We start from the raw sequence: 72,089 nt of genomic DNA on the forward strand, positions 1-72,089 counted from the left end.
ACCCAGCCATTTAATTGGCCAAAGTCGGGTAAAAAAAATCCCATAGAGTGAGTTTATCACAGGTAAACACTCTACTCAGTAGTTTTCGAGAGTGTTGCTCGCTTCTAGAAATCTTTGGCGGGCCAATAACGAGCATCTTTCCAATGAATATGTTGGCCAAGGACCTAAGATGTGCCTGAGGCTGAAAGGCCTGTGGTCTAACTCCCCTAAATCACGTGTTAAATGTTGTCTGTGTGTGTCGTGTCGCGGGCATTCTAAAAGAAGATGATGTACATCATCATCCGCGTGGCCACACGTGCATTCTGGACTGTCAGCTCTTGGAATTTACTGTAGAAAGTGTTTTGTGTACACGGTACCGAGCCGCAGACGGTGAATGAGCGTATGAAAGGCTCTGGTTGTATGCAATGCGGTCGGTATATCAAACTGAAGCGAAGGGTCCAATGTGAAATAAATCTGAAGATTTCCACTTCTGATCAAACCATGTCGCTTTGCAACCACAGGCTGAGAGCTGTCTTAGTGTGTGCCGCAATTCCCCTTGCGCTAGAGGGAGACCATATGCGGCGTTATTAACATGCGCTTGCCCAGTTGCCTAGTCTGCTGCAACATTCCCAGGGATATTGCAGTGGTTAGGTATCCACTGGAACATTATTGTGCGATTCTATTCACTTGCTTTTGTGAGCTCCTTTAGCGTCTCGTAAAAGAAAAAAAAAAGAGAGAGAGTCATTTCCGGGTGGAGCAGGGCGGTTATCGAAAAAAAAGTGACAGCGAAGCATGCCAAGAACAGACTTCACAAGAACCGAGTTTCAAGAAGCGTACGCCCGCTATTCAGATATATCGAAACCCTCCGCACAACCCGCAGCTGGGCAGGGAGCGGCCCGCCCAAGTGGAAATTGCATCAACGAATCTGAGAGGGACGTGCCCTTAATTAACCGCGCCAGATGTAATGGGCGAATTAGCGACGCGGCGGACCGCTGCATGGTATATATATATATATCGTGCAATTAGCCGCTTCATTTGAAGTTTCTGGGGCGCTCGGCGGACGCATGCTAGCGGGGCCCACTCTCATTGCTGGGCGCCGCTGCCTGAAAGGATTTAATTGGCTCCATCTGCTGATTGCGACCCTTCATTCGGGTCGGATTCTGAATCAATAAGATTTTTTAAAATATGTAACGCTCTGTGAAGACCTTTGGAGCGATTATAAAGCGTGCCCGATACTTTTAGCATTGCATTTTAATAGTTTACGAAGCACTGTGCATCACCCTAAACCAGCTTGAAGGGAAAACCTTTCTCGTTGACGAAGATCTTGGAACCGTGGTCTCGCACATTACAGCTGCAGAAGGCCGCAAAAGCGCTGCTGCGATTCCTGAAGCAAACCCCGCTGAGAAATCGCCGCGACACAGCGCTGAGAATTTCTACTATGTCGGTGACTACAGCGCACAACTATTGACTTTCGATCCTTCGGCTTGCCTTCCCTGTTTACTTCCCCCAGTGCAGGGTAACAAACCAGGCTCAGGGCTGCTTAACCTCCCTGCCTTTTCTTTATCCTTCTCTCTTTCTACGAAGCACTCTGCATTTCTCCTCCTTAGTTAATTGTTCGGCAAGAGTCCCTAGGAAAGAAATAAACTGAATGGGAAAATATCTTAACTATGTTTTCCCGCCCAAGTGAAATCACTCAGTGGTATGGGGCGTGCAGATGCTGTATGCAGCACTGCAACTCTGAAAAGCACCGCTTTCTACCGACAGCCTAAATTTGCTTATAGTACACAGTACGCAAATATCTTCAGTCTATATATATTTTTGCAGTTAAAAACACGTGGCTTTATGCTGCTGTAGAAACGTGAAGCAGGCGTGCGCGCTCCTCCAGATTCGCAGCCTTTTTTTCTTCTTTTTTTTTTCTTTTTTTAATGCGCACCATATCCCCGCGACAGTATACATCTTTAATTATGACGGCGGAGGGGGAGTGGGGTATTTCGTCGGTAAACTCTCTGTGAAGATTCCGTAAACTGTTACAGGCGGAACATTTCATTCCGACGTATTTAGTTCCAGACTGTTAGCGGTAAATTCTTCGCTGCGGCATGCAGTGGTGTCCATCTATTTCGACGGAATATAAACCGTGTCCTCAAAAAAGTCGCAGGGATAATCATGACACTAAGCTGCTCACTGCAAATGTGTTTCTACACCTCATTTGTACTTTTTTTCTTTCTTTCTTTCTTGCAGTCAACCGAAGTTTGCAGTTCAAGCTTTCTTGCCATTGAGATTTTCTGCGCTGAATATTTAACGACCTGTGTAGCCGGCAAGTTGAGGCAACTATAAAAGCGCGTTATATAAAAGAGTTACAACTAAACTTTCAACGGAATACAGACTGTATGGTCAATGAAAGCACTATTAGCAGGAAGCAAGCACTCAGCCATGCCTTCTCTCTAAAGAGACGTTAATGTTCTGGAACTCGTATGGATATCGAAACACACCATCGATTTTTTTTCTTTGATGGAATCTTTCAGTTACCTCCTTCCGCACATACATTCATGATAGCACCAGTTGCTGATGCATCGTCAAGCAGCAACATATAAGGTCGCTATCTCGCGAAAACACGACATGAAAAGCTTGGCGTAGATCTTCGACGTATTGCGGGTTGATATAGCGACAAATCGAACGAAATCAGATTATCAATAAAAATTAAGTGCGCCTTTCAAAATTTCAGATAGTGAACTGCCTGCAGCCGTCACCGATCCATTCGTCGTTCGGGACGTGGTCTTCCAGCCAGCATTCAACGAAGCGTCACTGTTTCGTTCCTAGCGCTGAACATGGTTGCTTGGTGCACAGGGTTTAACGTCCCAAAGCAACACTTGCGAACTATACGCTTTGCGGCAAAGACCACCAGGAGACGCAGAAAGCCTGCCTGCTCTAGAGAGAATCAGGCACACTCGTTAAAAAAATTGTGAGTGAATTATGCATGAGCGAATGAAACATATCTAAAAAATAATTGCTCATTGACCATATTATTCGATTTCATTCATGTTGTTTAATGGCCCAAACCAACATTTCAGCTATGAGAGGGGTCGTACAGTCGATGGCTCGGGATATAATAATTTGTGCACATTTGTAAGGTGCACTCAAAGTGGGTAATATGAGCATTGTTGCATTCTGCCACCGTTGGAATTCATTTCATGATCAATTGTAGGAAGACGTCGAAACAACAATGCGAGATGGTCGGAAGATTTGTGAAGCCATCGTCGCTACCTTTGCTTGTTGATTGAAATGCCCTTACTGAGCTACCACATATGTACTATAGCCGATAGCCTGCAACCAGCTCGTATTGCTGTTTGCACTATCATTGCTTTGATGACGCCACTAATCCTTTGATGACCAGTGCCGGTCAGGAGCAACAACACTGCAAAAAATAATAATAAACGAAAAAAAATTTTTCTGTATAGAAGTCTAGCGGAATACGGCGAAGTTTTTTGTGGCGAAGATGAAGAGCAATGGCTTCTAGAGGGGACAGAAAGATAGAGCAGTCCTGTGTTTCATGATAGGAACATCTTCATGCCGGAAGGTCGCTACTCGCGCTTATACACCTGCCTGCTTCGCAATCGTGGCATACGAAAAAAAAAATTCTGGCTATGAAACTGTGAAGGGCGTTTTATTGATGCGAAATAATCTAAACGATATATCTCGCCAAAGAGTTGTGGAACCTATAGCTATACCATACAGAACATTCTGTATATATCTCTTTCTATCCCTCTTGGCTTTACTTCTCTCTCCCTGTCGAACGAAATAACCTTGCAAATTACCGCCACCTCCTCATGCAAATTACTTCCGAACCAGCAACCTTTCACGTGTCGCAAGCAAAACACGAGCAAGGTTGTTTTCAAAGCCGAACTCTTTCGCCAGGGACGTCAGAACGCTTAGGCCAAGCTTTGCCGAAGGATGCGGCCGCCGCCTCTGTAAGACCGAACGCTGTGGCGGGCTCGTCGTGGGGATGATGGATGGTCCTTTTCTTGTTGCCGAAAGAGTCAAAAGACAGATGGGAGAGCCTCTATTTTCTTCTCGCTCATACAACCAAGACAGCGCCCCCCCCTCCCCCCCTCCTTAATGTCGCCTCCATTTTACTGAGCTCTGTAAGCACGCGAGCTCTTCGTCTTTTTGCGACCATGGTGCTAGGAAGCAAATTGTAATAGTCGCTTGAATAAGACTGTATATGAGTTCCATAGTTTCTTTGTTACTTTTTCGTCGGGCTAGCGTAAAACAAGGACAGTTAAGTATACGCTGGATGAAAGCGGGCGTGGGACGATGAGACCAAAAGGAAAGAGGAGGGGGGAGGGGGGAGATTAGGTAGTGTGCGTTGCTTAACTGAGATGGGTGTAGGGAGGCGTATATAGATACACGGCTACCAACTATCCCATATAGTCGCGTTCTCTATTTCGGTAAAGTAGGATTTCAGAGATTCGTCTCGATCAAGTGTAGTGGTATCAAATGACTTAACCTTCACCTCGGAAAGAAACGAGTTCGAGCTATTTGCTCTTATTGATCACTAACGCTTTTTACAGGTTTTCCCTCGAGCTCCGAAGATAACAATCTGGCCAGCTCAGTTTCATCTAAATGTCACCATAATGCCTCTCCGCTGCACAGAGAGGGCGAGATAGAAAATAGTCTTACAAACGGCTAGTGCACTAGGTTTGCATACTCTTAGCACTTACATGAACACGCTAGATTAGGAGCTGGATATGTTACCTGAGAGGGGGGCTGTATGGAAGTCCAAAAGGAAGCTAGGGAGACACAGAAACTAGTGAGAATTCTGATTTGCCCAGAGTGTTTCCACTAATTGACGGAACACTCTTCTGGGCAGCGAAATACAATTGTATATATAAACAACAGGTGGCGATGCTGCAGACGACTGGACCCGTATTTCTTGCGAGGGCAATGTACAGTTTACTAGCTGGAGAATAATTTTCTTTACGCGTAAAATTTCAAGAGTTTGCCACGTAACATTTGCTAGTTGTTTCTCTATACTGAATAAAAAAATAGAGTTGCACTAGAGAATGACCAACACATTACAGTTAAGTTTGTCCCACTAAACCGCGGCAGTAAGTTTTTATTATCTAGCTTATGCATTTTGTACTAGGGCGTAGTGCATGGTGGCCAGGGCCACGCTGAGCTTGTAGTAACAACAGGTCCATAGTATTTTGTCCGCTTTACGGCTGCATTGGGAGTAAATACATACGTGCTTATCCAACATAGCGACAAACCCATCGTTTATACGTGTGAGCAATGTGATGTTGCGGTAGGCTCCACATACGAGCGTCAGCTGTGAAAGGGAATGTGGCCAAAGTAACCGCCTTGTCCTTTTCTTGCATGCGCTATAATTCTTCCCGAACTTCCGTTCACATGCGCGAAGTTTAAGTTTTTACACTTTACGAGATGATGGTAATCGAGGGAATAATTGCTTAGGAGTTAAATAAAGTATTGCAATAACCATTGAACTATTTGCCGGCACCCTGGCCTGTATATGTACAGGAGGGACAAAAATTTGGCGGAATGTGCGAGTGCATGCCAAACTGAATGTTTGTGCTTGTTAACGAATTAGCAAGCAGCTGCTGTCGGGACCTGGCACCGTGCACTCGCGTTCTCTCGTGCACCTGGCAAGCGGTGTTACCAGACGCTTCCTCAGTAAGATGACGCGAGAATACACTTTGGATGGGCTTCAGTTTGGTACGCACTGGCCGATCCCGCAAAATTTTGTGTTCACCTGTGCATACGCCGCTCGCTATCTCCATTGTACCAACAACTATTGTGTGCGCAGGATCGGGTTGTAAAAACTAGACACGGCTATTAATATGATAGCGAACGAAGTTACAGCGATGACGTCGGCTGATAGAATCCAGCCCCTGATTCGTTTTCTAAAGAGATCTTCCTTAATCAACGTATCTTACACGCAAGTGCACGGACGATGCCTACAATTCTAATCACAGCCAATGGTGCATGCCTGCATCTACGCACTCCTCTCGGTGCTCGTCGCCGGCTTACGAGCGAACCAGCGCGTGATCGTTGCGAAATATTTCTAATCGATCACGCGCTACTCGACGCATGCCCTTAGCGACTCAGCGACGACAATCGAGGGAGACTCGGTGCCGGCGACACGCGCGATCCGTCACCGAAAGAAACGCGAGCGGAGCATGGGGGGCGAAACCGTTCGAACCCGCAGAAGAAGGACGGCCAAGTAGCTTTGAAACGACTAAACAGTGGCGGCGTGACAGCGATAACCACTGCGCCATGCCAAACCATTTGCATGCAAACGTGCCGCTCCATCAGACCCGAGCGCTTTGCGGGGGCTTAGCTTCTGCCGGGATTTAAAAAAAGAAAAAAAGTTAACAGACAAGAAGAAAAAAAAAAGGAAATCACGTATTGGAAACTGGGCCACGCATTATTGATCGCAGTCGCCGGGGAGTGACGAATCGAATGCGCAGATTACTCCGTGGCCGGTGACCTTCCGCGCGCTTTTGGCGCCAGGCGGAAATTATCAGCTATGGCACTATATCCAGTTGAACTCCAGTCTGAATTGATCGACGTCAAAATTAACAGATGGCGACTTCTGACTATACTTCGATCTCTATATCTTGCCCGTCGTATAGGTAGGCGCTCGAACGCGTCGTGAAGGCGCTTGCGTTTCTTCCGGGAAATCGAATTCGGCTAGCCTGCATGGGAAGAAAGTGCCTACTTTTGAACATGCACTGCTGGCTATGAGCAGTGCGTGTCGCGCAGCAACCTCCACCATCTGAAAGCACCCTGATGCGCATTGTGACGAGCCTGAATTCCGCTCCATCACGTTTTTTTTCGCGGGGAAGCGACGAGTATAAGTGGGTGCGATTGAGAAGTACGCTGCGTGTAAGATGGCTGCCAGACTTTACACCGTGATGTCCGGAGAAAGTTTCAATCAAGAGAGCTTACGCTAGCGCGTATTCTGATAAAATATTTTCCTGATAAGACTTGGATACAGTTGACACTCGCAAGTTGCAGCATCACAGATTTGCCAGGGGCCTGCTTCGGCGATTATTTCGTCTTTGTGGCATGCGACGTAGCAAACATGCTACAGATAGGTTCTTATTCGAGGACATTTTGCACTCCCCAACCATGATTGTACATTTTCTCTTTTTCTTATGTTGCTGCATAAATATATAGCCCCTCTACCCCCTAATGAAATGCGTCTTAACTGTGGTGAAGCATGGAAAAAAATATGAGGATTTTACTGCATCTTATCAGGAATACATGGCGGTAACCTTGGCTTAGAAAGTGCTTTAGCTATTTCTCAGTACACGCTCTTTTAGGTCGTATCATTAAACTATGTGTATTTATTTATTACACTTCTGTTGTGTTCTAGATATCACTCCTACCTTTCCCAACCTACTGTCTAGCGCTATTTGGAGGCATGAGGTGAGTCCGAGCGGAGACATGCCGTGCTTGAGAGCGGGATCAAGCGCAAACGGCTTATCTTTGAGTGATTCTGTGCTGTGATTGTGACCGGATGTGATCGTGCCATGTCTCTCTCTTTTCTTTTTATTAAAGCGAAGGTTTCTTTGCCCCTTCGACTTTCCCACTGCTGCTGCTGCTGCTGTCTGACACACCGCGTCGTGGGATGGTTCAGAGCGTGTATATATGTATATGTACGTACATGGAAGGAGCGTTCATGGAATCGTCGCGCTACTGGCCGCTCGAGGCACTTTGCGTGTATTCGTGGGCTTCTTTCACGCTCAGAAAAACTTTTATGTAGCACGTATTGAGTAACAGAAAGCTGTATCGCAAGTTTTTCATGTTGCTCTACAATTTTATCATTGACACTTTTCGTCTAACTATAATATTTGAGAAGCTGACTAATTCATTAAGATTAATTATGCAATTAGGCAGAATGAACAAAATAATCTGAGTATCTCTAAGCGACAGCAAACAACCTTGGAAGCCTTGGTTCTGCCCTCTATATGGCATTCGCATATTTTTAAAGTTTGGCTAATATTACGTCGGACACCCTATATATATATATATATATATATATATATATATATATATATATATATATATATCATAAGCATCCTTCAAACGTACAGTTTTTTTGGCTTCAATTATCTAGCTTGCGACACGACATGGGTGTATCGCAATGATGCTACACTGTGTAAACCTTTGGGTACTATCGCATTCAGTATGATCCTGACTCATATATTGCATTCTTGAAAAAGAGCGCCTGGGACCGGCCGGCGGAATTTTGGAAGTATATTTGCAAGCGCTCTAGCAAATATGGAGAGTGTTTTCGCCTGCTCTACTCTAGAGGAGTAGAAGCCCAATCAGTCGCGGATTGTTTTGTTGCCACTTTCACACCCTTATACGAAACTTCAGGTTTCAATGCTGGTGTCAGTCAGCAGCACACGACTGGTCCTACATCTAGTGCTTTGTTGTTTGATGAAAAGCTCGTCAGCGAATGCCTTCAGCGCTCGAAGCATGATCCCTCTTTCATTGAACAGATGGATCATGTTGTGCGGATTTACGCACACCGAGGATTCTGCCTGGTTACTTGCAAGCGAGTGAGACATATTTGCGTGGCTGTCTGCTCCACCCATCTGCGTTAGCCTTATGCGCATGTGAAAAACTGTTCGTGTTTCTCCTCTATGTAAGTCTGGCTGTAAAAGCGATGTATAGAATTGTCGCCAGATTTCTCTTTTCTGTGGCGCGTCTAAGGCTTTTGAGCTTGCTCATCACAACATATTGTCTTTTACTGGGAAGAACAGATTGATTCTGAATCAGCATGAATTTCTCACCTGCCACTCCAATGTCAAAAATCTCGCGAGTTTCATGACACAGATCTCTGCGCCAGTACTTCAAAGGGGGCAACATAACACCGTTTACTGTGACCTGAGCAAAGCCTTCGATGTTGTCTGCCACTCACTGCTTCTGATCAAGCTTACGCGCTATGATGTTGACCTGTAAGTTGTCAATCTCTTCCGCAATTATTTTCTTGATAGCTCATGTTATGTTAACGTGAATGGCCAAGCGTCTTCTTTTTACATGACAACTAGAGTGGTCCTTCAAAGACCAGTATTAGGACCACTCCTAATTAAAACTTTTATTAATCATGTTCGTTGCGCTATTCGGAATTCATCATTCCTTCTATATGCCGATGACATCAAGATTTTTAAGGAAATTCATATTGCTGATGACTGTCGCATCCTGCAGTCTGACCTGTTTTCTTTTTCTAAATGGTGCAAAGATAATAACCTCACCTCAAATACTGCTAAGACCAATGTCATGACTTTCCCACGCGAAACATCAAGCATTTCTTTTATATTCTGTTGATTCTGTTCCATTGTGTAAGACCTGACATCAATGATCTTTGTGTGCCTTTTGATACAACCTTACACTTTTCAGCTCACACTAAACGCGTTGCAATGCGGGGTATGTGCTCTCTTGGCTCTGTTTGCAGATTATCGAGGGAATTTAATTCTCTTACACCATTTCGCAAGTTGTACACAACAATATGCCTTTCTCAATTCGAATATGCGACGGTCATCTGGAATGGCCTTTCTAAATGCAACAGTGAGTGACGTGATAGATCGGGCCCAGAAAATGTTTCGAAACGTATATCATCACTACTTTGCTAACATGGATATGAACCTTCTTCTAGCACCATTGAATTATTGTAATTGCCCTTACTTCGCTGCCGACGTAATCGCGCTGACCTACCGTTTTTTTTTTTCGAACTCCTTCATGGTATCCTCACCTGCCCCGAACTCGTCAGTTGTATCATGTTTCGTATTCCGCGAAAGATCAGCGAAGAACATGAAAAATTCCATGTACCTGCCTGTAATCATGAACACTCAACCGTCCCCAGAATACAGGGTCTTCATAAAGGTTATCTTCAAGATCTTTATATTTTGCATAACTCATTATCATTGTTCTGTTCCGAGATTTGCATTGTTGTGTCATGTTTCACACATTGTCGAACTGCCTTTCTCCTCCTTGTTCTTCTGTATTTACTTTACGTTTTGTTGCATTTACGCTCTTCTGTTTTTCAAAAGTGTTCTTTTTATTCGTTGCTTTGGTTTTAACTTCCAATCCCCTACATTTTGCTTGTTTATTTATCCGTGTATGCGTCGCCAGCATTGAGACCTCATGGCTGTTCCTGGGCACGGTAAACAAATTATTATTATTATTATTATTATTATTATTATTATTATTATTATTATTATTATTATTATTATTATTATTATTATTATTATTATTATTATTATTATTATTATTATTATTATTATTATTATATTGTTGTGAGTCGGAGACAGGCACGAATTGGGACTAGCGGGTGCGCAACGAGTTCGCGTCCTCGCCGGACCTACAATAAAGTTTATTCACTCACTCACTCACTCACTCACTCACTCACAGGCACGAATGTTGTTTATGCAAGGCGGATGCTCAAGGCACCAGCTGACAATTGAACATGGCGGTCGAACTGCCCCAGCAACAACAACACTTCTTCGTCATCGTCTCTAGTCTGCACGTCCTGTTCTGCATCGTGACATTACGCCGCCGGGGTTGGAGGGCCGACCCAGCGCTAGCGATTATGGCGCCGCGAAGGCCCGCACGTAGAGCTTTAAACGGGAGACATGAACAATATCAGTACTTCGCTGTACAGAAGACAAGCCTGACTCTTCGGGAGCAATCTCGTACGTCACATACGAAAGCTGTCGCAGGATTCTTTAGGGACCTGAAATCGTGACCAGTTTTTCCGATAGGCCCACACGACGAGATGGTGACACAGGAGCACGAGGGAGCCAGCTAAATACTGCACGTCACTATGGTGCGTATCGTAACGGCGAAGCCTGAGAATCAGTGAGGTGAGCGCGGGCTATCTGACGGGCCTGTGCTGCCATAGAAATCGCCTCGCGGGCATAAGCGGTGTGCGACGGTGTAACTTGTGGAAGTATACAGTGTCCAGAGGCAAAACGGGATCACGGCCAAACAGTAGATAAAACGGTGAGTAACCTGCAATGTCATGGCGGGAGGAATTGTGCGCGAAGGTGACATATGGCAGAGCGACGTCCCAGTCCTGATGGTCTGGAGAAACGTACATCGCTAGCATGTCGGTAAGCGTTCTGTTCAGTCGCTCTGTGAGACCGTTAGTCTGTGGATGGTAAGCAGTGGCTATTTGATGCTCAGTAGAGCATAGGTGGAGGATATCATCAATGACCTTTCACAAGAAGTAACGTCCGCGATCCGTGATTAGCTGACGGGGAGCACAGTGGTGCAGGATGACGTTGTGTAGGAGGAAATCTGCGACATCAGTGGCATAACTTGTAGGCAGAGCTCCCGTAATAGCGAAGTGCGTGGCGTAATCGGTTGCAACCGCAACCTATTTGTTGCCCTTAGTTGAGAAAGGAAAGGGCCAAATAGGTCGAGTCCCGCGTGAAAGAAAGGCTGTGTGGAAATATCGATGGGTTGTAAAAGCCCAGCTGGAACCATGGAAGTGGACTTCCGGCGTTGGCATAGGTCGCAAGCAGTCACATACCGGTGCACAGAGTGGTAGAGTTCGGGCCTGAAGAAACGACGCCGGACTCGGTCAAATGTGCGAGTCGCACCGAGATACCATGCTGTAGGTGCCTAGTGGAGTTGAAGCACGGTGCGCGTTGAAGGTGCCCCGGTACAACCAGCAGTAGGCCAGCTCCATTAGGGCGCAAGCTGCATTTGTAGGTCCGTCGAAGAAGTTGCGTCTTCTGTACGTCCGACTCCGTTGGACCTACAGAAGAGGTGCAGGGAAGGATCAGGAGTTGGTGAGCTTAACTGATCTATGATGGTTCGCGGAAAGGGATCACTGTGCTATTCATCGCCAATGTTGAGGAAGCCTGCGATGGACATAACGCTAGTGTCGGATTCGAGGTCTGTGGCTCCCGGTGGGTCAACAGGGTGGCGGGACAAGCAGTCGGCTTTTCCATTCCATTCCATTCCTTTATTTGAGCATTCATCTTTAAATGTACAATGCTAGGACAGGAGCAAAAAGCCGCTATTTTAAGCTACTTGACAAAGGCCCCTGGCCTATACCGTATTTGGCAGCAGAACACTGTGAACACTTTTGTGAACACTTTTCACGCAACAATACACCGATACATAAAATATATTTTGAAAAACATTTCTAAGGGCATGATATGATGTACACGGCCGGATTTGTAAACTACAAGGAAAGTGTATTCTCGGAAGCACAATGTCCAACGCCCAAGACGTCCTGTAGGGTTCTTCAACGAGGAGAGCCAGCAGAGCGCGTCGTGGTCGGTAATGACGCGGAAATGGTGACCAAATAGGTATGGGCAAAACGTCGCTATCGCCGAAACCTGCGCTAGGCACTCTTGCTCCGTGATAGAATAGTTGCGCTCGGCCGGGAACATAAGAAGGCTTGCGTAAGCGATAACGCACTCTTGACCACGCTGAATCTGGGCAAGAACGGCGCTGGTGCTGGGACCACTAGCATCTGTACGGATTTAAGTGGGTGCTGAAGGGTCAAAATGGGCTAAAATGGGGAGCTCGTCAAGAGCCTGATGAGTGCTATGAAGGCTTCGGTCTGTCGCTGTCCCCACGCGAAAGCGACGTCGTTCTTTCTTGGTGAAAGGGCGCGCAATGTCAGCAAAATTTTGAACAAAGCGACGAAGTACGAGCATAAGCCTATGACGCTGCGGAGTCCTTAACTGAGCATAGCACAGGGAAGTCTTGTAAGGCTCGAACTTTGGCCAGGTCAGGTTGAATTTCATTGGCGTTTACAAGGTGCCCGAAAACGGTTTTTTCACGATGACCGAAGTGACACTTCGACGAGTTGAGCTGAAGTTTCGCCGTGCGGACACAGCAAGGACAGTCGCTTGACGCTCAATGTGGGTGTCAAAGGTCGAAGCAAAAACAATTACGTCGTCGAGATAACACTGACAGATGGTCCACTTCAAGCCTCGGAGAAGGTTGTTCATCATCCTCTTGAACGTCGCTGGGGCATTGCAAAGCCCGAAGGGCATGACTCAGAATTGAAAAAGTCCACCAGGCGTAATAAAGGCTCTCTTCTTGCGATCACTCTAATCAACAGCGATCTGCCAGTAGGCGAGCGGAGGTCATTCGATGAAAAATATTTCGCTCCATGTACACAGTCAAGTGAATCATCGATATGATGCAATGGATACACGTCCTTCTTGGTGATCTTGTTCAGATGGCGATAATCAACACAAAATCTCCAGGTGTTGTCTTTTTTCTTGACCAGGACTACTGGTGAGGCCCACGGGCTAGCGGAAGGCTCAATGATATTCTTCTTCAGCATCTTCCTGACTGCGCTTTGAATGATGCTGCGTTCTGCTGCAGACACGCGGTATACAAGGCGGCGATGGATGGGACTTGCGTCGTTGGTGTTGTTGTTTACACGTCTTTATTCGCATTTTTACCCTTAAAGAGCTGTGGTTAATTGGTTTGGGAAGTGGAGGGGATGAAAAGGTAAGGGAAACAGTGATAGGGGAGACTTAATTATCTACATCATGGAGTCTGATGCTTTGTGAATCCGATGAGTGACTACGGCTGTCTGGCCGAGCGGGCGGTCATCGAAATAAAGAAACATTGCGGTAACTAAACAGAATGCGGTTAAGGTCTTTGGCTTGAGCTAGAGAAAGGTCGGTAGCGATCTTTTTATCGAGGTCGTAGTCAGGTGACGAAGCCTAACGGGAACACGCGATGATAGGGCTGACAGAGGCAGACATATATAGTGGACGCGAGCGGAGATATCTGTACTCGTGCACAGGTGTCAGACGGGCCACTGTCATGTTACCGGGAAGAACACGTGCAACAGACCCAAAGTTGAGAACGAGAATCCAAGTAGAATTATAAAGACTGGTGATAACGGCACTTGGGAGCGTGACGCCATGCTGTAGAATAACGTCGAAAAGCGGAGAGACGACGTAGTCGCTATCAGGAACATGTAGTCGAGCGTTAAAAGGTACAGTAGTAGGGGCTTGAGGCGGAAACCGGGCGAATTCGGCAGAACACAGGGACGGATGATGGGCATAAGCAAAGTAGCTGTCAGAAGGAAGGTCCAGCTGCACGACACTTGTAGCGCAGTCTATTAGGGCAGAATGGGTCGAAAGAAAGTCCAGCCCTAAATTCAGGTCATGCGGACAGCGCTCTAACACAATAAATAAGGCGGTGGTTTGATGGCCGGCAATCGTTACTCGTGCTGTACACACGCTTACAACCGGTGTACACATGCTGCACACATGCCGTCGGCCACGCGTACTGTGCACGGTACATCAGGCGGGAGGACCTTTCTGAGACTTTTGCGAAGGGCGCACTTATTACAGACATCTGCGCACTGGTGTCGACGAGGGACTTCACTGGGACTACATCGACCTCAACGTCTAATATACTTCCAAGGGTAGGCAATGTGATCAGAGGATTTGCAGGCCGGGTAGTTGAGGCAGCGTTACCTCCGTGAGCTGCACCGACTAGTTTTCCTGTGGCACGAACGCGGGAGAATAAGAGCGGCGGGTCTGCGGCGTACGAGACGAACGACATAGGGGAGATGGTGACCTGCTGGTTCGGAAGGTCGTAGGTACGTTGCCGGTATTCGTAGTTGAAAGACGCACAAAGAAATGGGGAAGCAGTGGTTGGGCGGGGCCGGTCCTGACTCACAGCGGCATCAGGAATGGGGCAGAGAGACGGGAGGTCTAAAGTTCCTATCTCTTGTCTGACAATGGCCTGTTAAGCGATACAGAACATGCGTTGTATGGGCAATGCTGACGAGGACCGGCGGGAGACATGGCTTCGAGCTCGCGACTAATTAACTGCGTCAGATTTTCTTGTCCAGATAGAGGAGGTCCACATGACTGTTCTTCACACGAAGACGTCGAAGCTGTATTTGGTAGCCTGTTGAACTGCTGCGTAATGCGGCGACTCTTCATCAGTTTGAAATTGCGGCACTCTTTGATGATCCCGTCCACTGAGTCATAGTTATTGCAGATAAGCATGTTGAATGCGTCATCTGCTGTGCCCTTCAGGATGTGGCCAATCTTGTCGGTCTCGTTCATGTCTTTGTCAGCTTCACGACAGAGTGCGAGTACACCTTGAATATATACCACGTAACATTCTGTTGACGTTTGAGCACGGGTCGATAGCTTCTTCTTCCCTGCAAGGTGAGGCCAAAGGGCCTTCCAAAGAAGTCTAGAAGCTTCTGCCTGCAGACGTCGCAACTCGTTATTTCGTGTTCGTGTGTCTCGTACCATGCTAGTGTAGTGTCTCGGAGGTAGAATACCACATTCGCTAGCATTAGCGTTGGGTCCCACCGATTATTTTCGCTAACACACTCATACCAGGAAATCCAGTCTTCAACGTCCGTACCATCGATATCATTGAAGGTCCCTGGCTATCGTGGCTGGGACAACATGACTGAGGTCAGAGTCAGCGGCCCCGGAGGTGATCGGTCAGTCATTGTGGCACTTTGGCTGTCGATCATCGTGTCAAGGCTTATGCCACGACCACTGCGGAACTCCGTGTTGGTACTCCGCACCTCTTCCAAAATGTTGCTTATGCAAGGCGAATACTCAAGGCCCCAGCTGACACTAGAACATGGCGGCGAAGTGCCCCAGCAATAACAACACTTCTTCGTCATCTCTTGTCTGCACGTCCTGTTAAATTAAATTATGGGGAAATTATGGGGTTTTACGTGCCAAAGCCACTTTCTGATTGTGAGGCACGCCGTAGTGGAGGACTCGCGAAATTTCGACCACCTGGGGTTCCTTAACGTGCACCTAAATCTAAGTACACGGGTGTTTTCGCATTTCGCCCCCATCGAAATGCGGCCGCCTTGGCCGGGATTCGATCCCGCGACCTCCGTTCTCAGCAGCCCAACACCATAGCCACTGAGCAACCACAGCGGGTTGCACGTCCTGTTCTGAATGGCGACAATAGTATTCTTATTACACTACTATTCTACTGAAAGTTGGTAAAAAAATGTGTTATTATGCAAATATGTAACCACATCGCTGTACCGACTATGCCGGGCCTATAGTCGCACTAGTCCTCGTGGACTTAGACAGGCCCGTTTCCTTGTTTTGCTTTTGGATGTGTATAAATAAAGTATTATTATTATTATTATTATTATTATTATTATTATTATTATTATTATTATTATTATTATTATTATTATTATTATTATTATTATTATTATTATTATTATTATTATTATTATTATTATTATTTCCGCACATTTTCTCACATGAAGCGGGCGCCGTGGCGGAGGTATTGCTCTCTTCGTAAAGGACAACTATGAAGTTTCTTCTGTTGATACATCTTTTGTACATGCCGAATCTATGGTGGCCAAAGTTTGTAAGGGGTCATTTTGTGTCCATGTGTTATCGATTTATCGACCACCCTCATGCAGCCTTTCACGGTTTCTTACAGAGCTTGAGGAAGCTCTGCGGCAGTGGAGCTCAGTAGATCAATTGTGCTTGATCGGAGACTTGAATTTCAATATCTTATGCCCTGAAAAAGTGACTGTTTGTGATTATTTATCTAGGTTGACCGCTTATGGTCTGGAAGATACAATTGGAGCTCCTACTAGAGCGGAATTAGTTAATAATAGCCTAGTGAAATCTTGTTTAGATCACATAGCGGTCAGAGCTCCCAGCTGTTTATTAAGGTCATGTACTATTCTACAAAGGTTGGAGGAACACTATTTTGCAGCATGCCGTCTTGTATTACCGGATCCGTCTGGAACGCGGCCGGTCGAAACTTCATCTGGGGAGCGCAAAAGCCTTGTCCCTATCGTCAATCAATCCAAGTTTAATAAGCTTAACGGTTCGTTTGACTGGGCATCCTTAACCAAAGAAGATTCGTCGGGCAAAGTGCATGAAAGGTTCCGCCCGCAACTGAAAATTTTTGAATTACGTTGCGCACTGCTGATAGCTAGGCCGATACGAAAAAGTCACTACTGGATGAAAACGGAAATTCTTGCTTCCATCTCGCATCGAGACACTTTGTGGAAAAGCTGCAGAAGAAATCTCAGAAACCAAGCACTGCGCTTACAATACAAGTCTACAAGAAATAGAGTTGCTGCTCTTCTGCATGGCGCCAAACGCTGTTACTTCTTTTTAAAAATTCCAACAATCTTCAAATAATGTAAGCAAAACTTGGTCTTCCGTAAATCATGGGCGCTATAGCGTAAAGCTATGCCAAACTTTTCTATTCCAATTCTGCAATCATCCCTCCGCCATTGGTCAACAACTTCTTTTAACCACCCCCACTTCGCCTGTCTGTCATGTCTGTTTGTCACGTCACGAAAACCGCGGTAACTCCCCAACAGATATGGTGTGAACACACTAATTATGCGTGACTGCAACGAACAAAAGAAAAATAGTTATTTCTGATTCTACGCCTTTTCGCTTCGAGGCCTCGGCTATTGGTCAAAAGTTTTCGGGTTGCCTGTCACGCGACGTCCCAAAACCACGAAAACTCACCGCGTCAAAGAGATGTGTACGCGTTAAAGATGCATTAATATGCCGAACAAAACTGAATATTTATCTAAATAGCCGCAGGCTGTCCTGTTCCGAAAGGAATAAAAGATGGCTGCCGCCGATCACTCAGGCACCTACTAATCGCACCTGCCGGAGAGCGTGGACTTATTTGCATACAATAATAAATTTTGCGTGGCTGTGTAACGTTTTCGAGCACTCCGGCTCAGTCACCTCATTCAGTCAGCTCAGTCAACTTTTCTTTGCTGATGATCCTTTTTAGCGGCATTCTTAACCTTCCGTTGCATGCCGCCGCGATTTTCGACGAGCCACCCAAGCTAAGTAAGGGAAAGCGGACCAATCGCAGACCTCGCACTACCCTCTTCATCCGGTTATCGATTTTCAGTGCACTGGCTCGGCCCCATCGAATACCGCTCCACTTGAGCCATGCTCCTCGCCTCTTATCTGCCAATTAGATAAGACAAGCCGCTCAGTGTAGGCAATGTTATTCGTTTTTAAAGCAAACAAAAGTGACATCCTATAAACGAGGAAAGCATTTGATTGGTCTTTTTAAATAACCCTGCGTGTCACCGCTCGATGCTTGCGTCAGCGGTTACGCAAATTTGACGTCAGGGGATTTGAATAAAAACATATTGGAACAGGTTTACATTATAGGGCCCCATCTCAGAGGAGTAAGTTCCAGTAAACGGTCAGTTTTCGGTGCTTTTCAGCAACCTCCCACAGCAGTGGCTGATGTTTTCAACACGTACTTTGGAAAAGCGTCCCAAAGAGCTGTCTATCCATCCACAAACATTCGGTCGTTAGAACAATCCGTATCTACGTCAGCTTTTCTTCCGAGAATTTTGAAGGGGGATCTGGAAGAAATTATTTACAGTTTCCGTCCTAGCAAGCCCACTGGATATGATGAAACATCTTTGCACACCATCAGAAGGAATTTCAATGAGCTGTCAGGTATTATCTTGCATATACTGAATGGTTTTTTGGAAGGTGACGAAATTATTTTTCAGTAGCTGATTATGAGGCCGCCTCCGCCCCCGAGAGCGGGGCATCGGATCTGCCGGATCGGGACACTACAACAGAAACACAGCAACAAGAAACACACTGGGCGTGGGGCGATCGCCTAACCACGTTCAGAGACCTCACCCAACACTACAGACTCTAAAGACGCACATTCCCGCCACCGCATGATAAATTGAATAGGAACGAGGCCGTAACATTACGCTTGCTCCAGACACACACCTACCCTAGCCCCGCTATCTTACACCACTGCTATCCGAGTTTGTATCCAACAGACGCGTGTAAAACATGCGGACACAGAGCAACGCTGCGACACATGCTCTGGGAGTGTGCCGGCAAAAACGGTAATCAAAGCAGCTCCGTTGGCGACGCGTCCAGAATCGCGGCTGTTGCCAGAGTAGGCGAAGGCTCGAGCTCCGTTCTTCCCGACGCCGCCCCGGATGCGGGAGCCGCCGGGGACCTTCTCCGTAGGCGTCGCCGCCGCTGGGAGGCGGCTATCAGAAGTTCAGAGCTGGCAGACCAGCTCTGGGCCGTCCGGCAAGCCAAAGATGCCGCTCGAGTCCAAGAACTTCGAGCCGTCACCTGAGGCCACCACATCAAGAACTGCCGGACTATTCTTTACTAAAGTTTCTTCTTCTTCTAGAAGGGCAGCGGATTGGGCTAGTTGATGTTCCATGGTAACAATAAAATTCAAACAGCGCTAGACGACAGGACCAGAAAGAGGTCGTCTAGCGCTGTTTGAATTATATTGTTACTTTTCAGTCTCGAATTGAGGCGGGTTTATGTTGACCTGCAATTTCTTTGCAAGATTCTTCATGGAACCGTTCACTGCGCCAGCCTACTCTCGAGCACTCCCATCAAAGTCCTGCAAAAAGCTACGGGGAATCATGCTTCTTTTTACGCTCATAAATCATGCAATAGCAATTGCAATGTATTGCGACTTCAAATGGCATCTAATAACTACTGCAAATGTCAAAAGCTTTGAGAGACCGCTTCTTCTCGGTTGTCGAAGCTACTCAACCTTGGTTTTTTTATTGAACCTGCATCTATATGAAGGGATGAAAAGGAAATTCGAAGAGGTCTAGTGGTCATTTGGAGTTAATAGATGTGCGACATTAATTTCATGTTGTCTATATAGTGAGCATCATATCAGCGAAAGTTTTCTGCCTCTGGCCTGTAGGCTACTGATATATGGTTTGAAATACTGTATATATAGTACGTCTACATAAGGTTACGTGTCGCATATACGATATATGCGCATATATAACTAGTTGTCTATCATGCTTCGCACATTCAAGTCGAATGTGCTCACATACTGGTTTCATACACGTCATAAGCCGTCATTTTTTTATGCATTATACAATTTCACCGTAACAGTGCGCCAGTACGAAGGCGTCATGGCTGTTACAGGGCACTCATATAAGGATTGATGAATTGCCTATTTGTAGTACACCTTCGTGCCGATGGTTGCACCCGTTTTAACAGTATCAGTAGCAATGCTAGTAGTGGTAAATAACAATGACGACAGCGACAGCCACTTGCAGATGATACGCAACTTGCCCGTCTTTCTCATTCGCGTAAGGTTACTAAGTGCGTGCGTTTATATTGTTATCCTGCCTTCTGCGACCGCACGGTCGTGCGCGCGCGGAATAAGACGCTGGCCCCGTCTCACGCATGCGTACGGCCAAATGGTCTTTCCGACTTTTCCTGTTTTCTTAGCTGGTCAGAAAAGGGTTAGACCGCTGTAAGCTGTGCGAGCGTGGTCCTTCGTTTCACACACGCCGGCATTTTAATACTACTTTAACACTCAGGGGCTTTTGTCCCGCGGCCTTGATCGTTTCGGCCGCCGCTGCCGGTTTCTCTCTCCACCCATGAAAACGGCGCGCGTGGGACGGCGTGAACCGACGACCAGACCACCAAAGTAACGCGCGCGCACACACAGGCGCCGTGAACCGTCCGGTTTGCGTGAGCCGCTTTATGCGGATGGCGGTGCGACCAGTGGTCGCCGCTTTGGTTGCCGCTTCTGCTGCTGCTGCTTCCAGGGGCACCACCCTAGACGCATTCGCGCACGTCGACGCTGGGAAGTCACTCGTTATTATTGCTCGACTGAAAACTGCTCGCGCCCACGGGCGGTGCAAGGTCTTCCCAGCGCTGTAACCGCCGAGCCTTCTCCTTGCTCGCGCACCAATGCCGGCGAATGGCACGGCTGCACCTTTGGAGACTCGTGGGGCCAATGCTGTCTCACGTCCGATTGCATATCGGTGTCTATTAGACTTGATTGCCAGCCCGTGCGAATGTGGCGGGCCGGAAGCCGGAGACTGATGATTGCGGAAGCCCGAAACTCACCCGTACACTGTAAGCAAAAATTAGCCGAGATGGGAGTTTTATCGGCTTATCAGCCCCAATACCTCCCATGCCCCAAGCATTTACTCCGTCATAGCGGAGTGAAGACGGCACATGTCTTCATTATACTCCGATAGGTTAGGAACGGAGTATAAAAACGACATGACACGATTATACTCCGCACGGAGTTTCAGGTCACGTGGTTGGAAACTCCCCACGGAGTTAATAGCGACGTGCGTGCGTGTGTCAGCGCGCGTCCGTGTGAACCTTGTGAAGCTCCAGTGCCTTCGTTGGTTATTTCATGTGATCATTTGCCGAGAGAACGTATCATCAGTGCACCGACTAGCTGCAACGACCGTTTAGTGTTTTGTGTGAACGTGTCAAGGTTATTTGCACTCGCTGCTCAAACGCGCTGGTCGTCTTCCCTGGGTTGTACGCTTGAAAATCCGCGATAATATTTTCGTTGTCCGAGAAAACGCCAATGCGACAAGATGTCGTGCGCCTGTGCAAGGCATGTTTAGGCTGTGTACAGCCGCTCAGTCTACGAGATCGCGCTGTTTGTACATTGAACTCAAAACAAGTCGTGGTATACAACTGTCGGTAGCAGTTCACAAACTTGAGCAAATTGCAGCAGAAAGTGCGACTTCTTCGTCACAGCGACGTTTACTAATCGAAACAGACGACGAAATGTATCACGCTGCCTCCTCGTTGCGTCGTCTGCAGCTGTCGCTGCCGTTTCCCTGGCAATCCTATTGCAAAACCCCTTACCCAGTGTCCAATACAACGCCGGATTATGGGCCCGTGTCGCGCGGTGCATGCTGGGGCGCTAGTCAGGCACGGCGTACTGGTGCGAAAAAGAGCTCTAGCGCGTTAAATACGCGGTGCCCGGAAACGTATATATATTTTTATATTATAGAAAGCAATAAAGAACGTACTAGTGAAAAAAAAAAAAAAAAAGGGATCGGATTAGGAATCGATCGATCGACCTTCAGATCCCAAGCGCGGTGCTTTACCACTACGCCATGACAGCAGGTGGAACCCGATGGATAATTTACCGTATTTTAATTTGGCAGAGAACGGTCTCTTACAGATAGTAAATGTGTTTTTGCCCAGCAACTAAAACTCACGCCTGTACCAGAGAACTAAAGTTGCTGTTCTTATTTAGTAGTATGCTTGCAAGTATCACGACATCGATTTGCACTTGCGATAGGTACTTTAACTACGAAAAAAGTCCTAAATTAACCGCCGACCCGGGAAGCTGTATGGGCTGTTACTACTGATTTCGATAGCCGTTTCTTGTCCTTCAGGCATGGGATATGCAACGTTTTCTAAGTTCAGTGATGCGATTCAATTGACACGTCCGTTTAGTCATATATCTTCGTCAGAGAAGCGCAGGCTAGTGCTGGCAGCCTTCGGCGACAGCACGTATACTTAATTGTGTTTATGACGCGTCACATCGGCGCGCATCGCTTCTTGTACTGGCACCGTAGACATGAAAGAAAAAAAAAACAGTTTATTTAAGAACACCAATGCGAAAGTTGAAATATGGAGTGATTTATCCTTGTTTAGACTTGTTGATTCCTGAGCCCAAACGCGCCGATAGCGTGCAGACGGACTCGGCGGATACGCCTGAGCTTCCGTGGGGACCACTCCGTGGTGGGGAGCGATCTCGGCGCGGGTAGCTGGCGAAAGCTAAAATGTGTGTATTTGAGCCCCAGAACCTTCTTTTAGTACGATAGGGAAAGTGGAAGCGCGCGAATCGCCTCAACTTCGTTGTCGGTGCGATAATATGAATCAGCGGTAGGCTTCGAACTCGGGGTCCGTTCGAGTGCGTCTGAACAGCTGGATTTCATGTCCACTCCACAACACTGCTACAAATCCCAGTCATATGTTACGCGCAAACTACTAAAAAACGCGGCGTCCTCTGCGTCTGCGTGATTTCGTTCAAGAATTTAGCTATCCGCCCAGTCAAAAGGGAAAATGCAAGAAAAACGAGAGTGATCTTCAGTGTCAAATGTGCATGTATAAACAGGGCAACTTACGAACCTTTGCACCAAGCTGCGACACGAAATAGAGTGTTATGACCCCAAGATATAACGTTATTTAGGACAAGAGACTAGTATCAAGCGATGAAATTGTATAAAGCATTTAATATTCAGCAGCAATCGTCCTCGCGCACTGGAACCAGCGCGGCACAAACACACCCAGCGCAGTTTCCAGTGCGAACCAGCGAACTGCAGCGAGAACCAGCGCCTGTACAGCACAAACCAGTGCGCCCGAGAGTCATGGCAGTGGAACCAGCGTCTCGTCCAGTGGGACCCAGCGTTCTCACGTGTCCCAGTCAGTCCCAGCGAGCGCCAGCGTCCCCATGTGCGATCCAGTGTCAAAAAACGTGCTGGTTTCACACTGGAAGGCACTGGAAGCAACAGACTTGAGCGGCGGCGCTCTCCGTCGCGTTCGGGAAACACCTGCTCGGGAAACCACTCCACCGTGCAACGCGTCGGAGTGGTTTCCGCGGCGATTCGTGTGGTATACGAACAAGCCCCCGGCAAACACGACCAGAATACTTCGCAGCCAAGAAGCTGCAAACAAACGTCTATGCTCAGCACTCCTTCGTTTTACACAAAACGAGCTTACTAAACGCGAGTGTCGATGTTATGTCGACGCGATGTTATCAACGCGAGTGTCGCCGCAGCGGAGTGCCGTCTATTTAGGCTCCCCTTGCAGCCGCTGATATCGCTGGGAGCCACTAGGCTTAGAACCTATATTCGTCAGGACAATAAACGTCTCTACAATTTTGTCGTGTCTGATGAAAATGCCGCTGGCTGTCCTGACATGGTTGGCAGCGATGAGCAAACACATGCGCAAGCCACGCAAACCACCGCGACTCACGATCGCTGTGCTGCCCGCCTATATACGAGTCAACTTGTATCGCGGATCTCGAGTTGTGACTAAATTAATTAACGTCGTGCCTCAGGGACGGGAGGGCCACATTTAAAACGCCAGGCCCTTTGGAGCTGGCTACTTATATAGGTCGAGGTGGTCTTCAAGCACAGTTGCCAAACCAATGAACCAAGAAAAATTGCCGTCAGCCGACATTGTCTGGCCATGACATAAATAAACTGCCAACATATTTAAGCAGAACACGCATAATCACGTAACTGTAACCAGAGATGAGGAATAGTGTAACCTAGTGTCTCATGTTACCAAAGTTATATGTGCTATGCTGAATGAAATCTCTATAAGCTTATGCCAAGACAAACTGCCCTAATCTAACTAAACATAGAAAATTAAGGCTAAGCTTTAATAACATCAGCTTTACACGTGTGACAGGTGGGCCAGTACATATTGATTCACCCTAGCTTATGGAACATGCTAACCTACCGAAACTCCTTCAAAGTGTAAGCTGCTATACCATATCTAATACCTGTCACACTGGACATTTTCATGTCATTAGATGCAAATTACATTCAGTGCAATAAATGCCATTCGACCTGTGGTGGTGGTACACAACAAAAATTGATGTCATTCGGTCATGATATCAATGGCAATCATTGCAAAAAAAATTGGTGAGAGAACAAGAGCAAGGTATATGTAGAATGTTTATGTAGAAAGTCAACTTATTTTAACATAAATATGGCGTGTGACTTCACCAGAATAACACGCATATAAAACTTCCAATTCCAGAATTTCTAGCCACTACAAGCAAAAACAAGGCTTGACCAGCTTAGTAGCCATAGCCAATAAATTGAAGACAAACAATACAGCTGACATGGCAGTGCTGGACGACGCTCGGTTGCAGTAGCCGAAGCAGTTAGTTGTTGTGTGCTTTGCATTGTGAACAAAGCAATCGGAGGAAGAGGCGAGACTGTCAAATAGATGCATACAGGCGCTCGACTGCTTGCAGTATGACTGACCAGTAAAGGGACAGCCGCCAGACGCCACTGAGGTGGAGAGTAAAATACATTTTGTGAAAGCCTGTTGTACAGCTTTCCTCTAGTCAAAATAGCAGATGCCTTAAATAACACAAAATTAATTACCTCTTTACATCACTGCTTCTGAAATTATAAATGCTCAATGTCATTTTAGTCATTCGCCACGAGTGCAAAGCCGACTGATTTTTTTCAGATTCATTTGATTGCAGAAGTAATTCGATTCTAATGGCATTAAATATTGCTGCGTAACAACCGAATAATGTCATTCAATGCTAATGCCATTCGATTCGAATGACATTAAAATGTCAAGTGTGACAGGAGTATAACACAACCACTTGTGAGCCACTGGCGATGTTACCACTATCCATTCATCTTTAGAATGCTGATTAATTATGTTTCAGAATGATTGCATTAAATATGCTAGTGCTATTCCCAAGCCTGTGTGAATCAGTCACTTGTGAAGAAACTTTCCATTTTTATGTGAAGTATGGGTTAGGTTGCTGCATCAGCTCAGATAGGGTACCAGAAATTGTTTCTACCCGTCAAATGACGAAACACAAGTCTACAGTTACCTTCATTGCCTTTACATTGCACTTATTGCGCAAAGTATAAATGGTATTGCAGCTTTCGAAAAACTGATTCAAAATCAGCTATTTATTTTGCATCCGTATTTTGCTCATGGTGCACATCTTTCTACAGAAATTGCTATATCAATGTCAGCAGTACAAGCAAAACTAAGGTAGAGCATTCTTGTCGCAGATTTTTAGAAAACATTTGAATATGAAGTGTACTGCAAGCAATCAGTGCAGGCTGAAATTATTTATTTGCTTCATGACTTACAAACAACAGGCGGTGGAGGAATCAGATTTTGTGTATTCATATAAATACTTTGTACGTACAAAGTAACTATGCACGGCACAACATATAATACTCCTGAATTCATGTCGAAAGATTGTAACGCATACTGTTGAGTAATATCTCGTGTGTCTTTTTAACTCTAGAAGTCAACAATGCACCTATGAATTTTTTGTAGTTGGAACAAATGATATGAAGAAATCATATATACTAATTCAGATGAGTAGACAATTACATTTGCCTTTAACATAGTGCACAGCCCTCAGCACTGAGAACATGCTAGAGATATTGACACATCATAGCAAGATTCACATACTGTAACAAGTTTAGATATTGTGCTTTACAGCTCGATGTCCAGAGCTGGATTGCTATCATCTTGTAAAATTACCACTCACGCCAATTTTCAAGGAATAAAAAGCCGGGTTATTTCAGCCCCATTACAGATATTTATTTTTTTTATTATCAAGCAAGAACGTCTATAAAAGGCCACTCATTGAAGAAGGCAAACAAAACACAAAATTCCACAATCACAATGCAAGGTCATGCAAACGCCTCGTGGGTTCTATCGCAGATGCAGGTAAATCACAAAGATAACCAGGAAACACTACGTAATCGCGTTTATTCGCTGGAACGCACTGCAGCCACTTGGCTGCAAAAACATCGTACACCACCGCACATTTCTAGTACACACCACGGAGGACACATGTACGCTGCAGAGATATGTGTTTTTTTCTGAGGAATGTTCGTGAGTCGCACGATAAACACAGAAGGCACGAGCGACAAGCGCGCAACCCGCGCACATTGAACACACCGGCACGAAAGCAAATGCGGACGACACCGGTGTAACCTGCGCTGCACAAGTGATGAACCCTGGTAGATTTGATGCTTTCCGACTGAAACAGCTACAACACGCACGGAAACATCGCACGCTGCACAAGCGTACGCCTGATACCGTGTCAACAATTCCTGAGGCTACAGTTGATGTTGACGACAGCAGAAAGTTATTTAAAACGAAGTGACAACGCACGTAGCACGGGCAGGAGCTCATAACGTCATGAAAAAACTTCAATACAGCTGACTTGAAGTGCGGATCTCGGAGGCCATACTTTTGCTGGCTGCATACGGCAGATGTTGTTCAAAATCGAAAATACGCCCTAAAATTTTTTTCTACAGTAAAGTATAGCGTGCAATATAGACGCTTCAATGTTCGTTTTTTTTTGTCTCGCAACTATACGTAGTTGGGCGCAATACGGCACAAAATGAGTGGGTACTGGTTAATATTAAGGCATCACGGGGGCCACACAACCGCAAAGGTCTACAGATGACGCTCGCCCCATGCGATCGGTTGGTGGCGCAACCCACCACCCTGTTTCAAAGGAGACGCTCATAGCATTCATTCGTCTAGTCTGCTCTCTATTTTGCAACTGCCGGGCGGTTGCGCGAGCCGTTGTGGCGTGTTTGTCTAATCGTGTGGTTTTGTGTTTGGTGTAACGAAATGTGACTTTGTTCGCGAACACAGAAGTGCCAGAAGATAGCTTGTGTCTCTCTGAAACTCGCCATATGCGTGGCGTGCCAGGCAAATGGGGACCAACGATTTTCATGCCCTGGAGTGCGTTCTCTTTTGTGTCTGGTTGTGGGAAGTTCGCTGGACGTCGCAAAGAAATAATGTGTATTATTAGCGTGCCTCAGCTCGTCCACTACGTAACGGCGTGTAGGCTGGGAGTCGACGCAGCACCAGCAACTTGGAGAGCGCTTTTCGACCGCGTCGTACCATTCAAAAGGTAAGTAATCGTGCTTGCTAACTACACGTGTATTGTGCGTGCTTCTCGTGTGTGCACAGAGTGCACGAGCGTAGAATAGAACCAATAGAACTGCCACGGCAACAGTGGAACCCGTGCTGATGCTTGCTGAGCGCTGGTTGTCAGAATTTAGCTAGGCAAGTTTATTGTCTTAATGCGAAATTGAAAATCATAAGCGTTTTCTTCCGTTGAGGAATATTACCTTCCGAAATAATCGTGTTCATCATGTGCGCCTGTGCGTGAGCTCCCGCTTTTCTGCTTAAGTTGCATAACAACGCTCATCTGCATTTTAACAGATTCTTACTGCAATGACGTTTCCTCGCGTATAAATGCTTCTACGTTGTAAATAATCTGTGCTTACGCGGTTCTGAATTTACGAGCAGTTTTAGAAAAAAAAAAAAAAAACGTAAGCAGTCAAAGCTTGCAACAGGTACAGATTACTAAAAATTTTTAAGACAAGATGTGTTGACATAACTTATGCATAACTAAACATGACACGAGACAGTTACTTAAACTAAGTCATGAAAAAATTGAATTGGTATGTAAACAAAGATTCTTTGTAATGTGTTGCTGCTGTGTGTGTGTTAAAAATTTTACGGTGATGAAGGGGTCCCTCTGTGGCCACCCTTCATTAATGCAAACATTATTTTCGTGATTATTTTTAAATGCTCCTTGCATGTGTTCACACTGTGACACCGTTAATGTGCCACTGCTATAAATTAACTGCGAACTTTCCGAACTTATTTTGTAGTGGCGAGGCCGTAACCCACACCAGTGTCCACATAATGGAGGAGCCAGCAGAAATGCAGGGAAACCTTGAATGACTGCCATAGCGCAGTGTGTAATCTGATTGCTTGGTTCAGGTATGTATGATGTGTATGTGTTCCAAAGAGTAGGACCTCAGTATCATTCGTGAATAAGTTTATCAACATATTACTCAACACAGCTTACTAAGTAGGCTAAGTATTTTTGCAACTTGCTGCTTATTTGTGTTCATAGCTGTTATTGTTTTCTATATAAAACTAGATCTAACATGTCCTGATGTTAAGTCTTTTTTCTTGCATCAATTGCTTGGCTGCAATTTAAATTTCATTTTTGTTTGACAGAATAGTTCTTGCAGAAACCCGCAAGGTGGAGAGAAGTAATTAATAAAGGGAAAATCAGACATCCACCCATTCATTGCAATTGCTACAAAGGAAACCCGTACAGGTTCCTCGAAAGAAAAGCCTCGAAGTTCAAGAAAAATTCGTCATGGTCCGGGACTCGAACCCGGGACCACTGCCTTTCCAGGGCAGCCACTGAGCTAACCATCTGAGCCATCTGGTTAGCCATCTGAGCTAACCAGGCGGCTAGCAAATGGTAGGGTGAAGTCAAATTTGTCAACAGCTTACAAATTCTGTAAGATTTTCCCTTTATTATTTTTGAAAGAGCGTAGGTTTGGGCATGTTGGCATTCCATAACTTTTAGGTTTTTGGCGCACAGAAAGGGGTGAGAGACAAAGGTACGACGCGGACACAGCGCTAACTTCCAGCAATTGTTTTATTCTACGAAGCGGTACACATATATATAGGTAACAGACAACAGCGTACGCATGCGCATATGTACTGGTTTCTAATCAAATGAGACAGCAACGAGACATGTGTAATGGAAAGTTAAGATATCTAAGATGAAAAAGCGACCATGCATAGCCAAAAAATTTTGTGTAATTGCAAGGTTAAAATGTCATCTCTGTCAAGCCACCCTCTGTGACGTTTAAAAAATCGAATTCTTTTTTTGAAAGATCGATTGAAGGCATGTTAACACAGATTATTGAAGCGGCGAAGATCGCTAGTTTGGGGAACGCTCGTGTTAGCGCACCTTCAATCGATCTTTCAAAAAAATAATTTGATTTTTTGAACGTGTCACAGAGGGTGGCTTGATGGAGATGGCATTTTAATCTTGCAATTACAAAAATTTTTTGGCTATGCATGGTCGCTTTCTCATCTTCGATATCATTTTAACTTTCCATTACACATCTCGTTGCTGTCTCATTTGATTAGAAACCAGTGCATATGTGCATGCTTATGCTGTTGTCTGTTACACATAAATATGTGTACCGCTTTGTAGAATAAAATAATTGCTGGAAGTTAGCGCTGTGTCTGTGTCGTACCTCTGTCTCTCGTCCCTTTTTGTGCCTAAAAGCGTTAAAAGTTATTATTTTTGCTTAGCACACGGTGTATTTCTCACTTTTTATTTTGGCTTTATTGTTTTGAAACTGTTTCCTATGCTGCAGCTTTTATTTCCATCTTCTTTTCTGTTTATTCTACACGCTTGTGCAGTTTCTGTGCACATAAGAATTCAAAGTGTAGTGGGACAACTATGTTGCATGTCTAAGCACATGGCGTGCTTACCATTGTTTAACATTCATATTTTCAATTATTTATCTCTTGTTCCCAGAATTACTGCCACTGGCAAATACACATTTGATGAGCCTGAACTTTCTGAAATGATACATGAAGGTCATTATTCACTGTGCTGCAGTTACTGCTGTAACATATGGGTAACAGCACAAACATGATCAGAAGAAGGGGGACACATACACACAGTGCTGGCTAACAACTGGTTTTGTTGACAAGGATCGCACACCTTATATATGCCAGTGAAGCAAAGGAAATGAAGGGGGAAACACGTCAAGGGTGATAGCGTGCTAACCACGCAAGCACAATACAGCCAACCAAGCGCAACAATATGCAAACAATTATTTTTCTTTGCCGTCTGAAGCCCCGGTAGCCACATGCAGAAGATCAAATTCAGCATCACAGAGAGCAAGGGAAGGGGTGCTAAAGCACCTGCTACCAAATTTTCTAATGTAGTAGGCTTCTAAACTGATGCGTGCGGTCGTGTCACTGCCCTTCCCTAGAATCGTCTCTTTCAACCAGGCCACCCAATCAGTATACTTGCTAACGTTCGCAACTAAATGTGCATATTTATCATCTAGTTTCTTTTTTTTTTTTCACTTTTTGAGCGTGTTCCTCTAAACGGTCATTGACACAGCGACCAGTTTCGCCGACGTAAACCATCCCACATGACATGGGGATGCAATACACCACTCCAGTGGAACATTTTACTAACAGCGGTTGGTGGTCCTTCTGGCATCCACGTTTTCTGGCGTTACAGATATGTGGACACAACTTTCCCAGCTTAATTGGGGCAGAGCAACAAATTGACACGCCGTGCCTACTTGCCACCTTCTTAAGATTGTGGGAAAATTTATGGATGTAAGGGACCACCTCTGTCTTACGTGCCTTCCATTGATCCTCAGCCATTGTACTTCCTGATCCTCACTTGAATTTTGGAAGTAGGATTTCAGAAACGGCAGTCAAGACCAAGATCGGGAACCTGCAGCCAAAGGCGGCTTGCCTGATTATTAAACGTGGGCTTAATTAGATGTGGGCACGATTTTTGGAGAGCTGATGCCATACACAACACCGCTATACCTCTCTTAATTGTCTTGGAGTGTGCCGAGTCAAAGGGCAGCAACTTCTTAGCTCGTCGGTAGTAGCCCCAGCAAACATGTCCATCACAGAAGATGATTTCTAGGTCTAAAAACTGTAAACTTGAAAGGTCCGGGAGTTCATGGGTGAAACGCAACCCATGTATATGTTTGCTAAAAATAGAAAATATTTTGCCTAATGTAGAGGGTAGGGGAAGGTCATCATCATCATCATCATCAGCCTAGTTACGCCCACTGCAGGGCAAAGGCCTCTCCCATACTTCTCCAACTACCCCGGTCATGTACTAATTGTGGCCATGTTGTCCCTGCAAACGTCTTAATTTCATCCGCCCACCTAACTTTCTGCCGCCCCCTCCTACGCTTCCCTTCCCTTGGAATCCAGTCCGTAACCCTTAATGACCATCGGTTATCTTCCCTCCTCATTACATGTCCTGCCCATGCCCATTTCTTTTACTTGATTTCAACTAAGATGTCGTTTACCCGCGTTTGTTGCCTCACCCAATCTGCTCTTTTCTTATCCCTTAACGTTACACCCATCATTCTTCTTTCCATAGCTCGTTGCGTCGTCCTCAATTTCAGCAGAACCCTTTTCGTAAGCCTCCAGGTTTCTGCCCCATATGTGAGTACTGGTAACACACAGCTGTTATACACTTTCCTTTTGAGGGATAGTGGCAACCTGCTGTTCATGATTTGAGAATGCCTGCCAAACGCACCCCAGCCCATTCTTATTCTTCTGGTTATTTCAGTCTCATGATCCGGATCCGTGGTCACTACCTGCCCTAAGTAGATGTATTCCCTTACCACTTCCAGTGCTTCGCTACCTATCGTAAACTGCTGTTCTCTTCCGAGACTGTTAAACAATACTTTAGTTTTCTGCAAATTAATTTTCAGACCCACCCTTCTGCTTTGCCTCTCCAGGTCAGTGAGCATGCATTGCTATTGGTCTCCTGAGTTACTAAGCAAGGCAATATCATCAGCGAATCGCAAGTTGCTAAGGTATTCTCCATCAACTTTTATCCCCAATTCTTCCCACTCCAGCCCTCTGAATACCTCCTGTAAACATGCTGTGAATAGCATTGGAGATATCGTATCTCCCTGTCTGACGCCTTTCTTTATAGGGATTTTGTTGCTTTCTTTGTGGAGGACTACGGTGGCTGTGGAGCCGCTATAGATATCTTCCAGTATTTTTACATATGGCTCATCTACACCCTGATTCCGTAATGCCTCCATGACTGCTGAGGTTTCGACTGAATCAAACGCTTTCTTGTAATCAATGAAAGCTATATATAAGGGTTGGTTATATTCTGCACATTTCTCTATCACTTGATTGACAGTGTGAATATGGTCTATTGTTGAGTAGCCTTTACGGAACCCTGCCTGGTCCTTTGGTTGACAAAAGTCTAAGGTGTTCCTGATTCTATTTGCGATTACCTTAGTAAATACTTTGTAGGCAACGGACAGTAAGCTGATCGGTCTATAATTTTTCAAGTCTTTGGCGTCCCCTTTCTTATGGATTAGGATTATGTTAGCGTTCTTCCAAGATTCCGGTACGCTCGAGGTTATGAGGCATTGCGTATACAGGGTGGCCAGTTTCTCTAGAACAATCTGACCACCATCTTTCAACAAATCTGCTGTTACCTGATCCTCCCCAGCTGCCTTCCCCCTTTGCATAGCTCCTAAGGCTTTCTTTACTTCTTCTGGCGTTACCTGTGGGATTTCGAATTCCTCTAGGCTATTCTCTCTTCCACTATCGTCGTGGGTACCACTGGTACTGTATAAATCTCTATAGAACTCCTCAGCCACTTGAACTATCTCATCCATATTAGTAACGATATTGCCGGCTTTGTCTCTTAACGCACACGTCTGATTCTTGCCTATTCCTAGTTTCTTCTTCACTGTTTTTAGGCTTCCTCCGTTCCTGAGAGCCTGTTCAATTCTATCCATACTATAGTTTCTGATGTCCGCTGTCTTATGCTTGTTGATTAACTTAGAAAGTTCTGCCAGTTCTATTCTAGCTGTAGGGTTAGAGGCTTTCATACATTGGCGTTTCTTGATCAGATCTTTCGTCTCCTGCGATAGCTTACTGGTTTCCTGTATAACGGCGTTACCACCGACTTCTGAATGGTGAGACTAGAAATGAAATCGACTTCATACTCTGCGCGAACCCTGGCATCATACAAGATGTAGACGTGCTCGGCATGGTACGCTGCAGTGACCATAGAATGGTAAGAACTCGAATTAGCCTAGACTTGAGGAGGGAACGGAAGAAACTGGTACACAAGAAGCCAATCAATGAGTTAGCGGTAAGAGGGAAACTAGAGGAATTCCGGATCAAGCTACAGAACAGGTACTCTGCTTTAACTCAGGAAGAGGACCTTAGTGTTGCAGCAATGAACGACAATCTCATGGGCATCATTAAGGGGAAGGTAGGCTGCTTTTTTAAAAGCACTAAAACATCCTCAACATACCTCAAAAATTGTAAAACCGGGATCCATTAAACATCTGTTCCAGTGCATTTTCCACCTTGGCCAGAAAAATGTCAGAAAGAATAGGGGCTACGCAAGAGCCTATGCAGATGCCATCGCGCTACAGAAATGACTACTCGTCAAATACAATAAATGTAATTAATTTAGAGAAAATGAGGTATCCACCAAATCATAGCAATTGCTACAAAGGAAACCCATGCGGGTTCCTTAAAGAAAAGCCTCGCAGTTGAAGAAAAATTCTTCGTCCTAGTCCGGGACTAGAACCCAGGACCACTGCCTTTCCAGGGCAGCCACTCTACCAGCTGAGCTAACCCGGTGGCTAGCAGGTAGTAGGGTAGCAGATGTCAATCGTACCAATTAATTGCTACGATTGAGTGGATGTCTCATTTTCCCATAATTATTTACTTATCTCCACCTTGCGGGTTTCCGCAGAACTATTACCACAATAGAAGTAGAGTTCAAATGAAACTGCAATAATGATAGAAAGTTATGAACGGACAAACCGACAGTGTTCTGGAAGGATACGTCGCCATTATTTTCAATGCAGTCTTTGATACACGCTAGCAGTTGATTCTGCAGAACAGAATGAAACAAGTCCTGCACGTCTTCCGAAAAACCGAAACCAACATGATCATTTCCCTCTAAAATCTACTACTGCGACTGATTGCTTTAGAAGAAATGGGTCATTCAAAGCTAGCGTCTTCAGCTTCTTAGCAAAAACTGGCAAACACACTTCTGCCACGATCCCTCTTCACTAACAATAGTGCTAAACGGAACTTCGGGCTTATGTGTCTTGGCTGTGAAAAACCCCCTCAAACTGTTCCCTCTGCTGTTAGATATGTCCCTGGCAAACTTTTCGAGGTTAATTGCTTGCAAAACTCAAGGAACTTGGTTTTTACTTGCACTTCACTTTTCTCTCCAGGGTCAAAGTTCTTATTAGCCGCTACCAAACCTTTTTCATTGTAAGTTCCTTTGGGTAAAATAATGAACCCACCCTGTTTGTCAGCTTGCATAAGCATCAGGTTGTTACTCTTAAAGAAAGAGATGTCATTCAACAATCTAGTACAGTACCAGTCCGGGGTTTTCGGAGCAAACTTTCGCAGCCAGTCAATACCTTCAAGAAGGCAGCTGTCCCGATTATCATCTTTTCCTGAGCGGCCACTTTTCGATTCATTGCAGTGATATCATGCACAGGAACATCAGCTTGGAACCCAAATTTGGATCCTTTCTGCAGATGTTGCATAATCTACTCTGGTATATGGATGTCCCCCATGACGCTGACATTGCTTCCATCTTGCGTCATTTTCTTGTCTCCTGTACAACAGAGCAACATATTCAAGATGCACCTCCACCTGCACTCCATGAGCTGTGCCACTAGGCGCTTCAAAGATGCGAGCTTCTTAATCACAAGCCGGTCAGGATGGTCCTTAAATCACAGAAGGTGCAACCTGTCCTGAGCGACTTATTCTGCAAAGTCTTTTCACGTGCCCCCACGCTGGTTTCACAGGGCCGAAGAGGGCACTTACTTCGTTATGGACGAGTCATTTCCGGATAGAAAAGGCGAACTGTCTTGACTAGCATGTTGCATGGGCGATGTGACTGAGTAGAAGGTTGATGGTGGAAAAGGAAGGTGCCTTACAACCTTACAAGAGGAAGGAAAGACACTTCACCTTTTGCATCCGGAAAGGACTCGTCCCTAATGAAGTAAGTACCCTCTTCAGCCTTGTGAAACCAGTGTGGGGGCATGTGAAAACATTTTGCAGAATAAGTCACTCAGAACTGTGACAACAAGTCCAACTTTTACAGGACTGGTTCCATCTTCTGTGTTTTAAGGACCATCCTGATTGGCTTGCGATTAAGATGCTTGCATCTTGAATGAGTTGCTCCGGTGTTCAGGAGGAAAATGACGCAAGATGGAAGCAATGTCGTCATGGGGGACGTCCACATACCAGGGAAGATTATGCATCGTCTGCAGAAAGGATCCAAATTTGGGGTCCAAGCTGATGTTCCTGCACATGATCTCACTGCATTAAATTGGAAAGTGGCCACTCAGGAAAAGATGATAATCGGGACCACCGCCTTCTCAAAAATGTTGACTGCCTGCTAAAGCTTGCTCCAAAAACCCCGGACTCGCACCATAGGAGATTGTTGAATGACATATCTTTTTTTAAGAGTAACAACCTGATGCTTACGCAAGCTGACAAAGAGAGTGGGCTCGTTGTATTACCCAAGTTAGAGAGAGAAATTTATTTACAGAAAGGCAGAGAGGTCGGCCTGAGCTATAACTTGCTCTGGCCTGCTACTCTACACTGGGGAGAGGGACGGGGAGGGAAAGGGCCAATGAATGATGATGGTATAAGGAAGAGATGCGTATATACAAATTCAGAGTTGTGGCCTCTCTAAAGCCGTGCGTCCAGCCCAGTGGCTTGGAGAAAAGCTACAGCGGCTCTTGTTACCAGGGCTGCGCTGTTTGCATTAGGCCAAGGACCTAAAAGAAACTCGTCCGATAGCGGTCTCTCATGGATCTTTGCAATGGAAGAGGCAAGTTGCTGTCGTTCTTGCGCGTAGGTGGGACCCACACAAAATATATGTTCAAGCGTTTCTGGCACCTCACAGCATTCACAGTTTGGGCTAGTATCACTGGCACCTATCATATGTCTATAACGGTTGGTGAATGCGACACCAAGGCGAATCCGGTGCACCGTGCTCATGTGGCTTCTTTTGAGCTTGTGAGGCATACGAAATTTTATTTCTTGGTCCCATTTGTGTAACCGCTTGTGTCGTCGATCTGGTTAGGTCCAGTGTTCTAACGTAGAGTTGCGGTTTACGCGACGAAGTAGGACGTTTGTGTCTGTACGTGAGAACGGAATGCGTACTTCACAAGCATTATCTAAAGCAGTTTTCGCTTCAGCTTCTGCCTGTTCGTTCCTGATCAGGCCACAGTGTGAGGGTATCCAGTGAAAGGTGACATTGTGGCCATATCTAGTTGCGTGGTCGAGCCGTTCTGTAATTTCTATAGCCATGGAATAATACGGGCCCCGTCTGAGGACACAGTCAATCGTTTGAAGAGCTGGCTTGCAATCGCAGAATATTGTCCATGCGTGAGGAGGCTCCTCAGAGAGAAATCTAAGTGCCTCCCGGATAGAAACAAGTTCTGCGGCAGTTGATGTTGAGCTATGGCCTAGTTTAAACCGCCGAGCAATGATCATATGTGGAATGACGAAGGCTGCAGTGGAGGCATATGGTGTGACAGAGTCATCGGTATACACGTGTGCAGTATCTCCGTACTTTGTAGAAATGTGCCACAGGGTGAGTTGCCTGAGGCCAATAGATGCAACGGATATGACATTTTAGTAATTCCAGGTATCTGCAATGTAACGACAGGTTTAGGCAGAACCCACGGGGGTATTCTTGGAATACAGGCGGGAGAAAATCTCGATTGCAAAATGCGTTGATGGCGCGATATAGTCCTTGAAAAGCTGGAACCTGGGTGGGTGGCAGGGAGCGATGACAGAGGATGGTGCCTTTGTCGGGTCAACACGCGAAGGTACATTCGAAGAGGCTCGCAGAGCAAGTATACCCCAATATGACAACTAAGAGCTTCCGCTATTGTTCCATTGGTTGACGTGCATCGTGGGAGGCCTAAACATGTGTGCAATGCTTGAGCTTGAATGCTCTCCAGCACACGCACACAGCTAAGTCTCATGCCTGAGAGCGCCGGAATGCTGTACCGTATATACCCTACGAATAGTGCTTGGTACAATTGGAGTAACGACGACTCCGAGGGGCCCCATCTTGTTCCTGCAACGATGCGAAGGACGTGAACAAAACTCTTCAGCTTTGACTTCAGTGCGGCGACGTGTCTTGACCAAGATAATCCCCGGTCTATGACTACACCAAGGAATCTGTGGTGTGTAACCATAGGTATCGCTACTCTGTTAATGATTATCGGATACCTGGTCATTTGTTTTCGCGTGAATGTAATCACGGAACATTTTTCTGTTGAGAGTTGGAGGCCTTGACGCCGCAGATACTTAGCTGTGATTGTCACTGCACGTTGAAGCCTAGCACGCATTTGGGGACAGGTGGCTCCAGATGTCCATATGCATATGTCGTCCGCATATGCGCTAATCTTCACCGTGCTAGGAAGTTCGGATGCAAGGCCAATCAATGCAACATTGAAAAGAGTTGGACTGAGAACTCCTTGTGGAACACCTCAATGTATATGGTACTGTCCGGTGTAGCCATCACTTGTTGACATATACACCGTGCGGCCACTGAGGTAGCTAACAATCCATGCATATAGCCGGCCACCGACGTCTAAATCTTCCAGTGCATCAAGGATTGCATAATGGAGTACATTGTCGTATGCACCCTTAATATCCAGAAAAACAGCTCCAACTAACCGACGGCGACTTCTTTCTTGTTCAACAGTGGATACCAAGTCAATAACACCGTCAATGGAAGAACGGCCTCTTCTAAATCCATGCATAAAATCGGGAAAGCAATTATTTTTCTCTAGAAACCATTCCAGCCTTGACAAGACCATTCTTTCCATTACTTTGTCGACGCAACTGGCTAAGGTGATCGGTCTGCAGGAGGAGAGCTCGTTAGGGTATTTCCCCGGCTTAAGCAGGCCTACAACGCAACTGCATTTCCAAGAATCTGGAACATTTCCTGTCTCCCACATCATATTATAATAAGATAGAAGAAGACGTCATGATTCGATGCCAAGATGGGTCACGTCGGCACCAGGACCAGACGGAATCACATACGTTACCCAAGGGAATTTACAATTAAAAATGTTTGGTAGCGGCTAATAAGAACTGTGTCCCTGGAGAGAAAAGTGAAGTGCGAGGAAAAATTCAGTTCGTTGAGTTTTGTAATCAATTATACCTTGGAAAGTTTGCCAGGGACATATCTAACAGCAGAGGGAACAGTTTGAGGGGGGTTTTCACAGCCAAGACACATAAGCCCAAAGTTCCGTTAGGCACTATTGTTAGTGAACAGGGATCGTGGCAGAAGTGTTAGCCAGTTTTTGCTAAAGAAGCTCAAGGCGCTAGCTTTAAACGACCCATTACTTTTAAAGAAATCAGTCGCAGTAGTACAGTTTTTAGAGCGAAATGATCATGTTGGTTTCGGTTTTTCGGAAGACGTGCAGGAGTTGTTTAATTCTGTTCCACAGAATCAACTGCTAGCATGTGTCAAAGAGTGCATAGAAGACAACGGCGACGTATCCTTCCAGAACACCGTTGGTTTGGCCGTTCATAATTTTCTATCTTTATTGCAGTTTTATTTGAACTCGACTTTTATTGTATTTGACAAGCAGCTGTTTTTGCAGTGCGATGGCATCTGCATAGGGTCTTGCGTAGCCCCTAACCTTTGTGACATTTTTCAGGTAAAGGTGGACAAACACTGGAACAAGTGTTTAATGGGGGGCCAGTTTTAAAAATTTTTGGGCATGTTGACACTTATTTGGTGCTTTTATAAACAGCAGCCCACCTTCACCTACCCTCTACAGTAGGCAAAGTGTTATCTATATTTAGCAAACATAGACGTGAGTTGCCTTTCACCCTTGAACTTCCGAACCTTTCAATTTTAGTTTTTATACGTAAAGATTACGTTCAGTGATGGACATGTTGGCTGGGCCTCCAACCCACGGGCTAAGGAATTGCTGCCCTTTCACTCGGTACACTCCAAGACAATTAAGAGAAGTATACAGGTGTTTCGTATGGAATAGGCTCTCCAAAAATCGTGCCCACATCAGATTAAGCTCAGTTTTCATAATCAGGTAAGCCGTCTTTTAGCTGCAGGGTTCCCCATCTCGGTCTTGACTGCCATTTCAGAAGTCCTCCTTGAAAAGTTCAAGTGTGGATGTGGAAGTGCAATGGTTGAGGATCAACTGAAGGCACCTAAGACAGAGGTGGTCCCTTACATCCACAAACTTTCCCACAATCTTAAGGTGGCAAGTACGCACGGTGTGCCAATTTGTTTCTATGCCCGAAAGGAGCTGGGAAAGTTGTGTCAACGTATATGTAATGCCAGAAGAAGCACCAACCGCCGTTAGTAAAATGTTCCACTGGAGTGGTGTATTGCATCCCCATGTCATGTGGGATGTTTTCTGTCCGTGAAATTGCTCGCTGTATCAATGACCGTTCAGGGGAACACCCTCAAAAACTGAAAAAAAAAACACTAGATGAGAAATATGCACATTTAGTTGCGCACGTTAGCAAGTATACGGATTGTGGGGCCCAGATGAAAGTCACGACGATTCTAGGAAAGAGCAGTGACAAGACTGCGCACATCAGTTTAAAAACCTTCCACATTAGAAAATTCGGTAGCAACTGTTTTAGCACCCCTCACTTTGCTCTCTTTGATGCTGAATCTGATCTTCTGGGTGCGGCTATCAGGGCTTCAGATTGCAAAGGAAAAGAAAAATAATTGTTTGCGCTTTGTTGTGTTTGGTTGGCTTCATTGCGCTTGTGAACTTGGCACGCTGTCACCCTTGACATGATTTTCCCTTTCATTTCCCTTGCTTCACTCTGGCATATTCAGGGTGTCCCACATAACGTGAGCCAAGAATTTAAAAATGAAAGGCACGTGTGAAGGGAATTGAACGAAACCCATACTATTCGCAATAGCCTATAGTAACTCGGACAATTTTTTGTTTTCCCCATAACTTGCAAATTAAATAAGTTTAATTACAGAACTTTTAGTTATTGGCTGAGGACCCCAAGTATGATACGCAGATTTGTAGAGCACCTTCAGAAACCACTGATCGAGTTCTTTCCTTTACTAAATGTCTCATGTAGTCCTTTTTTCCTGGTTGCAAAGAAAGCCCATGAAATATGAAGAAGGCCACGTGATGGAGCATAGTGGTATTGTGCTGCTCTGAAGCGTGCGTTCGGTGAACAAGGTTGGCTGCATCGTGACTGGTGACGAGAAAGTGGCAGGGCATTCTTTATCTCATTGGCACCGCTCCACCTGCATTTTCGCCATCATCCGACGGGAGCCGACCTTGTTCACCGAAGGCACGCTTGAGAGGAGCACAATACCACTGCGCAAGCACTCTGTCACGTGCCTTGTTTCATATTTCGCGGACTTTCTTTGCAACTCAGAAGAAATGACTATGTGAGACGTATCGTAAAGCAAACAACTCGATCGGTGGTTTCTGAACGGGCTCTACAAATCTGTGTGCCATACTTGGGGTCCTCAGCCGATAATTAGAGTTGGGTAATTAAATTTAATTAATTGGCGAGTTATGGGGAAAACAAAGGATTGTAGGAGTTACTATAGGCTATTGCGAATAGTATGCATTCGGTTCAGTTCGCTTCCAACGTGCCTTTCATTTTTAAAAAAAATTCTTGGCTCAAGTTATGTGAGACACCCTACAAGGTGTGCTGTCCTTGCCAATAAAATCAGTTGTTAGTCAGCACTGTGTGTACGTGTCTGCCTTCTTGTGGTCTGTTTGTGCTGTTACCCATATGTTTCGAGATGAACCAACTCTCCCAAAAGGAAGTATTGACGTTACTGCTGTACTGAGGTGTTTTCTAGTAAGCTTGATTTTTTTTCTCTCCCATAAAAAAAAATTTTTGGCAAGCTATGCCCATTCATGCAAATAGGCATTGTAGCAGCTAAGAGTCTATGTCCAATTACATTATTTTTCACTTTAAGTAAACACAGTATAGATCACATAGTTAGCTGATAGATCCGTGTATTGATGCTCAATCATTAAAGAACACTATTTCATACATAGTGCTAAATTGTCTGGTTGCTTTTGCTGTAGCATTTGCTCGTTGTTGCTCATCAAATGAATTTAATTTCAACTGCACCACATAGAACATTCCGATTGGCACTTCTGTAATTTTAATAGTGATAATCAACCAACAAGCCCTAATTCAACAGCTGTCATGAATAATTTCTAATACTTTGGGTCCCTGTTCGTGTTGTTCTGTTTCACACTATGTATTTGGTCAGCACAGTGGGCATTCTTATATTCAATCTGCTTGGTGCTGTTGAGGTCAGAATATCTTCAACCAGCAAGCCTAAATTATAATGCTATCAATAAAACTTCGATTACTGGGCAGATGAAAGCATTTTATCTCATTCTAAAAGTATCTTTGTTGTAACCACCAGTGTCTAGAGCAAGCATCATATGCACAGCAACTCATAATAAGTTTTTAAGTTGAATGGGCGAGTATCTATAGCTAAGTATACCTGTGCATATACTTTCTACATATTAGCTAGTGTTTTAGCCACACGAAACAGCCTGTGTTTGCTGAAGTCAAATTTATGGTTGATGCACCTGCTTTTTTTGTTGTGCACTTACACTTCTGTGGTCTCTTAAGCACTGTAGTTGTGTGACAGCTGAAGTATTGCAGTAGTGTCGAAGTTAGCGTGCTACACTATGCCGACACATACCTATCACCGTATTCGTGCATTTTCAGAGAACCAGCTGTGTTCACTAGGTGAAATTTGTAGTGTCCTTATGAGTTTGCCATTCAGTTCATGTAACTTTTCAGGACAGAATTTGCACAGGGAGGGAAGGGAGACCATACAACATGACTGCTGCTAACAACTGTCTCTCTGTTTCATGGAAGGATTAAAAATAACAATGTCACTGGATATGTGCTTATATTGTGCACAAGTTCTTTCAGAGGGAAGATGTAAGTTGTGATATAAAGGCATTAAACCACGATAAACAGTATTTGCATAAAAAGAAAAGTAAATATGTGCAGAATAATTTCTATCCCTTGTCATCTCGAAAGGACGCTTTTCTTGCATTGACAATGAGGGCTGGCTAACACGTCTTATTTATGTGGTATGCCTCACTGATTTCTCTTGTCAATTCTTCACCGTGGGTGAGAACAGATGAACGATCTTAATTTAGCCTGAGGCCCTATCGCAGCAATGCACGGTCAAGTTGGACGAGCATACTAGTGATTTCTTTGGCACACATTTGGCGCATTTAGCTATGGCCAGTCTGCCCTGTGTACATTTGACCACATGTGAAAGGAATACAGTACACTGCCTCTCACACACACTAGACAAACTTGCTTTAACCAAGCAAACCTTGTTTGCCTGCTCGCCTTTCTCAATTCACTTGTGGACTGTTGTGCATGTGTATACATATGTATGTGTGTACAAATGTGTATCCCTAGCAAGCAGTCTACAAGCGAATTGAGAAAGGCACCCAGGCTAGGGAGGCTTGCTTAGTTAAAGATACCACCAAATTTGTCTTGTGTACGTTAGCAGTAGTGTAGTCTATTCCTTTGATCATCTGTATATTTGGTCAAATGTACATTGGGCAGACTGGCTGGTGCCTCACATGCACCCAGGAGAGCACCATATGTGCCACATGACAATGCATTGACATGACTGGTGCTATGCATCAGATTTAGATTGTTCATCTGTTTTTTTCACCTCTGGTAACTGAATGGCCAACAATAACAGTAAGGAATATCAATTAAATACTGGGACGTGTCAGTCCGCTCTCATTATGATTGTGTGAAAAAGAGGAACACTCTCTAAATGACACAGAATACAATCACTCTGTGCTTTCTAATTCTATTTGTTATGCAACATTTGCCCTCATTCTAAAAGAACGTTTGTGCAGTACAAGTGCACATGCAGTGTAAATATTTTCTGTATTCCTTCCCATAAAATAAACATTTAAACATTGAATTGGTAGCTTTTGTGCGCTGTGGTCTCTCTTCTGTCCCTTGTGTTGTACGCAAAAGTTAACCATGAACATGCACCAACTTTCTCAGTTACTCGTCAGTCAGTGTTGATAAACTCACAATGTTTCCAGCCAGAACATTCTTACCATTTATGTCACATCCAGTCAGTATAGTACTACTCTGGCTTTTCATAAAGCATGCTAATATGTACTTCTGCATTTATAGTTTATGTAATGATAGCCTAACAGCACAAGCCAAAAGTTGTAGAGATACAAGCTGTCTAATTGCTCAGAGGGTGATCAGAGGCGGATACTAAGAGAGCTCTTCTGATTGGCTGGTACAACCTGTACCACACCGTAACTTTCTCTTGAGCGACTTGGTCTTTGCTAAATGCCATGCTGTTGTAGTGCAACAAACTGCAAAAAGAAAGATACAAAAGGACAGAAAGAAGGGAAAGAAAGATGGCACTACACTCACAACTGTTTATTAGGCACAAAACTTGCTACATATATATTGCGCACACTCTTGACATCAGGGGCAGCAAAAAGAGCAAGTGACAGGTCATGTTGTTTGTGTGATACCCAACAATTTCATTTCCACATCATATAAAAAACATATGTTTGACTAACACATGCTTGACCACTGATCTGAATGTAATATGCCTCTAGTAGTTCCCGCACGGTTTTATCTCTACTCTTACCTGGGATTCTCACCTCAGAAAAACGTGGCTTACAGGAGCACGATTTGCAATGTGCAGAGAGATGGGTGTTCATATCCTTTTTTAAATTGTTTTTGTTCCCTCATTCGGTCATTCACACAATGGCCAATCTGCCCGACATAGGTTTTCCCATAACTTAACGGTGTCTGGTAAACCACGTGGACCGCTTTTCCACATAGCTTTTTTGTCTAGTTTCAAGCATCATGTCCAGCAGCTTTTAAATGCCAGATTTCCTCATTCGGTCATCACCTAGTGGCAGAAACCTCGCTGCAGCAACTAAAATGTAACAATAATCCGAAGGGGAGTGAGGGAAGTAAGCACGATTCCCAAAGAAAGGCTCAAGTGGCACCTTATTATCACAGGGTGAGCCACAGCCTCAAGGCGGCAAACAGGTATGAGGTACCTGTTGTTTTCTTCCTCGAACACGCTGTCTTGCCTATGTCCCCGAATCATAGAATGTGCAGTGCAAATGTACGAAGTCAAACATGCAAAGTGCTACGTGGAAAAGTGTTCCACTGCTGTGGTTTACCAGATACATGTACCGCTAAGTTACAGGAAAACCTACATCAGGCAGACTGGCCGTTGTGTGAAAGACTGAATGAGGGAACATGCAAACAATTTAAAAGCGCATATGAATGCCCATTTTTCTGCGTATTGTATACCGTGCTGCTGTACTGTAAGCCAAGTTTTTCTGTGGTGAGAATCCTAGGTAAGAGTAGCGATAAAACTGCGCAGGAACTGCTAGAGGCATGTCACATTCGTATAATTGGTCAAGCGTGTGTTAGTCAAACATCTGTTTTGTTATATGATGCAAAAAGAAATTGTTGGGTTTGACGCAAACAAGATAACCTGACACTTGCTCTTTTCTTCCCCTGATGTCGAGAGTGTGCGCGGTATATATGTAGCAAGTTTTGTGTCTAATAAACAGTTGAGTGTGGCGCCGTCTTTCCCTTTTTCCTGTCTTTTAGAACCTTTCTTTTTCCAGTTTTTCGTGCTACACCATGCCGTACAACCTGTACCACTTTCTACGCTTCACAAAGCTGAAAGTCAACTTGGGCTCACTGAAAGTGGTTGTGTATTGCTTGTGTAGTCTCTTTAAAGATTACTTTCAAACAGAGGTAAGCCATGTGTGGAGCCCCTACACTAATGCCACTGGACATACTTCTTTTTGCTGCCAGCAGTTAGTGACATAAAACCAATGGCTGATTGCACAAACCATAAAGATGCATAAAAAAGGCTTGATGTCAGATTTCTCAGGTTCCTGTAAACAAAGCAAATTAGCTGCTTTAATGAGAAAGTTTGGCAGACTGGGTGGGAATAGAACCTGGGGTGTGAAACAAGGACACTTCTGTGATGCCACAATATCCATGTGCTTTTGGAAGTAACCGTTGCAGATGTAAACGCTACTGAGGGTGAGCTTTGTGTTGTGCCAAGAACTAGGTCCTTAAAAATCGGTTGTCAGTCCCTTTAAGGTGTGCCTACTGTGTGTGTCATATTGTGCACGTCACATTGCAGCCATCTGGTTCACAAAGATGCTTTCACGTTCCCACACCTAAGCAGTCTTAACGTGTCTCTGCCCTTTTATTGCAGGTACACCTAGCAAATGTATACATTGACGAGGAGTGGCACCTGCTCTAGTGCCATGGCTAGGACTCCCTGTTCTGCAAAGAACTGGCGAAACTGGTGTGGGGAGTTCTGGCACTCAGGATAGGAGCATCACAGGGGCTCTTTGGTGGTGCTTCCTGAACGACCGCAATTTCATTGAGAAGCCGGCATTGAGCCTCCATAAATTGGAAGCTGTGGACAGCATCATCGACATTGTTTCAAATTTGTTTGTGTAATGTTTGTAACAATACATGTATTACAGTGAAATGATTAATTTTCCAGATGCACTTGATGCATATCTTTCGAAATGTGGTGCCCCTGAGGAGGAGAAATCGCGGTGCTCAAAATGAACCGTAGCCTAGCAGACATGCTGAGAGAAATTAAGTAAGCGTGTAATTGCAAACATGTGTACATGCAGTAAACCTCATTAATTTGAAGTCGTGGGGGCCATGCGAAATGTCAGGACTAAGCAAACGCAACCAAAATGGTTTAAAATATATTTGTTTCGGCTTCCCACGGGAGCCTTGTTCACAATGAAACCAGCAGCAGAGTAGGTAGCGTTCTTATCTGCAGCTCAAAACATGATTAAGGTACTTGGCATACATGGACATGGATGATTAGAGATTCAAGATAAAGACACGTAAAATGATTTCATTCCTTAACAATCAAGCGATATTTTTCCTAGCTAATTGTGACGTAGTTGCGCAGTGCTCGGCCAGGGCATTCAATGCAAAGTATCGTTTCTGGACATCATTCCTGTGCTGTTTAAGTCTTTTTTTGGAGTTGCCGGTTTCTCCGATGTAGTCATACCGACAGTTCGCACACCGAAGGACCTACACTACGCCTGGGAACTTGCCCTTTTTCGAACGGTCTTTCACATGCATGAGCTCGTGTTTACGTTTTGGAACGTGCACAGCCTGCACATCATATGACCACAACGCATGCAAGGGTCTCGCTTATGCAGGGGACATATGGTATTGAAGCCCATTTTTCGGGGGGTCCAGGGTGGGTGGGTACTGCACAAGCCAGCTGGCACCCTACTGTGTCAATGGAGTACTCAGGGTATCCACAAGCCATCAATTCCCACTGCACAAGTGAATTGTCTGCCATGTGGTCTTCTACTGTTGTGCACACATTTTTCACCCAACGAAGGAGAGAGCAGACAACAGACCTCTTTTGCGAAGCAGGGTGCACCAATGTGTAGTTGAGGTAGCGCCCCGTGTGAGTTAGCTTCCTAAACACCTCGAATAACAGGTTTGGCCCTTTATGTTGCACGAGGCTGTCCAACAATGACAGTTGGCCTTCAGATTCCACTTCTACGGTGAACTTAATTGCTGCTTGCATTACTGTTTAAGTGAGCCGTGAAGAGGTGAATATTCTGTTTTTGCAAAACTCTGAAACAGTCGACATATCTGAAGAAGACCTTAGGTGTCGATGTAAACGAGCTAACCTTGACTTAAACCTCGACCTCTTCACGGCTCACTTAAACAATTGCAAGCAAAATTAGGTTCACCATAGAAGTGGAATGTGAAGGTCAACTGCCATTCTTGGACACCCTTGTGCCACGCGAAGGTCCAAACCTGTTATTCGAGGTGTTTAGGAAGCTAACTCACACGGGGCGCTACCTCAACTACACATTGGTGCACCCTGCTTCGCAGAAGAGGTCTGTTGTCTGCTCTCTCCTTCGTTGGGTGAAAAATGTGTGCACAACAGCAGAAGACCACATGGCAGACAATTCACTTGTGCGGTGGGAATTGATGGCTTGTGGATACCCTGAGTACTTCATTGACTCAGTAGGGTGCCAGCTGGCTCACGCAGTACCCACCCACCCTGGACCCCCCAAAAAACGGACTTCAATACCGTACATCCGTGGCATAAGCGAGACCCTTGCTCATGTGGCAGAGCACGACAGGAAGAACAAATCCTGACAGGCTTGCCAACTGTCACGAATTTCACCGCTCCAGGAATGGACAGAGACGCAATGCAAATATGTTAAATATTTTTCCCAAGACACAATATAACCCAAAACAAATGACCAGCAAAGTATGTGCGCACAAAATATACCCTGTACACAAAAGAGATTAACGAAACTAGGTATATACATAATCAAAACAAATGAGAAATTAGCTGTATAATGTTTATAGTCTGACTGGCCAAGTGACAGTCCCCAAGAATTGAATGTTCTGACTGTCAGAGTAGCAGTGAACGTCGGCAAGGCGTGGTGCAAGATGTCAGCCTGTGTAGTTGCAACACGACGTAGACATAGACCTTCGTTGTGAGTGACGAGGGTGTAGCCCCCTTACGAGACTTGCATTACACAACACGCAGTCTGGACTAGTCAGGCGTTGTGTGGCCGACGTGGTCAGGTGATTGTGGCACTGGACAAGGCCGGTTATGGCAGTGTGGCGTTGGGTTGGGGTTGCACAGCATAGTCATGGCGATGTAGTCAGGTCTTGGAAGCTGTTGTTGGCCAACTCTTGGATGTCCTCTCGTCTGTCCTGGTCCCAAGCTACTAGTTCCCATCTCCAAAGCACAGCTAGAGATGCGACTGCCTTGCTTCTCATCCATGTCAGCAATGCGCGCTCCTTGGTTTTCCTCCCCTTTTCCTTCAATTTTTCTCTGACACTTCACATGCTTCCTCACCTCATGTATCCATTCTCCATTTCACTGACCAATGTCGTCTGCTCCACATTATCGCACATGCTCTGCCGGTGACTCGTGACAGTGTGAAAAGGGAAAGCATGGCAGCAAACGTATCCACTTGTCAGTCAGCACTGTGTTTGTCTTTTGTTTTATCTCATCTGTTGGTACTGTTCCTTGCCAAGGTGGCCAAGCTTTGTATTCAACATATGAAAAGAGTGCAGTGCAAACTGGAAAAGAGATGGTACCCTGGCTTGAATGGAAGCATACTTCGTTGACTTGAGTTGCACAAATGGCCAGGAGTGTACACCTTGAGACACTAGTTTATGGCATTGTAGGTCTTGAAGGCCGTGGAATTGGCTAACATGGCTAACACTTTTCTGCATGCTTCACTTGATTATCGTAAACCACAAGTGTTCTCAGCATTATGTTCAAATGCCTTATGCCATTTTAATGTGATGTTTAACATGCCTCCCTTGTCTGCTACTAGTGCACTTTCTATTTCGTTGCTTATATGTACCTTTTATTTACTTATTAGTTATGTGTAATATCTGCAGTGTCATTGTCTTACAGCGACACTGTTATGAGGTGTTTCACAATGGTTACAGTCTATATTCTTTTTTTAATTATGTGCAATATATGCAGTGCCATTGAGGCTTCCAACATCTTAAGCGATGCTGTTAAGAAAAGTTACGATGTGGATGCAGCTACATTAAATGTAAATGCAATGCTGGTTCGGAGCCTTGAACTTGTTTTGAGACATAATTATCAACAATTATAAAATAAAAGTTACCTGCATATACCTTGTTTGAATACGTAGCTTATTTGCACGGTTTCTGAATAAGTAATTCATAATTTTTGTTTCTCGCATTTTATTATACTGGCTTTGTGTTAAAAGTCAGCAAGGTCCTTGTATGGCTGCTGCCGTAAAAGCAGATGCCAAGCTGCTGCTAGCCTGCATGCAGGCTATCACTAATACAACCAGCCTTGACCATGCTCGAGCGCAGCAGCACTTGCTGTGTGCAAGCAAGGCTGTGAGCCAGCAATCAGATCCCTTATTCCTCTGAAGGGTGTGAGAAATCTCTTATAACAGTGTTGTCAGATTGGCACAGTAAAACTTCATTTGGGCCTAGTTGGTACATAATTCTGAACTTAACGTTACAGCGCAAACACCTAAGACGAACCACAAAAAGCGCCAGTGTGTTGTGTCTTTTTGTGGTTCGTCTTAGGTGTTTGCGCTGTAATGTTAAGTTCAGATTGGCACACTTCACTGAAAGATTTTTTTTTACTTTTTATCCTTCCCAACATGTTACGGAATGAAGCTTCCAAAAGTTGTCATCTCAACTAGGCCACATGTTCTTTTATGATGCGGTCTTCAGCACTGCCTGTTTTTTGCCTTTAATTGTCAGAAGTGAGCCCACGGTGGTTCTAAGGCTCTGTAAGCCTTCTTGCACCAGCAGCATTGTCCAGGTGGAATATCAGTAAGGAAGTTTGGATGATGGCCATCAGAAGCCCACTTGTCATTATTCTGCCACTTTTGTTGCTTTTCTTGAGACTGCTTTTTCTTTCAATGTTATTGTGTTAAGAAATTTAAGCATGACGTATGTTCGGAGCTAAGGGCATGATCCACCGGCTTCAAAGTTCATAGAGTCAGTCTGTGCAAGGAATTGTGAGGCGGTGCTGCTATTAAGGGCATGCACTTTCACCCGCTCTTAAAATCGGGGTACAATACAATGAACATTTTACCATCCCTTACGACTCTCACTTAGCCACTATGTTTGCCTTTCGGTAATATGGGGGAAAAAAGCAAAGCTGAACTCTGCTTTATTTAGTCCACTCTGCCAGCTTGTCACAGTAAAAATGGCTCAGTTAGTGCCTACCAGAACTTTCATTTTCCTAATCATTTAATTTTGAAGTGCAATAAGTGTTTTGGCGTCTTCTCAACTTTTTGCTGCTTTAACTCTTGCACATGTCAATATTAATGAGAAATGATGTCCTCTTTACCTTTTGTAGTACCACAGTCTAGATTTGTCAGAGAATGCACTGTTATAGCTATGTTATTTCTACAATAACTGTATTGCACCTTGTTTAGGCACTTGTGGCTGATTTCCATGTATTTTTTATGTACTTCATAAGGTCTTGGCTTAAACCTGCAGCTGGATGAGTTGCTTTCTATTCTTACTGTTTGGTTTGTGCAGATAACACATGGGCAAGAAAGAATCAAAAACCAGTTGAGAGATTGTGCTTGCGTCGTCCATTTCTTCCTTGCCTCTGCTTATGCAATAAATTTATTTTCTACAAAGCACTACTTTGCTTACTTTTGTTTGCATCTTCTAGCTTGCAAACCAATATATTGTGTATTTCTCAGTGTGGAAAATCAATATTGAAAATTCTTAAATTGGCATACTAGCCGAGTCATGTGAACAGATACTCCCATATGTTCCTGTAAAACCTCCATGATCATTGTAAAGAAATACTATGGTACTTTGAAAAGCCTCCCTCGAATGTAAAAAAGTATTCCCATAGCTTCCTGCAAAAGCTCCGTGATGGATGTAAACACATGCTCCCATAATTCCCTGCATAAGCTCCTTGATGGAGGTAAACATATACTCCCATATTTCCCTACAAAAGCTCCGCAATGGAGGTAAACACATGCTCCCATAGTTCCATGCGAAAGCTCTTTGATGGAGGTAAACATATACTCCCATAGTTCCCTACAAAAGCTCCGCGATGGAGGTAAACACGTGCTCCCATAGTTCCCTGCGAAAGCTCTTTGATGGAGGTAAACATATACTCCCATAGTTCCCTGCAAAAGCGCTTTGATGGAGGTAAACATATACTCCCATAGTTGCCCGCAGAAGCTCCGCGATGGAAGTAAACATATACTCCCATAAGTACCTCCACAACCTCCGCGATGGAGGTAAACATATACTCCCATAAGTACCTCCACAACCTCCGCGATGGAGGTAAACATATACTCCCATAAGTGCCTCCACAACCTCCGTTCAGGAGCGGAGTAAATCTTTTACTCCGCCTACCCGGAGTATATTTACCTCCCATCAGGGAATGCGCTAGAGGACAAGCCATTTACTCCCATCTCGGATCATTTTTGCTAACAGTGTAGCCCCTTCCGTTTATGCTGATCCGACCACACAGTGGCCCAGCAAAACGAGCTCTTTTATATTTCTCTGTAATATTGTACTTGCTAATTCACATGTCCGGTTAAGTGGTTGTTCTTTAACGCCCGCATGTACGCGCGCGCTCGAGACGCTAACTATACAAAACAAATTTGCTACCATGTTTATGAGAAAAAGAAACATCAACCAGAGGATCGCTACAATGCGCTTGTGGCTGTTCACAAAGACGCTGTCACAAGTACTGCAGGTTTTAATACGATGACACATCTTTTTTATATATGAAAGGGACGGCTGGAATGCCTATGACATTTGACATTTGCGTCTATTTCTGCTCCTGTAGCTAGCCTCTGTAACAAGCGCACTCTGCTTGCCAGGTTGCTCCTAAAGGTTCGTCATTTCTCCTTAGCTATCTTCCGAAAGCTCGCCAGGGGGCTGCCGAAAAAATCTCCGTAATATAATGCTCTGTTTACGGGGGGCAGCGGGCAGGGCAAGTTGCGCGTAATACCAGCTGCATCCCAAACGTTTGTTTGGCAGTTCGTGCACGAATATCAACGCCGCAGGCCACCACATTTCGAAGCGCACTTATGTGCGCGTAGCATGTTTATTATTCGCTACGGCTTGAGAGGGTAAGACGAAGTGGGGAGTTATTGTGCGCGTCTCTCCAGCTGGTGAGGCAAGTTCAAAACGCGCCCGTTAATTTGCATCGGTTATTCCCGAAGTATCGACCTGGAGACTTGTCGCTGAGTTGGTAGTGAAATTTCCCCACGTGCTAAATTTGGTCGGCTCCGATGTTAATCTGATCGAGGTTCTCTTCCTGCTAGAATAGCGTAGGGATCGTGCTCTGATCGTGCTCGTAGGTGCGTGGCGTCATATGACATTCAGTCATTCTGCCATGCACGGGCCACAAGCACGAGGAAAATTCGCATGCAACAGGTGTACGCGCTGTCATGCAAGTCGCTCACGGTGTGCCCATTTTTGTTGCATAATCGGCGCTGAACGGGGAACCCTTCGTTCAACAGCTATATGCGTGCCATCTGTAGCGAGGACCACGACGCCCGTCCTCCCACTGCGCAGATTGGTCGCTTAAAACGCTCCCCTCACCGCTCAGATAGCGGACACGCACGCTACGCCAGATGCCCGCACCGGCCAGTTATTAGGCGCGCAACAGAGGACGAGGGGGCTCGCATCGTGCACATGCGGGTTCAAGATCGCCACAGCGGTTACAGGAGCCGTGCGGCGCGCGTTGCAGTTTGTATCGGCCCTTCTCCGCTCAGCTCGTGGGACGAGCGCGGTGCACCGCGACCCATTCGCTACGCGATCGCTCTCTCTCTCTCTCTTCTGTGCTTTCTTCGCCTCTGCCTTTCCACGTTCTCATCGCCCCGTGCAGTTGATTGCAACGCGCCGGTGCTGCGGCAGGACTCTACGTGGGAGAGCCAGCGAATGGAAAAACCCGAGAAAAGCGGGAAACTCGTACACTTATGCTCCTTTAGTGGTAACACATGCTTGTGTGGTCAGCGTTTATTTGTTGCTCCCCCATAACGTACGTAACTGTTCGAAAAGCAAATTATCTTGAGCCCCAAGACCATAGCAAGTGGAAGACACCACGCGGCAATACGTAACCCGTTAGTTACCGCGTACGTATAGCCTCCTATGGGTCAGAATTCCTCTTCTCGCCAATAATTATTCAATTTGCTGGCTCCAAGGCTTCATAATCATAAGGCACAGTCCGATTGGCGTACTTAAAAGGGGTATGTTACTTTTTACTTACTTCTCTCATAAAAGCAACACAGCGTTATGCTTTGAGGCCGAAAGCAGAGCTGCCAGAATTCACAGGGGCACTTAAGGCCCAATAATAATAATAATAATAATAATAATAATAATAATAATAATAATAATAATAATAATAATAATAATAATAATAAAGTGAGGAAGCAGCCAAAATGGAGCTAAGGCGCCAATGCACTGTAGCTAAATTCCATCCTATATTGATATAGCTATGTATATACCAGTAATAATTTCACGTTAAGAGACAGGAAGACAGTGGTGTGGATTATAGAGTAAATGAGGGTAGCCAATATTGCAGTTGACATTTAGAGGAAGAAATGTAGCTGGGTAGCTTAAGTAATGCATAGGGTAGATAACTGATTGTCTATTAGCGACGAATAGAAAGGAAGTGCAGTCGAGGACGGCGGAGAATCAGGCAATGTGGTGACACTAGGAAGTTCGCAGGCATATAATGGGGTCATCTGGCGCAGGACAGGGGTTTACGGCATGCGGCCACCAGCGGGCGCCAAAACAAGTATAGAAAAAAAAAAGCACTGAACCTTCGGTGTCCTGTGCCTACCACAATGAGGCAATATATAGACATAAATATACATATAGACAGTAAAAGATGCTGAAGAAACAAATGAAACGGATTTCAGCCTACTTCGTAAAGTACACCTGAAAAGGAGAAGGGTAGATGGATATAAGTAAATGGAAATAAGTAGATGGATATCCACTCGTTTCTGAAAAATCCTGGTTACGTATTGCTATCTCTGCAACTCTTTAGAAGTATTTTCAAGTGAAGCTTTCTTTGCCTCTCACACTTGCATCACGGTTGCTTGCAGGTGTGTCGCACGATGGGTGACGAAGGGTGAGCGCCCAAGCTACCCTCATTGGTTGGTGGGCTCGATTGGTTCAACACAGTGCCAGGTTTAAGGCTAAGCTTTTTTTGCCTCTCTCTTTACTTTCTTGCTGCTGGCTGCTGCGATACCTGAAATCGTGAAAACCAGTCCCAACGATCCTGAAAACTGAGATAGATCGGACGACGAGGGGCATTATACACCGACCACAGATGCGAGCTCCTAGACAAACAAAATGGGACTAAACTGTATTCTGCGTGCGGAGGGGCAAACTCGTAAGAAGCGTTGGGCGGAGCTGAAATGTCTTCAATATACGCAGCGAAGTGCGTAGAAGGCTATAAAGCTTGAGGGCACTCTCAGATTCAGCTTGTCATCCGAGAAGTTACCGAGTATTTGAGCGCAGGGAACGAACGGTACAGCTTTGGGAGTAAGTTTTCGCCCCTCAGTCAGTATTTGTCAAAAAACGAGAACCAGCACGAGACGACGGCTTCATGTTGCGCACGATTGCTTTTGGAATTTTTCGTACACACAAGATTATGAGGCTAGCCTATTGGCCCGGTGCACTTCCGCCTCGCGAGAGCAACAATATAGGCTCTGAGAGTGTTCGGAAGTCGGACCATCGAACAATACGGTGCAGGATTGAAAAACGCCTTCTCACACACAACACAGCGAACCGCTGCCGCCCGTACAGGCGTTTGTGAAATGCGGACCGACCTATTGTACGACAAATGTACTCGGAAGTATGGATGCGTTACTGCACGTTTTTCGGAGCTACGTGTGCGCTAACCAAAGTAAGTGAACCATGCAAGGCTGTGAAAGGCTGCGAGAGGAGGAGAAGGATAAAGAAGGGACGCTTCCGCTACCGGCGCTTCGGTTATGTCGACAAGACTGTCATTGCGCTATCGAAGAAACGCCAGTAAAGTGGCGCCGTTATCAAACTGGGAGGCCACATCCTGGCCTCAACCAAGTATATAGTATGCCAGCTACTGTGTAATAGCGGCTGGAGCTCAATATAGCGAAACAGATTGTACGCTCCGCAGTATGCGATCTTCCGTGTCACGAAGTGCACTTCCTGAAGGGTGCCTCCTAGGACATATGCACATCGCGAGAAAGCAGTGGGATTGAATGCCATCCGGTTTACTTTTAAATACTTCAGACACTGAACAAGTGAGAATGCGGAAAACAGCAAGGACGAAAAGTACGAGGTCGTACGGCTCCTACGTGTAAACAGGGAAAAATTCAGATTTAGGAGATCCCCTCTTACTAGACTTTAAAGGGTATCCACTTTTAAGGGAAACTGTTTGCGAGCCCTGCTGGACTTTCTCTGACCATGGCTGAGTGCTGCCTTCTTGCCGAATAACTCACACTTTTAAAATGAAGTTGAATTACGTGACTGAAACGAAAGTTCGGGATAGTCGGCCTATCAGAAATACAGGCAAATCACAGCGCAATACAGGGTATCTCGTTCCGGCTGTCGTCTTTTGTCTACAGTGCGGGGTGGCTTACGCTTTATTTGGGAATCACGTGCCCGGTAGCGGAATTACGTAAATCAAATCAAAGTACACAGTCGGGCTCTTGCATTTCGCCTCCATTGTTCGTAGCCCCTTCGCACCTGGACCTGCACGCAAGATAACACAAACACACACACACACACACACACACACACACACACACACACACACACACACACACACACACACACACACACACACACACACACACACACACACACACACACACACACACACACACACACACACGCACGCACACGCACACACGCACACACGCACGCACGCACGCACGCACGCACGCACGCACGCACACACGTGGCGATCATCTCAAAGAGCTAGTTGGCTCGAAGAGCAGGTGGCCGCGAGGGAAGGAAAAGTCTGGCTAAAAGAAACAAATCGAGGACGGTCAATGAAGAGTGCTTCGAGCAATTTAAAAACATCAGGATGGCAATTTACACAAGAAAACTTCGAAAACAAGCCCTGCTAATGAATTTTGTTAAAAGCTTTTTCGTAAACCAGAAAAACATAACGTCAGTTAGTTGATTACGGTCACCGACTTTAGATCAAGAGAGCCCCATGTGAAACGCGAGTTGTGATGAGAAACGTTGCGGAGTCCGAATAGTTCATGATGTGAAATTATATTAGACGTTCCATAATTTTATTAGGAACGTTTGCAAAGAGTGGGGATGGTATTTTCACAGGGAGCTCTTGGTTACAAAATGCAATGACCTTATCCACCCTCTAGCCGTGAGGGTGCAGCTTGTGTAAGGTAACTGTAAAAATAACAGACACAAACGTACACCAGATATACCTGCATGCTCACACTATAAGACGCTTTCTTTGGATTGCAGAAACACATGCTCGTAAAATGAAGCCACCAGCACTTCCGTAATTCTAAAACAGAATAATTGAGAAAGAGGACAACCCTTAAAACGGAAGTTTTTTTATACGGTCGCTCACATAAATGTGCGGTAATAAACAACCGCAAAGAACTGCAGCAGTACGTGCATTGTCCCCTAAATGGGGTATACAACAAATCTCTTGGTCATCTCTTCCTCCCTCGACTTACACGCGGGTTACACCTAACGTGGCACTATAGTGCCGTGGCCGCCGCATTCTGTGTCGGAAAAAAAAAAATGTAACGGAGATTGTGGCGCACGTTAGCGCTGCCCCTTGAACCGTGTCCACTCAGGTTAACCACAACTTTCCTCTGTATGCGGTGCTTCACGAAACCTTTGTCGAACGTCGTCATTTTATCACTACGTACATTCGCGCTGATTCGAGGCGTTGCAAAAGCCCCATTCACAATAGCGCGTCTGAAGAAAATAGCGCGAAGTTGAAGTTATCGAAACGCCCGCTGCGGCCCAGCATATTCTCCCGTACACCTTGTGCCGCACGCGGCTCCATTACCTCGAAATCCACAGGGCTGGACGCTCATTGGAGCGTATCTTCTCTGCTTTGGTCGCGGTGTCTGTGCCGGAGGCAGAGTGAGACAGGTTCACGGTTCACCACCGGCACGGCTGTTCTGTCGTCTTTTCACGAAGGGGCAGACGTAACCGAATTCCATTGACTGACATAAAAAAAAGATAAAAAGAGGAAACGGACACACATACACACAAGCACACACGCATGTGTGTGTGTGTATATATTTGCACCCCGTAAGTTTCTTTTTTTTTTTGATGCTCCCTTTAGTCGCGTTTGTTTCATCGTCTCCTGAAACGCGACACCCGCTGACAGAGCGCACACACTGAAGGGCGCACGCTGAAGTACTGTAAAAGCTCGACGACCGGCAGAATAGAAGCTTCGAGCAGGTCAAAAAAATATTCTGTAGGGTGAGAAAGATTCTTTACGCAATAATACTTACTGTACACACTGTGGGCGTACGTGCGTGCGTGCGTGCGTGCGCATGCCAGACACGCGCTACATTCACATGACAGCGGGCGACAGCCGCTCCAGTAAAGTGTTGTAGAGAGATGAACGTGCGCTCACGGTATGATACCACAATGGCGGCCGGCCAAATGAGCAGCGAGAAAACACAAATACAAACGAACAGGAACATCTTTAAATTGTAGAATATTAGCATGTTGATATATGGTTATGTGACACTTTGACAGAACTGTAGTTTGATTATTATATTTAGTTGCGCTAGGTGTATGGCGTAATCAAACGCGCTTCAGCTTCAGCCAAACAAGAGCGCAGTGATCTCTCTTTTGCATTGCGCAACTCTTGATATGCATGCAAGGAAGAGTATCGCCGGTGCGGGGCTTTTTGTAACGGACGTGTCGCGCTGTTTTTCATCGCGCTAAACACGTGTTCACGCTATCTGATTTGGCGGCGTGCGCTTACCAAGCGTGTTGCGTGTCTGAATCGCTCGTGACGCGTGGTAGAGTCACCAAAACGACTCCTAAAGGTGCACGAGCCACTCAAAAGAAGCCATGATGCCGTGGAGCAGGGACATGTTCGGTGTGCTGTGTGGCTTCTGCAAGGAGACGCATTGCCGATGGCCAATCGTAAAAGTTATTCGCTTACCTGACAGTGGTGAGCATCGCTTGTGTTGCGACTGCTGTAGCGAATACCGAAGACAGCAGTAAATGTGACCCAGGTAATCAATGTTTCTTCTTCAATTATTTTTTTTTGCTGGTGTATGTGTGCGTCGTATATTTCTCAGTCAATTCATGCTCATGCTTACGCTACTCACTTTTATAGAAGCACGCGAATTGCTCACTTCATAAACACTAATTTTTTGTATCTCTCTCAGTCACCATGTTTGTTATTCCTGAAGCTTAAGTTTATGCTGCACTTTTGTACGGACACACAGCATTAGACCTCACGGACGGAACTGGTGCTTTGTGCTGATGTGGTCAGATTGGTATTGATAGTTTACAAATGAATTGTAAACCATTTTTATTTAAGGAATATTAATACCAGTAATTCAGTTTGTAATCACTTGATATTGCGTTTTTAGTGTTAAAGTGCCACATTTTGGCCGTGTTGTCTTTTGTATTGGAAGGGGGTACGAACTTACTTTGGAATTGACTTCTGTAGTTTTCTTAGTTTCGAATTTTTATTGTCGAAATTTCTTAGGCAGAAGAGCATAATCAAATTATGCGTCCTTAATTATTTGTTCTGTGGAAGTTTGTTTACTTGTTTGTGGTTTATTTATGCCTCTTTCATTACATTTTAATTGCTGTTGTTTGCAATGCGACACTAACAAGTAAATATAAGATTGTTAAGATTACTATTTTGTCCTTGTAGACTCCACTACCCAGCAAGGAGGTCGGAGAATTAGCAATGGACATACTGACAGCAAACAGACATCATTGTGCTCGCAAGAGAGATGAGATCATCTTCCTTATGATAGTCTAAAACTTATATGTATTTGTACTAAACATATCGTTCACGAGCCTTCAACGTTTCTGTCTATTTTCACCATTCCTGGTGCTTCTGTATAAATTTATGCTGTGACGCCGCGCTGTGCTCAAAGGTCTTTTCATCATTGCTTCATGGCCGTGAAGAAAAAAAAAACAAGCAAGGCAACATCTATTTTTGCTTATGAAGAGAAAACGTTGAGTTACCTTTTGTGTGTGCAAATAAAGTAATCATGACATTTTCACTAAATGTTTTATATCAGCTTCTCTTCTCATAGCTGCTACTGACATCATTTACATAATTAACAGAATGTGGGCGCTGTCGCCTCATATCTCCATAAATTTCTTTTCGATACAGGCTTGGTTGCTTGCAGAAATGCATAGGGATTCTGAAACTTGCCACCTTTTCAGATGTTGTACTTTCCGCTTGTGCAAAATGTAGCCTGCAGCAAAGAAATATATTGCGGGTCGAACCTGTGTGCAATGCATTCACCTCTACAAGAACAGCATACTGTGTATGTTACCAATTATTCTGTGTTTGGCACATTTAATCCTAAAATTACCATGTATGGGTCAGCTTACTTTAAAAGGTACAACTTTTTTTAAGCATCGTGCCTTCTATATTAATTGTTGCAAGCTGTCTTGTGTAAATGACCTGCGCTGTAATATAGCAAGCCGGCAAAGGTAATTTACACGCTGTGATACAGACTTTCTTTGAATATTAAAAATTGAGAATGAGACGAAATGAATGAGACAGAATGAGACGTAATGTTGATTTCTGCTGAACTAGTTTTATAGCAATCTCAGCAGAATTTCCGAAATAACCGTAAATACGAATACTACCAATATTTGACTGATTAGCGCGGAAATAACCAATTGTGGTTAACGGCAGAGCTGGACAATCAGCACTCCATAGCCGTTTTCAGGAAGCGTTCTGCCGCGGAGTAATCTGAAAAGCGCATGCTGCAAACATGCCATAAAATGCATTGTTGGTCCAGGTCACATAATTATTTACAGAATTTTGTTGCAGGGCGTGCAGAAACAATAACTGAAAAGAGAAACACACTTCACTGCAGATTCTGAGTTCCAATTTCTCAAAACTGGTGCCAGGCAAAATTTATGGCAAGTTGGTATGGTTTCAGTACTGGCTGCCTTCAATATGCAATGACATGTCCCCTAAATAAATGAAAAATTAAAGCGAATTAGTGAAATTTTGTCCTTAAATAATTGTTTTGACTATCGCGCAAATTCTTATGTCCGTGGCCGCTATAAAGCTTTCGCAGCAATAAGGAGGAAAGAGAAAAGAAGAAGGCAGGGATGTTAACCAGAATAACGTCCGGTTGGCTACCCTACACCGGGGGAATGGGAAAGGGGAAAGCAAAGATCACAGGGAGAGAGAGGAGGGAAGGAAAGAATGAAATTGTGGCAAGTTCGCTGACGCGTGCGGTTTTACAGAAATTGCCTTAATAGTCACAGGTGGTCGCACAAACCCGTCGTCCTTAAAAAACACAAAAGTGCCTTCACCGCTTTATGGGCCGACGGGCGATGGGGGCGGTGTTCCAGCAGCACCTGCACAGAAAGCGGCCGATTGTCCAGTTTTTTGAAAGCTTTGGCAAGTTCTTGTCTCTCTAGGGCATATCTTGGACAGTGGCACAGCAGGTGGTCGATGTTTTCTTCGGTGCCACAGACCTCGCATGCTGCACTGTCAGTCACCCCAATTAATGTAGAGTATGCCTTTGTGAAGGCCACTCCTAACCAAAGGCGACAGAGAAGCGTAGCTTCACGTCGAGGAAGTCTGGGTGGAGGTCGGAGCTGCAGGGAGGGGTTTAGTCGATGTAGTCGTGTAAGTCGTAAGTTTTGCGAGTTCCACTCGGTCACTGTGAGGCTACGTGCCAGGTGTCGAAGCTGCCTTGCAGCGTCAGTCCTCGAAAGCGGAATCGGAATGCTGTGCTCTTCTTGATGAGCTGTGCGAGCAGCGTTATCGGCGGACTCATTGCCACTGATTCCACAGTGGCCAGGTACCCACTGAAAAATGACTTCATGGCCTTTTTGTTGGATATCATGGTGAAGTTTCACGACTTCGTATGTCAATTGGTCATGACATCCGTGTCGGAGAACTGACTGCGTGCACTGTAATGCCGGTTTAGAATCACAGAACACAGCCCATTTTCTGGGTCTTTCCGAATCAATGAATTCACGTGCTCGACGCAGAGCCGTTAGTTCTGCCGCCGTTGAGGTCGTGACATGCGATGTCCTGAACCGCAGTGTCATTCCTCGCGTTGGTATAACCACGGCACCACCAGAACTGCACGACGTAGTCGATCCGTCGGTATAGATGTGCTCGTGGTTGCTGTACTTTTCATGCAGAAGAAGTAAGCTCAGCTGTTCTAGAGCAGGGGCCGTTGGATCTGTCTTCTTCTGTAGTCCTGGAATCATTATCTCAACTTGTGGACGGCTCAAACACCATGGAGGAAACGCTGGCTTGGCCGCAGGTGCGTACCCTGAAGTAAACGACGCACGATGTTCGCTGACAGTACTGCTAAATGTCGAGCAGGGCCTTGCAGCAGTGAGGCTCGCCAAGTGGTGGGAAGGGGTCCTAGCATAATGCCTGAGATGCGTACGCATTGTCTCAACGGCAATGTGCGTCGTTATCGGGTAATCCTGCGCTAGGGCAATGGTTTCAGCCGTTGATGCACTGCGCGGTAAGCCAAGACATATCTTAAGGGCTTGGGCTTGAATACTCTGAATCGTACGCAGGTTAGTCTTGCAGGTGTTGGATATTGCAGACAGGCTGTATCGCAGGAATCCAACGAACAACGCCATGTACAACTGTAACATAGCGTGTATAGATGCTCCCCAACTTTTTCCTGCAAGGAACCTGAACAGGTGACAGATAGCAGTCAGCCGCTTTTTCACGTAATTGACGTGCGGAGTCCAAGACAGGTCTCTGTCAATTACGACTCCCAAGAACCTGTGGCTTCTGCTATACGCCGTAACCAGACATTGGCTTCCTCGTGAATGCCACCATTGCGCTCTTTCCGCATGAAATTTCAAGTCCTTGTTGACGAAGGTAGCAAGATGTCATTGTGGCTGCCTTCTGAAGCCGAGCACGAAGCTGAAGTCGTGTCACACCTGATGCTCAAATGCAGATGTCGTCCGCATAGATGGAAAGTCGTACGGTGCTTGGCAGGTTGTAAACTAATCCACTGAGGGTGAGATTGAAAAGAGTCGGGCTAAGCACTCCTCCTTGAGGGACTCCTCGGCTACCGTAATGCTCGGACGTCGGGCCATTTTCTGTGTGCATGTAGAATGGTCTCCTCTGTAAGTAGTTGCACACCCACATATACATCTTACCACCAAGTCCGACGGCTTCTAACGTGCTAAGGATGGCTTCATGGGTGACATTATCATAAGCTCCTTTAACGTCTAGAAACAGAGCAGCAGATAGTCGCTTACAGGCCTTTTGGTGTTGCACAAATGTTATCAAGTCAACAACGCTGTCTGTTGACGAACGGCCCCGTCTGAATCCGGCCATAGCTTGTGGATAGATTTCATAGTACTCTAAGTACCATTCCAGACGTGTTAAAACCATTTTTTCCGTTGTTTTTCCGACACAGCTGACAAGTGCGATCGGTCGGTATGAGGAAATGTCCAAAGGCGACTTGCCTCAAAGCTCGCAGCAATAAAATGTCACTTTGTCTTAATACCTTAATGTGTTTTTAATTTTAGTCTATGAGCCATGTCCAAGAATTTTGGGCATAGCCCCTGCGGCCATCTTTACTTTTTTAATCTTCCGTATATGCATGCAGTCTTGCACGTATTCACCCGCGCGTCCTCCTGCGCATGCCTACGAATCTTGTACATTGCTCCTTCGGCCATCCGTTGAACGTCACTGCAATGTACTAGCGTAACGCACTGAGCAGCGCTTTCAAAAAATTGTACTCGGGAAGGTCGGCCGAAGTTTAACAACTTTCCATTACATACGTCGAAAAGATACTTTTTTTCTGATAACATACGCTTTTACGGCACTTAGTCGTGATTTCCCTCCTGAGTTATAGAAGCCTTTTCACCTTGACCAAAGCGCTGCTATACGGCAGCAGAGAAGTTACGACTAAGTGCCTTGTATGCGTATATATCCACAAGTGACGTTACTCATGACGTTGGTTACTGAAAGCTGTTGAAATGTGTGTGTGTGTGTGTGTGCGTTCGTGTGTGCGTTCGTGCGTGTGTGTGCGTGTGTGTGTGTGTGTGCGTGCGTGCGTGTGTGTGTGTGTGTGTGTGTGTGTGTGTGTGTGTGTGTGTGTGTGTGTGTGTGTGTGTGTCACAGCAGGAATTTCCGAGATATCCCTGGTTCCCGCGTTAAATGAACGACCCTCTTTAAGCGTCAGACTTATCTAGTAATGTTAGTACGACACTGTATATGGTCTAATATATTACAGGCTAATTGTTGGTGCTTTGAGTCTCGAAGCTGCGCTGTTTACTATTAAAAACACCGCACAGCATAGTTCCAGACTGAGTGTAAATTGTTACCATATATGATCCTTTAACGCGTACATAAATCTAAGTGCCCACGCTTTTGCATATCGCTCACATTGAAATGCGACAACCACCATCGTTATTTGGTCCCGCGTATTCTACCGGCAAGAGAACTCCACATCACTGCAACGGAAATGGCGCAATGTCAACGGATGCGCATCACTAGTACTGACGTATTGCGCGGGATATTCTGCACAGAGAAAATTAAAATATCGTGCAGAAAGTGATCCAAGTAGCATAGTCCATCCAACTAGCATAGCCAAGGTGCTATGAACAAAGGATCATTAATTGGGCATCTTCATGACGACAACAACTATACGAGATGGCCCCTCATATGCAATACGATATATATGTTCTCGATTTCCGCTAATGTTGCTGCTTTATTTACCTAGCGTGATGGCAACAAGAAACTCGCCATCGCAGCTACAGTAAGGATACAGTTCTAAATGGGGTGAGTTGGTCGACATGCGGCTTTGGGCAGTGCTGCAGCTAGGACAAGGCAAGATGGATTGAGCCGACATATTGTAGGGATTCCTATCAATCGATTGCATTCATTTCTTATCCACTATACATGGCAGGTCAAACCGGGTGATAACATCGTCGGAGTATGATAGGCTTAGACCATTGACGAAGCGCCGAAAGGAAAAGAAAATATGAGTAAAATCTGTCGCGATAGTCTGCCCCTGAATTCGCGTCTTGCGATATTTCCATATTTCAACGTGGAGCGAAAATCGCGTTCCAGAGCCCGCTATTAGCACTGGCTTTGAGGACCACTAGAGCGAGGCCGTGTCACTGGAATAGGGGGGCCTCCCCTTAAGGTTTGGCTCGCCGTATAGCGCGAAGCCGCGCTGGCGCCTCTCTCAGCTGTGCGGGAGCCCGTTGGGATCGCGGAAGTCCTTGAACCGCTCGACCTGTTCAAATCGCGATTCGATTTGCGCCCGCATCGAAGCAGGCCCGGCCGCGGTTCGCTGCGCGCGCTCCCCGGAGCCACGCGTTCTGTATCCGTGCAGTTGTGTGCAAGGCAGGCGAAAAGCCGAGTTCGCGGGACACAAAGGCACGCCTACCCGTTGTCGAGATAGCGGATTTCCTCATTCCGACAGACTATGGTAAACTACAACGGCTTGTGACGCAGGCGCGCGACTGCTGAAGCATGCCACACTTATTGTCCCGAAATTGCTCACGTTGTTCAAGGGAAAGAAGAGAAAAAAAAGTAATTTTAAAGTCTTTAAACCGGTTGTAACTTAGGTTTGGCGCGATAACTCTGTCACTGCATTTGCTTCGGTCTTAACCGTTGCAAGCGGATCATATATAAAGATAGTGAAGTCACATTCCTTTTGATTGTGGTAGCACACGCCTTTTCTATAGTGTCCAAATGAACGTATAACATTTTCACTTGAGCAGGCACCTATATGAATACTCTAAGTTCTTCGTTGCCGTCTTCTGTCCTCTTGAGGTACGGTTGTTCGCAGTCATCATCACCATTAATTAGGCGATCCTATACAATGCACCCTGATTGGGCTTTAAAATTAAAGAAAAAAAAAAGAAAAGTAATGAAGAAAGACCCAGTGAAGTTTTGCAAGGTGCAACTGAGGCGATTCCGTTCGCTACATTGAGCTGGGATCACATCAATCCCTCTCTGCACTGCACTGAACAGCCAAGGGAGAGCGTAAACTCCTGCGCAGGTCCGGGTTGCTCGAGCAGAACAGTGCACACAGACGAACTGCGGGCCATCTTGTAATTGCAAAGGCGTCCGCGATAGTTCTGTGCGCTTCTGTTTGCGGACGACACTTGCGAGCTCGCAACGAGGTGAGCCCGCCCCTCTTGCAACCGTCCTTTTTCGCGCGCCCAATATCTCCACCTCGCATGACTTGGAACTGCGGGAAAGGGGGAGCTAACGCTAGGCAACGCAGAGAGCGTGCGGGCGATAGAACTTCAGTAAACGTAGGCCCAGCCCTCTCACCCACCCGATTGCCCGTTACGCTGCGATGGTCAAGACCGCGAAGTAACTCAGCATGAGGCACCGGTCACGTTCTCATAAAGCCTCCGCGACCTCTAGTCAGGGTGCTTTTTTAAAGTGTTTCCGGATCATTTACCCGCTACTTCTTTCTCATTCTTTTTTCAGATGCTTAACTGTCGAATCTGGTTTTCAGAGCTATTTTTACGCTTATGTGACAGTTCCGGTTGAGCATCTCCTGCGTAGTCATCTTAAAAAATGAAGAAAATATGTTAAAAAAAATGCTTTATCACAATGCGCGCCGATTTGCGTCGTTGAAGCACGACTGCTCGTGTTTTGTTATGTCTGGCTCACTAAGGTCTGTTGAGCGTAATTTGTTTTGTACGTATGACAATACAGATTCTACACATTGCGTGAACATTTAGTTTATATTTCATTCGTTACGGGCACGCGGAAGTCGTCTCTGCGCGAAGCAAGCACGCTTGTGCTCAGTTTCCGTTGAAATATTACCCGAGAACAGTGTCACAGAGCTTTCAGTCGGGCAGGGAGTCACTGGATATTTAAAGGATAGCTAGGAGGAATAAATGCATTTTCCTTCTTGGAGCTATAGGGTCGCGTGGTGCCGCGCCCATTTGAAGCATTACAGTGCGACCTAATGTTTTGCTTTTCTACGTGCCCTATTTTCTAATATTTAGTTGAAGTGAAAGGAAAACGACTGAGGAAACTGGCAGGTCAATGCCACTTGGATGGGGAGAAAGAGAGGAAGGAAAGGTTAACTAAGAACTTTTTCCCCTTGATTACTCTATAGGTGTGGGCAAGCTGATAGAGGAGTGAACGGAAGTGCGAGGAGAGAAAGAAGTTGTGATCAACCACGTACACTTGACAAGGCGCAGCGTAATATATTTGTGAAACCCAGGAACCCCTAAAATAAAAGCAAAGACGACGAACACCACACCGAACGAAGAAGAGAGAAAAAAGAAAGAAAGAAAAGAAAGGCAGCCCTAACCTTCATTTGTTTCTCGCTGTTATGTCTTTTTTTCGTTGTGTCGTTGTTCAACAAGAACATTCTCACCATGAGCGCCGCGACTCAAATGCTACACAATCAAGCGGGAATTACCCTGCATAGCCCTCAAACAGCATATAGGTACGCGTTATAAGGTATTGTTCTGCGCGACAGCGCCGCGGAATACCATGTTGTTAAATACTTAAAAGCAGATGTTAGGGCACGCACTTATGGCACCTGCAGAGGTCCTCGCGTCGTGTTTTCGCGCATCAAAGGCGGCCTAATGAGCTCTTTGCAGCACAAACGTCAGCCGTGCTGCAGGGGCCGGCAAACCGCTGCATTGGAGCAGTAGACATGCACGAATGCGGCTGTTAAAAAAAAAGAAGAACGAAAGAAAGGAAGAAAGTAACAATAAAGCAGCTGCATTGCGGTTCCAAGCAGTGCACACAGGAGCGCCAATCGCGTCGTGCCAGTTAAGTGCGCTGACCATTGCGTCGTGCCAAACAAAGCGCGCGTTCCCGCGCACCTTCGCAGGTCAGTCACTCTCAGCGGCGCGCTAGAAATGGGGGCCGCGCACCGGCGACGACGGTCATAAATCTCTGCGGGGCGGAAATTTTCGTCGAGGTGGCGCTGCGGAGCTGAGCGCTTTATATAATGAGAGTTGCGTCCACGCGCGTGTTTATACATATACGCGTGTGTATACACGCGGAGCCGCACTAAGGCCGCCCTTCATTTGTCATATTCTTGCATAATTGCCCGACTCCGGTTTCCTCCATTTTGTTAAGTGGCGCTTGTGTAATCTTGCCTACTGCGGTCAGAAATCAAGGGCTCCACTCGCCTGTGCACGTAATGAGACGCGGGATCGAGGTGCGCTCATGGTGTACTGCCACATTGTTCCGCATATTTTGCCCTTTCCCGTATGAGAGCGGTATACATAGCGGGCCTTTAATTATGATCATGTTTTGGCCTCAATATTTTTGTTTCTTCTGTTGTTTTTTTCTTCACCTGTTTGCGTACTTAAAGAATCCTCGCTGACGCCCGAGGGACCCAAAGTTTATTAAGCTTGTTCTCATAATGTCCTTATGTATGTATGTATACAGTGTGTCCCCAATATCATGCAACCAGTAGAAAAAAAAAAGAGAAAAAAAGAAAGGTTAAGTTTGCTCGTACCGAACCGTGTACTATAGCGATAAATATGAGTTGTAATACGGCATACACCCGTGAGTTCTTTGAATAATAAAAGTGGCAAGTGACAAGTGATGAGTTTTTTTTATACAGGGTGCTACCAGTAATCGGAATGGTGCCCAGCAAGCTTTTGTGTAGGCGCTGCCATATTGCTATACGGGCACTGATGGCACCATGGAACCATGTACCATGAACCATAACACCATGTATGGCACCCCCCTCCCCCCTCCCTACACACACAATATGGACTCTCGTGTTTCAACTCATATTGAACATGATAGTACATGTTGTTCATCGTCGAGTTAAGCATACGCCAGTAATTTTTTCTTGATGACAGTTATTTTACTTATTACTTCACCTATCTCTTGAATTACGGTTCTAATTGTCAAGTTGTGAAGGAGGAAGATGTGAACAACTATAAGAAACATTGAACTGGGGTATTTTTTAGTAAAATGCTATAGTTTCCCGCTGATTTTATCGGCTGAGAAAGGGCCGCAGAATGCGATAAATACCAGGTGAACACGCACCCGCCCGCACCAGAAAGCAGAGCTCTGAAATAAGGTGAGCCTGTCTGAGAGCGATGCTTTCCGTTCCACTTAAGCCATAGATGGGCTAGAAGGGTGCAGTCCCGTCGTGGATGAGAACCCGGACGACAGACAAAAAATAGAGAGAAAGCAATGAGGTCAATCAGACGGTTCTGTTTACTACCCTGCATACGCCGAGGGAAGGGGGTTAGTGGTTAGTGGATGGGAAAAAACAAGGCATGAAAGAACATCGAGGGTGTCGCCGGTGGTGCCCATCGAGGGAAGGGAAGACGAAGCTGTAAATTAGGATCCAGGGAAGGGAGGAGTGAGTTTGTAACCTCCCAATAATGCCGCTGGTCCAATATTAGATCACGCGCAAGTGCACGAAGCTTTTCGCTGCGCCGGCTCTCGAAGGCGGGATGGCAGCAAAGCTTACTGCGTCGCGGGCATGGTCGGGTGGCTGCGTCCACTATGTCGTTTTATTTAATGCCGCAGTGACTAAATGTAACCCTTGAAATATTGCGTCTGTCAACGACGCAAGCGGCCAACAAAGCTTTCGTCCGGCCTACCCCAGACCATCGACGTCCCTACCAAACCATTCATCCGCGTTAGGATGGACCTCCTAGACTCTATTCTGACGTCAACATCCGGAAATAAATGAGTGATTGTCGCTACCGACTATACCACGTGGTCAGGAGCGTAGCCAGGGGGGGGGGGGGGACTTATGGGGCTTCAGCACCCCCCACCCCGAAATTTTTTCGTGCTGTCATGCGCCGCCGACTAAAACAACCCCCGGCGCCGGAAATCATGCTCGATTTCGCCTAGAATGTCCTTTTCATGCTCGAAAAGAGATTTTAGCGTGAACATTGCACAATTGGGCTGGATTTCGCGGCAACGCCAATGCACCGGGAGTCACATATCGTAACGCCCAAGGAGCTCCATCCGAGCACCAAGTTTCAAATACGTTTTAATGCCGAGCGGGCTGGTCGCGGCATCTCGCGCAGGCCGCGATATCTAGGGAGCGCTTGGATTTCAATTCTGAAACTTTATGGGTATAAAGTTCTTGTGAACTTTTGATGCGAAAGGTGCATTGGCATTTCCAATGTCGTGCTTTAGGTTTTAAATTCCGGAAATTTGCGGATTTAATGTTGTTATAAACATTTCACGCCAAAGGTGCATTGAGTTTTCTAAAAAGTCGTACGTCGGACCATACAATGAAACAAACCAAGTCAACACAGTGTCAGACAAGTTAGCAAAGTACGCTGCGAGGTCCTAGGAGTCGAGAAGCGTTGTCGTGGTTCATCTATGCCGTCATGTCACAGAAAATAATATCAACATCTTTTTCACCTGCTTCAAATCATCCATGTCAAGACACTAAAGCCAGCAAAAGTAACTACGTTCTTATTCATTTTTCGACTTTGACTTTTATTCGCGAGTACACATTAAGCCTCTTCAATTTTCTTGTTCTCGCTAGTCGCGGGCTCCCAGAGCTGCAGCCAGAGCGCATGCGTTTTTCTCGTGTGCCACCGACCACCGCGTGGCGCACTTTGAGGCGCGTTTGTTTGCATGACCCAGCGGATTTTTGCCTGGCAGAGTTTTGGACGCTTTCTTGCTAGCAAACGAGTAAAAGAAACAATTCTGGTCACTCGCCGCCATCACTGTGGGGGCTCGACGAATTGCAACGCATTCGCTTGAGCGCAATCTCCAGAAAGTCTTGTCTCGCCAGTGTAGGATGCCGAGGAGTATGCGTACGGTAATTCTCTGTGGGCCAAGCGTCCCACGCTTTCTTCAATATTCCTTCGGTAGTCACATGAGGCGCCCAAAGTAGACACAAAACAATAAACGTAATCTGTCTTGTCCGCAGTTCCTTTTTTTAACGCTGCGAGCCCGGTACTTCCCAGTAACGAACGGCATGCGCGTTATTACCATGACATAGCATTCCCGATGGGAAAGTAGCGAGCGCGGCGCGGCGTTTTCAAGAAAGGAAACGCAAGCAAGGCAGATGATGATTATTGTTCTGTGGCAGATATACACTCCCAAGGGTGTACCTTTGTCTAAGAGTGTAATCCATGAATATCTCGGTTATCGGCTCTTGTGTGCGCAATGGATGGCAGAGATTTTGAACCACCGCCAGAAGACGGAGTGGTTCGGCGCTGCTTTGACTCATCTAATCCGGTATCACGATGAGCGTGACGACTTTTTGTCTGCTGTTGTCACCGGGCACGAATCGTTGTGCCACTACTACGAGCCTGAAACACGACGGAAAAGCTTACAGTGCAATCATTTGAATTCACCACCCCCAAGGAAAGCAAAAGCCGTCATTAGTGCCGGAAAGGTGTTGTTGACTTTCTTTTTCGATCGTCAGGGGCCATTATTGATAGAATTTGCTAAACCTGAAGAGACTATCAATCGTTTCCGATATTGTGAAACGTCGGATCGGCTGCGTGTCGCAATCAAGAACAACCAACGTGGAAAATTGAGGAATGGAGTCATTTTGCTCCACGACAATGCCCGTCCTCATGTCGCTGGTGTGGTGAATACAAAACTGGCAAAGTTCAAATGGGAAACGCTGCAACATCTGCCATGCAGCCCAGACCTGCCGCCTAGCGTCTGGCACATTTTGGAGCATTCGAAAGAACTGTTCAAGGGAACCAGATTCGTGTCGGACAATGACGTGGAAGAGTCGGTCGCAGATGTTTTGAAGCAGCAACCCAAGGGACTTTGTGAGACAAGAATTACGCGACTCTTTAGTCAGTGGGACATATGTCTAAATGCTCATGGAAACTATTTAAAAACATTACCCCGTTTGTCATATATTCGCATTGACTCACTTTCATTTGACTCGCCCTCGTATATTTTGCAGAAATCCTGCTTTTTATAGTGCTCTCCGTTGCGACTATAATTTCGGAGCAATTACAATACACGATCGGTGACAGCTGCTCCTGCGCAATACGTTCTTACAAAGGACAGCGTCACTGAGATTTTTCCCTGGTCGTTGCATATTACAAAAATGTAAACAAGGTTCTTGAATGACAGAGAGAGCCCTCTCTCTCTCTCTCTGTCATTCAAGAACCTTGTTTACATTTTGAGAAAGGCAAGGAGGCTAACAAAGTTTTATTAAAATGTTTGTCCTCAACTTGTTCATTTCATGGCGTTTACATTTTTCATATCAGCGGCGTGCGCTGCTTTGCTGGTTTCAAACTGATATAGTTCTAAAGTTCCTCTGATATTAGCTTTACTTATTAAACATACAGAAAACATGGAAGCATTGATATCAGTTATTTCGGGCGCAATTTTTGAGACATACGTGTATATTCTCCTATGAAAAAATACATATTTAACTTGTCTTGACAGTGTGTAGCGTTCAAGAATTCGTTTGCAGCAGCTTAGGCAATGGCACCACACTTATTATTAATGTTTCATGTATTTGATCGCTCGACAATTTCTATAAGGAGTAGGCCGAGCTGCAAAGTGAGCCCCCCCCCCCACTTCCCGAACGAAATTTCTGGCTACGCCACTGCACGTGGTACGCTATTACTAAGGCTCTTCCTACAAGCTGCGCAAGGGACATCGCCGGCTTCGTTCTCCTTGATGTGATCCTGAAGCGCGGCGCTTCTCGGCATGTTGCTTACTGGCAGAGGCCGGTTCTTTCTATACAGGGTGCTTGAAGATATCCTGAGATCCAGTTCTACTCGGAACGAAATCGCCACCGCTTACGGCTTGCAGAGAAATGGGCTTACCGAGTGATTGAGCCACACACCGACTGACGTGCTTTCAATGTGTGTCTGTAGACCATGCACCGCCATTTACAACGCCGCTTTGCTTCTGTTGCCTTTGTCTATAATTCCTGCTGTCATGACACCACCGGCTACTCACCATTCTATCTGTTGCACGCACATCAACCAACGCTTCCCATGGACACATTACTACCTGCCACGCCGCTTTCGTACACTGACTACGCAAATGACTCAGTCGCCCGGACCGCCGCGGCACGTCATATCACACGTCAGCGCCTCGTGATGTCGCAAGCATCTTAGAAGTCCTTGCATGGTCTGTGCCACACAAACCCTTATTACCCTTATGGCTTCCTAGCACTCCTATGGACTCCGTCTCGACGTGTTGACCTCTCAGAGAAGCTCCTGTCTCGCAATAGTATACGA

At 45.6% G+C, this 72,089-nt stretch overlaps 1 long non-coding RNA gene across 1 annotated transcript; it reads left to right on the forward strand.

The window, feature by feature from the left end:
* The first annotated feature begins 27,099 nt into the window (after positions 1 to 27,099).
* LOC142571815 (uncharacterized) lies at positions 27,100 to 46,435 on the forward strand. Its single transcript, XR_012825959.1, has 3 exons — positions 27,100 to 27,447; positions 28,217 to 28,328; positions 45,433 to 46,435. It is a non-coding gene; the product is annotated as an uncharacterized LOC142571815 (long non-coding RNA).
* Positions 46,436 to 72,089: the final 25,654 nt, after the last annotated feature.

This window comes from Dermacentor variabilis, chromosome 1 (assembly GCF_050947875.1).
Source record: "Dermacentor variabilis isolate Ectoservices chromosome 1, ASM5094787v1, whole genome shotgun sequence".
Classification (NCBI taxonomy): Eukaryota; Metazoa; Arthropoda; class Arachnida; order Ixodida; family Ixodidae; genus Dermacentor; species Dermacentor variabilis.